We start from the raw sequence: 72,089 nt of genomic DNA on the forward strand, positions 1-72,089 counted from the left end.
TGAGGAGGATCATGTGAGGTGAGCTGTAGATACTCATTTATCGTTGCGTTTCAAGGATTATCACCATCACATGCATCAACATTGGTACTATGTGATGCAGGATCATGAGAAGAAGGCAGCACGACAGCAGTCCTATGATAACATCACTATAGATGATTGGACTGTCATATGCCGGCATTACGAGAATCCAGCATATCAAGTTACACATCCAAACTTTTTTTTTTAGAGTTTAATGACTAAATCATTTATTCTTAAATTAAATTTATTATCTACTAATTTGATTGGTAACTGCACAGAGAAGATGTGCCCAAAATACCATGAATCAAGCGAGACAGACTGTACTGCATTGTGAGGGTTCGAGGTCGTTCGCTCGTCACATGGAGCACATGATAGAAAATTTTTAATTTTTAATTAGCATATAATTTTTTAGTTATTTAAATTTTTTAATTAATTCTCAAATTACAGAGAGATGCTGAGAGTGACGAGCTTCCTAGTAGGATCGATATCTACCAGTGGACTTACCAGCGACGGTCAAGGGAGTGGACGACGGGGAGCAGGAGCTCTTTATAAATTTTTTTAATTATTTTTTTATTCACAGTCTGATTTTTATTATAAAATTAAAATAGCTATAACTTTAATTTTCAGAATCGTATGACAGATATGAGATCCTAGCCTACCTTTGAGGGCTCAACTGCACCCACAAATGATAAGATCTGTGATCGGATACTTGGTACAAGACCCTATGATGTTAGAGATCTAGAGTATGGAATCACTACTTCCTCATCCTCATGCTCATCTAGGGCTAACATCTATTTTGCATGCGAGGCTCGACTGACGGAGGTACAGAGGCAAGTTGTCGAGGATCGACAGCAGGTTATCGTGGATTGACAGCAGGCTAAGCAGCGATCTCAGGAGTTGGCTGCATGTGTCGATGAGTATCAACAGCTTCAGATTCAGATGATGGAGCGGATGACACAGATGGAGCAGACGATACAGCTGATGAGACAGCAGCAGGTCGGTCCGAGATCTTTCGAGTGCTCTCCTTCCCCAGCTTGTTCTTCAGATGCCGACACTTGACGACTTCTTCATATACTTTTTTTATTTTTATTTCAAACTTCTTATAATTTTAATTTAATATAATAAAATAATAAAATTTATTTATCGATTTATTATATAAATTTTTTATTTTTAATTTATAAAAAATATTATAGATATAAATTAAAAATATATATTCATAAATTATTTTTTAAAAAAAATATGTTTAAATTATTAATGATGAAATTATTTTTAATAAAATATTGATCATAAAAAATATTTTAGTATGATAATTTAATTTTTAAAAAAATATAAAATTATTAAAATTTTATGATGAAAATAATAGTGATAAAAAATTATTCATCATTAATAATTATTAGTGATAAAAATTTTTATCAAAAATTATCATATTTATGATGTAAATTTTTCATCACTAATATTATTTAAAATTAATTTTTAAAAAAATTATTATCAAATTAATAGTGATAAAAAAATTTATGGCAAAAAAAGTTATTTATGACTTAAATTTTTTATCGCTAAAAGTTTTTAAAATTTTATTTCAAAAAAAATTTAATTAAATTAATAGTGATGAAAAAATTTTTATCGTTATTAATTTTTTATTTATTAGTGATGTTATAATTCATCACAAATATTTTTTTTGTAATTAAAATTTTTTATCAAAAAAGTTTTAACGATAAAAATTATTCATCATAAATTTTTTTTATTAGTGATAAAATATTTTTTTTATCATAAAATATTATCAACGATGTGATTATTTGCAACTAAATATTAGTGATGAAAATTTTATTGCTAAATAACTATTAGCGATGAAAATAGATGATTAGCAATGAAAATTTTTCGTCGCTAATAACCTGTTTTGTTGTAGTAAAAATTGGCAATAAGGCAAGAGTTGTTATTATGATCATGGGTGTCTGTCCTTTGTGATTATCATTTGGATTTAGTTCTTAGAGGCAGTCCCTATCATTTGTATGGTGATGTATCTATTAACTTAATTGAGCAAGCAGTGAATGTCATTGGATCTGAGAGATCCAGAGTTAAGATAAACTTTAAGTATATATGGAGCCTTAGGCTAGGTCATACAGGAGAAGAAATGATTAATAAACTGGAGAAATATGGGCTTTTAGGCTCATTGACTTCTGAGTCATATCTAGTTTATGCATCATCTGAGTCATATCTAGTTTATGCATCATCTCTTTGAGAAAATATGACCAAGCTACTCTTGTAGAATAAGAGAAAAAGGATCACTAAGAAACTTATCCTTGTACATATTTGATATATGTAGCCCATATGATGTGCTAACAAAGAAAGTTGTCTCTACTTTGTTACTTTTATTGATGATTAGTCATGGTATAGATATGTATCTGAGATACAAATTTAAAATTTTGAAAAGTTCAAAGAATTCAGATGTAAAGTAGAGAAGTAAATCGAAAAATTTTTAAAGGTACTTCGATCAGATCGAGGATGCAATACCAATAAAAAAATTTTTTAGTTATCTCATAAAATGACATGTTTCATATTGGACCCTTTTTAGTATATCTCAGCTCTATGAAATAATTAAAAAGAGTTATAGAACTATATGAGATATGGTCCGATCCATAATGAACTTCACTGATTTATTTATGTTTCTTTAGGGACATGCTTTATTTCTATAAAATTGGATTCTCTCTAAATCTATTCCTACCATACCGTATGAGATATGGCATGATGAGAACTGAATCTTGATTATTTCAAGATCTAAGGATGTTCAGCCTGTGTCAAGGATAGCAGATGGATGTGTTAGAGGATAGATCTATAAAGCTCATCCTAACTATAAAGCTCATCCTAAAAGAGTTTGAGATACTACTTTTCTTTTGAAAGGATTGCAATGTGATTGTAACCCGACATGCTATCTTCTTGAAAAATTATTTAATCTAGATGAAATAGTGGGAGAAAAGTTTAGCTTGAAGAGAGTATCTCTGAAGAACAGCGAACTGTAGGACCTAAAGAACATATTCATGATGAGCCAGTATACATATATTCCTCCTCCACCTCATACATATGGTAGGATCTTCCATCCTCTCGAAAAATATTTGGGTATGCTTAATAGAGGATGTAGAGAAAATTATTTCTTATGAGAGATAGAAAATATAGAGATGATTCTAAAATCTATAACAAGGCGATGTCAGACATCGATTCCAAGAAAGAGATGTGAATTAGCTTTCCTGACTAGATATCTTTTGAAGATTTCTATATGGAGTAGCTTATGGATTTTACTTCTCGTGATACGAGATCACAAAGTCTGTAATAATCTTGAAGCTGGAACATTCATTTTCATGATATGATCAAATTGTTTGATCAAAAATGAAGAATTATATATTTTCAAAAGGATCAATGGGAGTGTCCAATACTGATATCGGTTAAAATATGGTTGTATATAGAATTCTTCATGAAAGACATAAAGCAAGCATCCTTAAGATCTATAGAGATAGATGCAATTGGATGCTTGTGTTTTCATAGATAAAATACAGAGACTAGATGCTGAAAGAGTTCAACATAAAAATCTTAGAGAGGAATCTGCTATCCTCTCGGGCATAGATATATGCTATATAATGTACTTGAATTGATATAGTTAATACTATGAATGTTACGAGTAGATATCAGTTGTATCTAGACTGAGAGTGTTGGATTGCTGTGAAAATATCCTTAAGGACTTGAGAAGAACTAAAGATTTGTTCTTAATTTGGAGAAGAATTAAAGCTAGAAGTGGAAGGATACACCAATTCAGATTTGATGTCGGATGTTGATGGTAGAATATCTACATCATGGAGTGTGTCCCTATGTCAATATCTTGAAAGAATTTCAAATAATCGATCGATGGAAGCTGAGTACACTGTAGATGTGTAGGTTACATTCTAGATCTAATGTTAGTTACAGAATTGGATGTCATGCCATCAGATGCCATGACACTATACTGCAAAGATAATGGCACCATAGCCCTTGCTAAGGAGCCTAGGTCTCACCTGATATCCAAGCACATAGAGCAGCAGAACATGCGGCTACCTCAAGTAGAAATATATTGAGGTGTAGAGAGAAAACTCTACATGAGATGTGGATAACCCACTGGTAAGTCACTTAGCTAGCCAGAGACTAAAGCCTGTCTTGAGAAGATAGGACTTGGTAGATGGCAGATTAGCTTTAGTGCAAGTGGAATATTGTTAGATGTATGTCCTAAAAGTCAATCTTGACTGATATATATTATATTTTTAGGATATATTTTTATACTTTATGGATATTTATATTATCATTCATATTTTATATATTCATGAATCATCCAAGAGATTAACAAGATGATGACACATATTCTCAAAGAGTTGAGAATTTGAGACATGTGTCATTAATAGTTCATTCTAAATTGCTCCTGATCATAGGATCATCATGGAGATATTGATTGATTCAGATAGATCAATGCACGGATCATTTTCTTCAGACAGATGAGTCTCGAGTCTACGGTGTAGTGATACTGGAGTGAAAGTGCAGGTGGTTGTTAGAGAACAACTAGCACTGAGCATGACCAACACGAGAAGTTACATTGATGTCTACTCACTCGTTAGTGATTTTCTAGATGCTGCAGTGGTATGATTAATCTTTTGATCTGAGATGGTACTAATACTTGCAATAAGATTGTTGGAGTTTAATTGACACATAAACATGGATCTCAATGAGTCTTTGTAGTGGATGTTGGCGACAGTTGATCCACTATAAGAATATGGTGACCATCAAGATAGAATCTATCGATCCTAGCAGAAGAAAGTAGTCCTATGGAATTTAAGAAGCTGAGTCTTTAAGTCTATGGCCATAGCAGAGTGATTAATGAAAAAAAATTTTCATGAGAATCACATATGGACTCGAGCTGATTGAATCTATCATATGACCAATGATGAGGTTTGACGATTCATCCATGATTTGCTATCTGGTCGAAACTCATGATAGAAAGACTGTATCATACATTAACTACATTTAGAGATTTCATCACCTTTTATCCTGCTAGATTATAACTACATACTACTAGGTGTCACTGATGGATTGTGAGACCCACGAGCATCATCTCGATGATCGATGATCCTTGATGGACAGAGTTAGAATGATTCTAACCCATTAAAAAGAGTTTCAATGATATTATGATAGGGATCACAATATATCTCACTATCAGACAGAATAAAATCTATGGAGTCACACATAAAGAGACTTTTGACTGATTAGATAGTTGAATTACGATTATGAATCATGATAGGATTTGATTATCAATTTGATTAATGATTAATCCAATACAAAAGTTACAATAAGTAACACGTTAAAGAGTTAGTGAGTTATAGAAAGATTAATTAGCAATTGGATTACTAATTAGCTCAATTTGATTGAGCAATGGGGCTTGCATTAAGTTTAATTCAATTAGATTAATTTGACTTAACATGGGTTTGATTTGATCAAGCCTAATTGGGTTATGAGATAACCAAATTGCATGAAAAAATAATTCTTTGTTGAATTAGGATTTAGGTTTGACTTAATTTCTAATTAAACTAGGATCTAACAAGAGTGTTTGAGTTTCTATTTGATCTAGGAATTTTTTTTTTCATGGGTGCACTAAATTCTAATTGGATTAGGATTAAATTGAGTTTGACTCAAGCACTAAGAAAGAGTCCAAAAGGACTAGGACTCATTCTCTAATTAGATGATATTTAATCTACATAGTTTGAGCTCCTAATCAGATTTGGATTTTAATATATTTGGATTAATCAATTTCTAATATGATTAGAATTGGTTAGAATTTTATTTGGTTTAAATTTGCCACCTAAATAGGAGTCCGAAGTGGATTGGACTTCACCCTTCCATGCGCCATAAAGGAAGCCCCATGCCCAACTAGTTTTGGATGTCAAAATAACTCACGCCCTCTCCCTTTCTTTTGCATGTAATAAGTTCTCTTAATCCCCTTTTTCGTGAGATAATATGGGGCGCAAAATCAGAATTATGGGCAGCATCAAATATTCAAGAGTCTAAGTAGAATTGGACTCTTATCTCCTACTCAAAATTAAACTCCCTTTTGCCTATTTAAACATGAGTCTTATGGGACGGTATGAGAGGCTGATAGAGATCAGGTTTGACACCAAAACCAAAGGAGAGATGTGCGTGAAAATTCAAAGGAGAGAGAGGGAAGGTGTGATGGTGCTTGGCGTGAGGTAAGTTGAAGTATATCTCTTCTTTCTTACCAACAATCAAAAGTTGGTTGTTAGGACGTCTTTTCTCCCATCTTTTGTCCATGTTTGGACATGAGTTTTTTCTCTCCTCTTTGTCCAAAAGTTGGACAAAAATTTTTACATCTCTTGTGTAGAGATTTGATGCATGGGTTTCAGAAAGAAAAGAGAAGAAAGGGTTCTTCTCATAATCTCTAGCATAGAGATCAATATCCTCCTATTTACTTCTTCTTCTCTAAAAGTGTCTTGAGAGAAAAGAAGATTATTCAACTATCAAGATGCGATCTCTACAAGGAAGCTAGCACTCCGATGAGATCAATAAACTTCTGATCAGATCAAAATCTCATGTGGATACTCATAGAGGTCGGATATTTATACGGCTTCAAAGAATCTTTGGAAGATATCCATGATCATCAGTTCGTGGTGAAGATTGACTCATACCAAGATAAGAAGATTTGATCTTCTCTATTTATTTTTTTCTATTTGATTTCTATATCTGAATCCTATCTCACATATGTCGATCCTGTTTATAGTTTTAAGATTTGATCTTATGCATGCTTAGATTAAATTAGATTTAATCTGAAATTTTAAATTCTACTACGTACTTGTTTGAAAAATTTTTGCATGTATGAAATCATGAAACTTCAACATTCTCATCAACCCTCTCAAACTCCACCTCCATCCTACTGCTCATGGTTGGCCAAACCACAATCACAACAAAGATAAACCAGTTTAGAGAGACTTTTACCTTCGAACCGGGTATGCAGATCTATTTTTCTTTGATGGATCTCTTTCTTCTTCCTCCCCAAACCTATAGGGCATTTCTTCTTTACTCCATCAGGTACTAGAACCTTGGACCCAGCAAGAAGAAAAGATCCTTGAAGAATCAACATGGAGTTCATCAACCTTGTGCTGAACCTTGCATTCCATCACCTCTTTCTTCTCATCCACGCCCAACCTAGAGCTCTGATACCAATTGTTGGGATCTAAATGCTGGCTTTGTTGGAGCACAATCCCGGCTCCTCCCATGGACCTTAGGTGCAGCGGAACCAGCAACAAATAGATCTGGAGACTTTTGGACATGATCAAAGGCTCTTCACGAAATCAGCCTGGTTGCTGTCTTCTTCGTCAGCCTTTCGTTCCAGATGAAGAATGCCTCTGAAAATACCTCTAAAAAATCCAAGATCTGGTATCCAACTAGATCAGACCTGGATCAAGGTCTTTCGATTTATAGATCTCAAATTGTGATATTCTAGATAGGGAAGAAGGTAGATGGAGACAGACCTCGCAGATCTGTCCTGCTGCAGCCTTTCCTGTAGATCTGTTGATGGAGATCTCACCCGTGCCTCAAACGACCTCAGATCAACTCCAGATCTGAGAGAAAATTGTATCAACCTCTTCTCAAGGGATTTCAAGTCTTGGACCTGATGTTTGGGTGGCTGCAAGAGAGGGAGAGAGGGATCTGGTTGGCGGCTGCAAGAGAGGAGGGGCTAGCGCCTCCTTTGCTTTTCTTTCCTTTTTGGGCCTGGCGGTAAGAAACCCTAGGGTTTCTTGCTCCTGGGGCATAGAGAAGAGCTGGAGAGAGAGGGAGAAGAGAGAGAGAGAGACTTGGGAGAAAGAGTTGTGTATTTTCTTAGCTTGATCAAACCTATACAAGTACATGTATATATAAACATAGGGTCAAGTGACCCAAACCCAAAACTCCCTTGACCAACTCTATGGGAGATTAGGTTAACCCAAACCCATGTACACCCATGACTCGACCTAATCTCATCTATCCTGGGCCCAGACCTGGCCCATAAAGAGTTGGTCCCTTGAGGCCTACATAACCTAGACCTCAAGAACCCGAAAGGCCCGTAGCCTTTCAACCTAGGGCCCAACTAGCCCTAGAGCCTCCATGAAGCCCTCATGAATGATGGACCTTGGCCTTAGCCTTGGTCCCCTGGGCCTTGGGCACACCATCTGGATCACAACAGGCTTGAGGATCCAGAGATCAGCCATGACCTCCTCATGGAAGAGACTTGATATGAAAAATTGATTTGGAAACACCTAACCCGATCATCCAACACCAAAAGACCTCCACACCTAACCCTAGGCATGGAGTAAGAGGGCAAACACCATCTTGGGCAATCTGAATGCCCACCTTAGATGGGGCACCTCCTTGAGGGAGGTACCCCCCTTCTCCTAGATTCTCCTAGAAGGAACGGCTACTCTAGAGAGAAGAGAGAAAGGTTATGGGAGAAAAGCCGTGTTGTATTCCTTGTTACATTAACTATTATAATAATGGATTTATATATCCTAGGATTTTTTAAATCTTAATAAACTCTGGCATGAAAACTCCCTAGCTAACCCACATGAAAGCACTCACTGAGCCCATATATACTCATGTCTCACATTCTCATTCCCTTGGACTAATCCCTAGCCCATACATAAATTAGCCACCCTTGGAATTTATAAATTTGAGCCTCAAGCCCCTAGGATCAAAGCTCAATCCTAGATCCAAATAAAAATCCCATGTAGTTCTATTCCCACAGTTCAAGTTGGCTCGGTCAGAGCTCGGGTCGACTCGACTGCACTTGAGCCAGCTTGACCAAATCTCGAGTTGGCTCGGATGTCATGCCACCAGTATGCTAGCTAAATGCTGCTCTCTATTTGGTATTCGAGCCAGCTCTCTCAGAGCTCGAGCCAGCTCGATCTGATCCAAGTCGACTCCTCCTAGAGCCGAGTCGACTCCTCTGCTGACAGAAGCTCTTCGTTTGGTTTCTTACTTTACCTTGTGTTTCAGGTATCCAGAATCCTAATCAAGCTCCTCGAAGTCCTCATTGCTAAACTTCGAGTCCGTGAAAACTATGCATCACCTCCATCCTAGGACCACTCCTGTCCTAGCCTATGACCGCATTCGTCATAGTGAACCTAGAGCCTATCGAACCGACTCTACTTGTGGTCACCTCCAAGGATATGGGGGCACCACAAAATTCCTACATTATATAGCGTACTTATCATATTCCCTTCTTTGTTAGCATAGTGTTTCATTAAAAAAAGGACAAAAATCTTTAATTTTTTGTATTATTCCATTTATTTGTTTTATTCATTTTTTTGTGACAAAAGCATGTTAAATCATGTAGATGTTTGATTATTCATATCATAGATGAAATATTCATTATGATTTTTAGTAAATTTTTCTATAATTTTATTTTGAATTCTTCTATTTATGGTGTATTTTTATTTTATTTGCTTTTTAATATAGTATTTTTTTATATTTAGTGAATAGAATGAATTCAAAAGATATATATAGACAAAATAGAATAAGAAGGATGAATATTATTAGGCAATAAAGAAGACAGTGATCATTCAGAATGAATGATGATTTGGACATCATTGGTCAAAGAAATAGATCAGTACACATACACTATCATTTAGTTGTAAATAGTGAACAAAACTTAGATGCATATGAAACTTTTGAAGATTCTAATCAAATAGAACTATATAATATTGAAAAGAGTATGTTAGTAGCACTAAATGAACATCGCATTTCTCAAAGTGCTATTAATGAAGATCAAACAATAAGGAGTAATGTGGATGATATTTCTCTTGAAGAAGATATTGCATCAGTGATGCAAGATATAATTTATTAATTTTGGAATGATAACATTTACAAATTCTATTCATGATATATATAAATTAAGATTTAAGTTTATTTTGGTTTAAGTGGGTGATCAATTAAATTATCAACAAAGTTCTAATAGTTTTTCTTCTACATGTCAAAGTTCTTTTAGTCATATATATTTTTTATTATATCCTTTAAATATAGGAGAAATGTTGAAAAAATATTTTTTTAATGATGTAGGAAAATTTATAGAACCTCTAGATCTTGGATTACTTAAACATCAATATGATTTTTGTGGAGCTATATTTTAGTATAAACAATGTACATATATGTAAATCATGTAATACATCAAGACCTGTATTTAGCTTATGTTGTTGTGAAAGAATAGTGGATTTATCACTATTAAGAGAAACTCTTGATTTTTTGAATGATTTGCTGATGAATGATGGAGGAAGAAGGGCTTCAAAATTTTGAAAAAATATTACGACATATAACTTGATATTCGTATTACATTAATAGGAGCTAAGATTGATAACAAAATTAATAATAAATCAGAACCATATATTTTTTGGGCAGTGGTCAAAATCATCATAGAATGGGTTCACTATTGTTGATTGATGGAGAGAGGCCTAAATTTGTATGTATGTATGTATGTATGTATATATGTATATGTGTGTGTGTGTGTGTGTGTGTGTGTGTGTGTGATACTGAGCATGAAGTAGTTAACAGAATCAGAGCATTCAATTTAAATGATGGTTGTTCAAAAATAGATCAAGAAATTGTAAAAGGCTTGATTAAGTTATTTGATACCAAAAATCAGATTGTTAAAGCTTTCAGAATGGTCAGAGATCATTTTAGAGAATTTAATTTTCTATCAGTGTGGTTGAGATTTTTGGAAAAACATCGAAAAGATTGCCTACAATATATTGCTCCTGTGGTTTTCAAAATAGCCAGAATAGTTGTTGGTGATTTTGGCCAAGTAGATCGTCTGCATGATATCATTATTGGATATAAAACAGAAGATTTAAAACACATCTGTAATTTGCATCCAAGTTTTATAGCTATACAGTATTCAATTTTATTTTTATATGATGAAGATAGTTTCAGAATTGATATCAAATATAAAAAATTTTTTCACAAACATTTTGTAATTAGACAATATATCACTATGAGAGAATTCCATGTTTATAGAATACATAAAGATCCAATGAAGGAAAAATATTAATCAGGGGTGGCAGATTATTCTAACAATATGTGGTTGATGCTTTTACATGTATTGAAGAAGAAAGATCGGATTACATTAAGAGAAATTAGAAGGATCTTCGATCAGAATTTTATTAGGATATCAAAGATGTAGTAGTGTGAGGTGATGTTGATAGTGATGCAATTGAAAAAAGAGTTGTTTACTATCAATTTTTACTGAAAGTCCAAGATATATGATACAGAACTATTGTAATGCTATCGCTATTCATAGATAGCATGGACATCTTGATTTATTCATTATATTTACTTGTAATGCACAATGATAAAAAATTAAAGTAGCTTTGAGTTTGATTTATGGTCAAAGAGCCGAGGATAGGCGTGATAATGTCAATAGAGTTTTTAAAATGAAACTTGAAGAATTAATGTTGGATATTACTAAAAAACACCATTTTGAAAAAATAGTTGGAAGTAAAATACTATTTCTTAATGATAAATGTAATATATAATTATTGATAAATTTCATATTATATTCTAATAGAGTTAATTTTTTGTATTATCTATAGCTTTATATACAATAGAATTTCAAGAATGTGGGTTGCCGCATGTATATATTTTGCTTTTGTTGGTTTCAAAATATAAGTATCCAATAGTGGAACTTATGTGGAGTTACCTGATAAAGAGATTGATCCAACAGGATTTGAAACCATTACAAAATTTATGATGCATGGTCTATGTGGATTTGATAATTCCAAATCACTATGTATGAAAAAAGGACATTGCTCAAAATATTTTTCAAAAAATTTTAGAAATAAATGTCGATTGATGAGAATGGATTTGCCATTTACAAGAGAAGAGATAATGGATGATATGGTATTAAAAATGGGATTATGCTTGATAATAGATTTATTGTTTCATATAATTTAGATTTGATTTTACGTTATCGAGCACATATAAATGTTGAATGGTATAATAAATAAAAAATAATTAAATATCCATTTAAATAAGTCAATAAAAGTATTGACAAAACAAAAGCTATTGTAACAGAAAATATATCGATTGATAATGACACCAGAGAGCATTGATATGAATAGGTTGATAAAATCAAAATGTAACATGATTGTCGATATCTATCTTTATATGAAGCTATTTGGTGCCTGTTGAATAATTGATTGTACATCTTCTATTTATGAATAGAATTACCTATCATGAAAATCAGAGTTTGTCATCTATTTTGGGAAGAAAAGATATAGAAAAACCATATTCAAAGAATGGATGTAGATTAATGAAATATTTGAGGATGCTCGATCGTGAATTTATACAGAATTTTTTATGGGTATAAAATTCTAGAGATAAAATTTACACCAGAAGAAAAAAGAACCAAATTGATAGAATTATTTATGTTCATCCCAATTCAGATGAACTATATTATTTAAGGATGCTTTTGAGTGTGGTGAAAAGGCCAAGAAATTATAATGAAATCAAGCATGTGAATGGTGTTTTGCATCCTATATTTCAATCTATGCATAATGCACTTAGTTTATTAGGTGATGATAAAGAATGGAATGAAGCATTAGAAGAAGCTTCTTACTAGGCAATAGCATCGAAATTAAGATAGCTTTTCTTTACGTTGATCATTTACTGTAAAGTAGCTGATCTAAATAAATTATTGTCAATATATTAAAAAAAATTGTAGATTGTATTATTTATAGGTTAAAGGATATATTGGAAATTTTCAATTTACCAATTCTAAAATCATAATTGAAGAATCATGTTTTTTTTTTGAATTAGAGAAATTATTCAATAAAAATGGATGTTTTCTTTCTGATTATAATCTTCTGATGCATAATAAAGTAATGGTAGAAGAACTAAACAATAGATTATTGAGAGAAGAGTTAGATTATGATGTACATGAACTAGAATAGGAGCATTTAAAGTTATTCAAAAATTTGAATAAAGAACAGAAAGTGATTTATGTTGTAGTATTGAATGTTGTTACTGAAAATAAAGATGAATTATTTTTTGTAGATAGTTATGGAGGCACAGATAAAACATATTTATGACAAACAATAATTTCAAAGGTATGATTCGAGGAAAAAGTTATTTTGACCGTTTCTTTTTCAAAAATAGCATCACTTTTGCTATCTAGTGGACAAACTATATATTCAAGATTTAAAATATCAATTCAAATAGATGATCGTTCAATATGCAAAATTAAAAAAGATACTTAACTTACAAAGTTAATCAAATCTATAAGTTTGATAGTCTGGGATGAAGCTCCTATGAATCATAGAAATTATTTTAAAGCACTCAACAAAATTTTAAAAGATATTTTGAAATAAAGATATTTAGATATAAAAAAAAATTGATGGAAAGACTACTCTTCTTGAAGAAAATTTCACGCAGATTCTTTTGTGGTTGTTGGAAGGGATAGAGCTGAAATAGTTGATGCATCAATAAATAGATCTTATTTATGGAATCATTGTAAAATCTTTCTTCTAAAAAGAAATATGTGGTTGTTAGATGACAATATGGATGATGAATCCAGTGCATCATTGGCCGAATTTAGTAAATAGATTTTGGATGTTGGAGATGAAAAAGTATTTACTATTAGGCTAAAAGAAAATGAAGAAGAAGCATGTTAGATAAAAATTTCTGATATATTGCTTACAAGAACTAAAGAAGATTATGTTCAGCACATTACTTTTGTTATTTATACAGATTTTGAAGAAAGATATAATGATTTTATATATTTAAAAGAGAGGGCTATAATTGCATCTATGAATAAAGCTATCGATGAAATAAATATGTATCTACTATCTCTACTAAATAATGAAGAAAAAATATATCTAAGTTCTAACATAGTATGTAGAATATCGACGGTGAAAATATTTTGTATCTTATTGAATTTTTAAATTTTTTAAAATTTAATGATATTCTCAATCATGACCTACTGTTGAAGAAAAGAGCCATGATAATGTTATTATGAAACATCAATCAAAGTGCAAGCCTTTGTAATGGCTCTAGACTAATTATAACTAATTTAACTATAAAGATAATAGAAGCAAAAATTATTATAGGCAGTCATATCGATACCAAAGTCCACATCCCTTGCATTGTTATGTAAGTTAATTGAAATAAAATGGCCATTTACTTTTAAGAGAAGATAATTTTCAGTAAGACTTTACTATGCTATCATAATCAACAAAAGTAAAAATTAAATATTAAATAAAGTTGGACTGTATTTGCCTACTCTGGTGTTCAGTCATTGCCAACTTTATGTTGCACTCTTACATGTTACATCATAAGATGGAATCAAAGTTTTGATAAGGAATGAATATTCAGAGTTAGAACATTAACAAAAAATATTATTTATCATGAAATATTTGTTAATTTATCTTCAGATATTCTTCTTTACTATAAACTAATGTATTATTGATTATTGAAAATGTATTATTCTATCTGATGTATACATTTTTAGGCATTTTATGTTGTCTATTTTTCTCAAACAAATTAGCCAAAGGATATGGGATACAATTTGCTATCACAATTATCATTGAACAAAGGATGTTAGAGAATCAAAGTCAGACTTATAAGACTTTAGGATTCAATAAATCCAAATGCCGATAACCAATTATTGAGCATTGATTGCATCTTCATTGATGAACAGGTTCTACTAATATTTTTATAATTTATTTTTATCATTATTTTTATATATACATCTTCTATATATTTATGCTTCTTGTAGATTTATACTATATAGGAATGTACTATTCAAGCACCAATTCATAGAGAAGATGCTGCACAATTCAAAAAAATTTCACCGAGGGGAATGTACATTTAGAGAAATTTAATGTTGCTTTTAATAAAAAAAGTTTAGAGCTACTATTCATCAATATATTAGTTACATCAATAGATGGATAATTGTTCAGTAAGCTAATGGTGACAATAGCTCTATATCCTTTCATAAATTTAATTTTATTAGTTTCGATGAACTGCCGAGTAGGAACTATAATGATCTTCATCTAATAGGTATGCATAAATTTTATCCACTAACTTTTGAAATTTAAATTACAAAAGTGATATATATATATATATTTGTCATAATAAACTATTTACTTTGCAGATACTGTTGATCATCTAGTAGCTTTTGGATCTCTTGCGCAAGCCTATGTGAGGCAAAAGCTAGTTTATAAAAGAACTCTAGAAATAGAAAATATAAAGTAATGTACATTAATTCGATTCTTTTTTTTGATTACCATATTTAAACATTGTTGCTAAATTTTTAGACTAACTTATTTTTAAACTTTATAATATCATTGCATATAAATAAATAAGTTGTATGTTTTGTAGTATGCAAAAGATATCCATTACCTTTTAGCTAAATTTGCTGGAGAAATTGATCAGGACATTATTCATGAAAAACAAAGGTAAGGGCTAGTTGTTATAATTTTGGCTGGTATGAGAACATACAAAGGTATTTTTTTTCTTAAAATACTTTATTATATAAAACCATTATCTTTTATCATCGAAGTAACCGATATGGTGTGTATGCATAGAAAAAATATGCTTATCGACGCGTTCAATTTCAATGGTTTACATGGACATGGTGATGCTAGAGATCAAGGAATACCGACAAAGATCAACATTTAGAAATCTATGATATCATATCTAACAAATGTTAGAATTTTTGTTTTATATATATATATATATGCATGTGCAGGATAGAGATATCAATTGTTTCGATTAAATTTATGGAATAGGATCAACAAATGATTGTTGATCTATGCAATGAAGTCACCAGTAATAAAAAAGTAATTGAGGTTGCATTTGGTGCATTGCCAGGCAATCTTGCAAGGTAATGTAGATTGCCTTCATGATAGATTGTCACTATTAAATTATCAGTAATGTTGATTGCTGTGTTTGGTACATATAGATAATGTTGTAGTAAAATTACTGAAAATCTTGATTGACATGACAATCAGATTATTGGTAATGTGAAATCAAATTTCAAAAATACTTTCATTAGTTTTTTTCTGGTGCTCTTCTTTTTTTTTTATGGTGAGAAGTAATAGGAGTGATGTGGGTGTGATGGTGGTGCGGAGATGGAGGAGCCACACCACAGACAAAAGGAGATGGAGGAGCCATGGGGCAGAGGTGCATACAGAAGGGGGTGGGGGAGAGAGGGGAGAGTTGGATAATAGATTTTGTGTGATTTTTTTGAGAGTTAATTTTGTCTAAAATTTTTATTACAATATTGTCAAAGAAGTGGTAATCTGGATAGCCACCCCTCCTTAAGGCAATCCAGATTATCTTCCATGAGATAATCTGGATTGTCAAAACAATCTAAATTACTAACCAAAAAGTATGCTAAATGCAGTAATCCAGATTACCACATTAAGTTGCCAGCAATCTGGATAGATTACTAGCTACCAAATGCAACATGAGAAATTACTGAAGTTAAATCCTCAAGAGCTCTAGATATAATCTAATATTTAATTATCAAATTATCGTATCCTTTGGCATGATAACTTATCTTTTCTTTTTTTTTTAGGGGATGAAATTCATATGTAAAGTTAGAAGAAATAGACACATCATATGATTGGTTGTACATGTTATGTTATAGTTGTAGAGTCGTAATAAAAAATTATGGTGATAATTTTTAGTGCAATCAATATAGCAAAATTGATCAACCTCTGGTACCATGGTATGATCATAGCATCTTCTTAAATTTTATAATAAATTTTTTATAGATCAAATAAATTTCTTAACAAAATAAAAGTAATCATGGTATATTTAATCTTATTAGGTATAAATTGAATACCATTATTGATGACAATATTTGTACAATAAATTTTATTATATTTGAAAAACTAGCGCAACAATTAATTAGTATTGGTGCTCAATCTTGCAACCGATGCATGACATGATAGATTCATTCTTTCATCTGTTATCAAAAAGATTTCCAGCAATATATATATATCTTTCAAATAACATTTGGTTTACAAAATTGTAGTGATAACAGCTTTAGCTTCAAAGTAACTAAAATTTTTAAAGAAGATTAATCTGAGCTACATAATTTATATGAAAGTTCTTCGTCTGGAGTCCTGTCTCAAACCCCAAAGGAATCTATTTTTACGAGTCCTGAAAAATGGACTCAACATGACCTCTTTCATTAGAGCAGTCCTTTGAACATATCACCTAGCACAGAATGGTAATGTATGCTTGCTATACATTTTATTTCGTATGTTTTTTAATTTTATTGAAAAATTAATTTTCTATTGATAATGCAAAAAATGGCCTGCAAAAAAAATTAAAATTGAGGTACCGTAACTTATTTAATTATTGACTCATCATTGCAATTACTTCTTTTTCTATTGTATCGAGCAATATGTTAGAAAGAATTAAAAACTAATAATTTTTTTTTCACTTTATTGCTCAATTCAAGTGAAGAACCCGCTGCTGATGACAAATAAAGATATATTCAAAAATTTCTTCTCCTATTGAGTTAAAATTCATTGCATAGCACGGGTTACATCCTAGTGATATCAATAAGCTACAAACAATATATACTAAGGACATAAACCATGGAGCGACTTCCTTGGAGAAAAGGGTGATCATATAAGGCAGTGTTTGGTGTTTCTTTCAAAATAACTTTACAAAATTAAAAATTATATATATATATATATATATATATATATATATATATATATATATTAGAAAGATTAATATTTGGTAACACTATCTGAAAATGCTATTTTAGAAAAAATAAAAAGTACTCGGAAGTATTACCAAAAACATAGTAAGTATTCAAGTGCTATGGGCTAGGGTGTCAAGCAGGAAGATGATTGATCTTAGGTTCCGCAAACACGTAGCATCAAGCATGTGTAAGTGCATATAAATAATTTAGTGAACGTATAGTTGAAAATTTCTTTTTATGTTGGAACGTAAAGATTCCTACTTTATTCAATAGGAAATAGATGTTTTAATGTTGGATTGTAGGGGAGACAAAAACAGAGGGAGTGCCCCCTTGGTGGCATAGCCATTTTTGTGGATTGGTAAGCAATTGAGATGATGCTTGTTGGGGGATACCGACCGACCGACCGACCGACTATCGGAGGGACCGACCTCGGGGCCCCGAACGACCGACCGACCGACTATCGGAGGGCCCGACCGTCTGGCGGCCCGACCGACTAACCGACGGCCCGACGAACGACTCCGACTGGCCGATCGTAAGTCGGGCGGCAGGCCAACGGACGCCATCAGCGGCTAACCACGGCCATCCCACGGTCTATTCCCGACCGACTGAACCCAGAGGTCCGGTCGCCGACCCACTTGAAGCTCGCCGACCGGCGGAGGAGCCCGACGCCACTCTGATGGCCACCGACCTTGGGTCGGCCGACTCCACCAACCGCCGTACGGCCGCCAGACGTTGTCAGCTCTGACACGGACACGCGGCACAGTTACCTAGGGGTATTGTCCCGCCGAGAGCCGGGTCAACCCTGGTGATTAGACGGCTACACGGCGACATGATGTTTTCACGGCGGCTCTGACAGCCTACAGTGAGTTGACAGTTCCTCACTTGTCCGCGCCATTAATGACGGCGCCATACCGCGCTCCACTATATATACCGGGGAAGGCAACAGTGCAAAAGGTCGATCCGCCCGTCTCTCCCACATACGCAGGCTCGCTCCTCTCTCTTTCTCCCTCTCAGAGCTCTCTGTCTGCATTTTACTGTTGCCCAGTCACCTCTCTGACTTGACCGTCGGAGGGTCCCCGCCGGAGCCGCCTCCGGTCAGTGCGGACTCCCTTTTGCAGGTGCACGCTTCCCGGCGATCGGGCGACGAGGCGATTGGCCGCAACAGATTGGCGCGCCAGGAAGGGGGCAGCATGACAAAGACAAGAGCTCAACGATCGAGAATCACTGGGTCGGCAAGGCGTTCTTCCCGCCGGGAAGAGGCCTCTCCACCATCACCGGCGGCGGAGCCTAGTTCTCCGCGCCCTGCAGTGACTACGGAGGCGCAGATTGCGGCCATTGTACGGCAGATGACCGTACTGACCGACGCAGTCAAAAGCCTCCAGCAACAACCGGCGGCCCGACCTATGCCTTCCAGGAGCAGCCGCCGACGGTCGCGCCGACCCCTGCCGCCTCCAGGCGAGCACTCCCAACAGCGCTCCCACGGGGAGGAGGAGGGTCGACCTCGGCGCGACGATCGACGGTCCCAGCGGCCCTCTCCTTCCCCGTTGGAACGGGCGAGGAAGGAAAAGCGGCCGCGCACACCGTCGGCCTCGCCTTCAGAGTCTTCCGGAGGCTCCACTCCTGGGGTCTCCCAGCATCGACGAGCGGACGACTACGAGCGACGGTTCGAGGAGATCGACCGCCGGCTCGCCCAACTGCAAATGGACGGCCAGAAGTCTTCGAACGACGTCGACTTCCAGACCGCCCAGCCTCTCTCTCGACTGGTCCTCGATGAGCCGATTCCCAGTCGGTTCAAAATGCCGAACATGGAGCCATACGACGGCTCCGCCGACCCGGTCGACCACCTCGAGAGCTACAAAGCTCTCATGACGATTCAAGGGGCAACCGACGCTCTGTTTTGCATCGGCTTCCCCGCCACACTTCGCAAGGCTGCCAGGACTTGGTACTCCGGTCTTCGATCGGGCAGTATCCACTCCTTCGCGCAGCTCGAGCACTCGTTCGTGGCCCATTTCAGCACTAGCCGAAAGCCGCCGCGAACGTCGGATAGCCTTTTCTCCCTCAAGCAGGGGGAAAACGAGGCGCTCCGGCACTTCGTGGCGCGATTCAATGCGGCCACGCTCGAGGTCCGGGACCTCAACGAAGACATGGCAGTTTCAGCCATGAAGCGGGGTCTGAGGTCGTCCCGATTTACTTATTCTCTGGACAAGACCCTCCCCCGAACATACGCCGAGCTACTGGAGCGTGCATACAAATATATGCGCGCGGACGAAGGAGCGTCCGACCGACGCTTGGTCGAGCCCAAAGGTCCGAAGGAGAAGCGAAGAAAGGGTCGGGAACCTGCCGAACCAGGCAGGACCCCGGCCAGCAGTCGGCTTTCTCCACCCCGACAGATCCAAAAGTCACCTGGCCGACAGACTCCGAGGTCGGTGCGTCCCAGGTATGACTCCTACACTCCTCTCTCCGCTCCCCGTGCGCAGATTTTGATGGAGATCGAAGGGAAAGAATACCTGCGACGGCCTCCGCCTTTGAAGGCAAAGGGCCTCGACCATCGGAAGTACTGTCGGTTCCATCGGAGCCACGGCCACGACACCGAGCGATGCATCCAGTTGAAGGATGAGATCGAAAATCTCATCCGCCGAGGGTATCTCGGCAAGTTCCGAAAGGGTCCGCCGACCCGACCGATTGCCGATCGATGCCCCCAGCTGACTGAAGAGGCGCCGACTAATCAGCCGACGGCTGGAGTCATCAATATGATCTCCAAGCGGCTGGGATCGAGGACGTCTACAGGGGGGAAGCCGACGAAAAAGCCGCGCCCGGACGACGTGATTACCTTCTCGGAAGACGACGTTCGGGGCATCCAGACTCCCCACGACGACGCTGTTGTTGTGTCGGCGACAATAGCCAATTATGATGTAAAACGAATTTTTGTTGATAATGGAAGTTCGACAAATGTTTTGTTTTACTCGACCTTCTCCCGAATGCGACTACCGACTGATCGACTCAGTAGGGTTTCCACGCCCTTGATCGGCTTTGCCGGAGACACCGTCACGACGGAAGGTGAAATCACCCTGCCCGTGACGGTCGGTACCGAACCACGGCAAAGAACGGCCTCCCTCATTTTCGCGTTCGTCCAAGTTCCTTCGGCCTACAACGCCATACTCGGGCGACCCGGACTGAACGCCTTCGGGGCGATCGTCTCGACGTACCATCTCCTTGTTCGATTCCCGACTAAAAACGGAGTCGGGGAGATGCGCGGAGATCAACGGCTCGCCCGACGATGCTTTCAAATCTCCGCCCAAAGCGACGAGACAAAGGGTCCCCTGACAATCGACAAACTGGATCAACGGGAGGAGGAAGAGCGGGGTTCGCCGGTCGAGCGGCTCGAGGCGATCCCGGTGGGAGAAAATCCCGACAGAAAAGTTTGGATCGGGTCTCAATTGCCCGACGCCGAACGCTACCGACTGGCGGAGCTGCTGACGGCCAACGCCGACGTATTCGCATGGTCGGCAGCAGATATGTCGGGCATCCCTCCGGAAACAATGACTCACCGACTCAACATCGACCCAACAATGAAGCCGGTGAGGCAGAAGAAAAGGTCCTTCGCCCCAGAGAGGCAGAAGGCCATTGACGAAGAAGTGGACAAACTGCTCGAGGCGGGCTTCATTCGGGAATCCACGTATCCCGATTGGCTCGCCAATGTCGTCATGGTCAAGAAAGCCAACGGGAAATGGAGGATCTGCATCGATTATACCGACCTCAACCGAGCATGCCCGAAGGATAGCTTTCCACTCCCGAAGATCGACCAGCTGGTGGATGCGACGTCCGGATTTCGACTGCTCAGCTTCATGGACGCCTTCGCCGGGTACAATCAGATCCGGATGGTGCCTGAAGACGAGGAGCACACCGCGTTCGTGACCCCCAAGGGCCTCTACTGCTATCGGGTGATGCCCTTTGGATTGAAGAACGCCGGCGCCACCTACCAGCGACTTGTCAACAAGGTCTTCAAAGACCAGATCGGGCGTAACATGGAGGTATACGTGGACGACATGCTGGTAAAGAGCACGCAGATCCCGGACCATGTTCAGGATCTCGAGGAGACCTTCCACACCCTTCGACGACACCGAATGAAGCTCAACCCGACCAAATGCGCCTTCGGGGTGACCTCGGGGAAGTTCCTCGGATTCCTCGTTTCTCAGAGGGGGATCGAGGCCAACCCTGAGAAAATAAAGGCGATCCTCGACATGCATCATCCGAACACCAAGAAGGAGGTCCAACAACTGAACGGAAGAATCGTCGCTCTTAGCCGATTCATTTCCCGGTCAGCTGAAAGGTGCCTCCCGTTCTTCAAAACCCTGCGCCAGGCGAACGGTTTCTCTTGGTCGGATGAATGCGAACAGGCCTTTGAAGACCTGAAGAGGTACTTGGCTTCCCCGCCGCTGCTCGTAAAGCCGCAGATCGGGGAGACCTTGTATCTCTACTTGGCCACATCTTCTGAGGCGATCAGTTCGGTGCTCGTTCGGGAAAACGAGTGCCGAACCCATCAGCCCATCTACTACATCAGCAAAGTGCTCCACGGCGCCGAAGCCAGATACTCGGAGACGGAAAAGATGGTCTTCGCCCTGACTGTCTCTGCGCAACGGCTCCGACCATACTTCCAGGCCCACGCCATCGTGGTACTCACCAACCAGCCCATGAGGGCCGTACTGCGCCGACCCGACACATCCGGACGGCTCGCTAAGTGGGCAATGAAGCTTAGCGAGTTCGACATTCAGTACCGACCAAGGCCTGCCTTGAAGGCTCAGGTCTTGGCCGACTTCATCGCCGAATGCCCGACGACCGACCAGAGGTCGGGAGCTGAAGGCCCGGGACGAGATTCGGTCTCTGAGCCGGACCCGATCTCCACCTGGGTACTTCACATCGACGGAGCCTCCAACGCTCAGGGAAGCGGGGCCGGGCTCCTGCTCACGAATTCGGATGAGGTAGTCACCGAATACGCCCTCCGGTTCGACTTCAAGGCCTCCAACAATCAAGCCGAATACGAGGCACTCCTCGCGGGCTTGAGGATGGCGAAGGAATTGGGCGTCGACAGCCTTCGGGCATTCTCCGACTCTCAGCTGATCGTGGGGCAGGTCAAGGGCGACTTCGAGGCGCGAGATCCGACCATGATCAAGTATCTTCAGAAGGTAAAGGATCTCGTGGCCCGCTTCGTGCATTTCGAGATCTCCCACGTCCCCAGGACGGAGAACGCCCGTGCCGACGCTCTCTCCAGGTTGGCAACGTCGGCCTATGATTCTTTGGGTCGGACGTTTGTCGAAAACCTCCAACAACCGAGCATCGATCGGGTCGAAGAAGTGCAGCAGCTAACGTCTGAACCAAGTTGGATGGACCCGATCGTCCGGTACCTGTCCGACGGGACCAGTCCCGAAGATCCCGCGGAGGCCAAGCGACTTCGATGGTCGGCGTCACAATATGTGATCATGGACGGCCGACTCTACAAGAGGTCGTTCTCCCTCCCTCTGCTCAGGTGCTTGGGACCGACCGACGCTGACTACGCTCTCCGAGAGGTTCACGAAGGAATTTGTGGGAATCACTTGGGGGGCAAGTCCTTAGCCTTTAAGGTCTTGCGACAGGGCTACTACTGGCCGACCATGAGGAAGGATGCGGCGGAGTTGGTCCGAAGGTGCGAGCCATGCCAGAAGTATGCCAATATTCAGCACCAACCGGCCAGCCAAATCGCTCCCATTATCGCTCCATGGCCCTTCGCTCAGTGGGGAGTCGACATTCTCAGCCCTTTCCCACCGGCGTCGGGCCAAAGGAAGTTCATCGTTGTCGCCATCGACTACTTCACGAAGTGGGTCGAGGCCGAGCCCTTGGCGCAGATCACCGAGCGGAAGATGGAGGACTTCGTCCAAAAGTCCATCATCTTCAGGTTCGGATTGCCGCACACCATCATCACCGACAACGGACGGCAATTCGACAACCAAGACTTCAAGGACTTCTGCGCCAGGTTCCACATCCGTCATCGACTAACTTCAGTCGGGCACCCACAGTCCAATGGTGAGGTTGAGGTGACGAACCGAACCTTGCTCCATGGACTCAAGACCCGACTGAACGAAGCCAAGGGCCTCTGGGTCGACGAGCTGGGCTCCGTCCTGTGGGCTTACCGAACGACCCCCCGCGTCCCAACCGGAGAGTCGCCGTTCAGTTTGGCCTACGGGACAGAAGCCGTGATCCCGCTCGAGATCGGCCTGCCATCTTCAAGGGTCGAGCAGTACCGCGAGCCGGACAACTCCGAAAGCCGGAGAGCCGACCTAGATCTTCTCCCCGAACTGCGAGATGAGGCTCAAATTCGAATGGCCTCCTACCGACAGAGGGTTGCCCGGTACTACAATGCCAAGGTCAGACTAAAGCTCTTTAAACCTGGCGACCTAGTCTTGAGGAAGGCGGAGGTGTCGAAGCCCTTGGGCCAAGGGAAGTTGGCTCCCAACTGGGAAGGACCCTACAAAGTTACTGACACCTTCGGGCCGAGGGCTTACCGGCTGGAGACCCTTGAGGGGAAGCCCATTCCCCGGACTTGGAACGCCGACAACTTGAAGCTGTATTACCAGTGAATTCTGTAATTCAATCGTTGGAATACAAGTTCGGTTTGAAAAATCGGAGTTCTAACCTTTCGACTACTAATCGGCGCTCAGCCCCGACGCATCGACGCGGACCTGGCACCGACGACACTTCGGCCCCTTGCACGGACCAACGCATCTACGATGACGGGAGTTTATACTCCTTCTACGGTCGAATTTTCGGGCACATCCATCGGCCGACTGATCGATCGGGCCCCGACCGAAGAAAGGCTAAAAGCCCACGCGGCTGTTGCCGCGACGTTTCGATCAGGCTACGGCCGGTCGAGGGATATTCGGCTTACCACCGTCTATCACATGACGCGACCTTAGTCGCACCCACTACTCGCCGACCGACCTACGGTCGGCTGAACGACACTCGGCTTGCCACCGTCTGTCAAAAGACGCAAAACCCGACTTACTATCGTGCCCCCGACACTGCGCCGGATGATGACCGGCTAAGTGCATCTACGGAGGTCCGGCCGCCGAACCTTCACTAGGTTCGGTCGGCTCCCTACTTGACAGATGCGCCCGAACGGCGACTACAATTTTCGGAAACCGACCTAAAGTCGGGACACAAGCTACTTCAGAGCTATGCAAGCCGGTTAAGTCCTACCAACTTACCCGAGTTGGCGACTTCTCTAAGTTGGCGACTAGGGTTCGACATTACAGCGATAAGAAACATTGCAAACAAGAAGCAAAAGAGAAGACAATTTTACTCATTGATCAAAAAACATTACAAAGTCGGGCCGAAGCCCGATTACATGTATTTTCAAAAAAGACAAAATAAAGAGGGTCGGCGGCGCCGATCACCCGTCCTGATCGATCTCTTCGACCGACGGAGGATCAGGGATGATCGGCGTCTCGGCCATAAGCAACGATTGATCGGCTGCCGAGAGATGAGCTTCGGTCGATAAAGGAACTTCCGCCGGCACCTGCTCCGGGATGGCTTCCTCCACCACGACGGCGCCTCCCGACGGATGGTCGGCCATTTCTTCCGTTCCTTCTTCTTCGGCTTCTTCCTCGGCGAACAGCGGGACGACTCGGCTGACGTCCACCTCCGGGTACAAGGCATGGACGGCATCCCGACCATCCTCGAACCCGACCCGGTAGGAGGCGAAGCCCGATTCGAGCATCTCCTCCTTGTACCGGTCGGAGGCCCGGAAGTCCTCAACCGCACGATCGGCCGACTCCCTCGCCGACCGTGCCTCGTCCTCAGTGTGGGCCAGCTCCTCCTTCGCCAATTCCGCCTCGGCCCTGGCAATTTCGGCGTCGATTTGGGCGATGGACAAGTCCTCTTCGGTTTCCGCGAGCTTCCCCAGGCTGACCCGAAGTTGCTCGCGTTCCCCTTGGAGTTCGGAGGTGGCACTGTCCCGTTCGCGTCGAAGACGACGCACTACCCGACCTTTGTGCTTGGCCTCCTTCTTGGCCGACTTTAGTTCGGCCATGAGCCGGGAGACCTCGTCCGTCAACTTGGCCTTCCGATCGACCGACTCCTGCAGTTGGTCGACCAGTCTCCCTCTCTCGGCCTCGGCCGCTGCCGACCTTTCCTTGAAGGCTGCCCGAACGTCGCCGAACCTTCGGTATCCGGCCTCCAACTCGGACATGGTGAAGATCAACTGCCGACGGAAAGAAGCCTTGTCAGAATTATGTGGCAAACGTAAATTCTTCTAAAGTAAAAGGTGACGCGAAGCTTACCTCCACCATCGACGGGTAGAACCGCGACAACATTTCGGTCACTTGCCGAGACCGCAACGACTGAACGTCGGTGGGAAGGAGGATCCCCTGGCACAACCTCCTCGCAAGGTTATGGTCGGCCAAGGCCGATGCACCCTCAGGATAGTATGCGCTGGGGGGCATTGACCTCTCCTCCTCCGAGGGCTCCATCGGGGCTTTCCCCCGATCAGCTGCCCCGACCGACGGGGCTGGCAGCGATGGGACGCTGGAGTTCGACCCGGCGCCCCCCGTCGCGCCAGCAGACGCCTCCGGACGATGTTCGGCTTCACGAACGTCATCCGGCTCCACCCGCGGCGGCGAAACCGCCGACACCCCTTCGGCCACTTCCTCGGTCGGCCTCTCCTCGACTCGGACGGTCGGAGCCGCAAGGGCTATGATTGGCTCCGACCCCTCGGTCGCCGACGCTTCCACGGTCGGCTGAACTGGAGCTGGTCTCTTGGAAGGGCGTGAAGGGCCAGCCCCCGACGCTGCCCTCTTCCTCGCGGCGGCAAAATGACGAATTTCGGCGTCGGTTGGCCTCATCCTCGACGGTGTCCCTGCAAAACCTACCAATGTCAGAGGCCGGACCAGAACTACCCTAAAGCCGAATAAAAAGAAAAAACTGGGGAATCGGACTGGGGAATCGGACGATACCTATTCGGGGGACCAGACTCAGGCCAGCATCATAGAGAGCTTGCTCGGTAACAAGCTCCCTCTGCTTCGGGACCGACATATCTTTGAGTCGGTGGAAGTCCTCCCGGTCGTCCACGTCGACCCGACTGTTGTCGTTGGCCTCAGTTCGGGGTACACCCCAGCGAGAAGGAAAGCCCCAAGAGGAGGAAGAGGAAACAAAGAAAAACTGGTTCTTCCATCCATGAATGGACGATGGAAGACCGGTTATGAAAGCAAGACCCTTCCGGGGATTGAAGAGCCACCACCCTCGGGCTTTAGGGTGGGGTCGGAGCACAAAGAAGGACCGGAAGAGGAAAACGCGAGGGTTGGTCGGCAAGAGCTGACACAACAGCGCAAAAGAAATGATTAGCCGGATAGAGTTCGGCGCCAGTTGCGCCGGACAGAGTCCGTAGTAATCAAGTAGATTCCGGACGAACTCCGGAATCGGAAGTCGAAGACCCGCACGAAGGTCCTCAACATACAGCGCCAGGTCGCCGGGCGGAGGGTGGTTGACCCGACCGCCGGCCCCTGGAGCATAGAGCCGAAACTGCTCCGGGATACGATAATGCTCCCGAAGCTGATCGACGTTCGGCCCCGAAAGCGAGGAGGCCTCATCTTCCGGAGCCGATCGGGTGTCGTCGGTCGGGTTCCCCGACCGAGCTCCCTGAGTCGGTTTCCTGGTCATTATGCAGGAACCGAAAGAAGAGAAAGAAGAGAAGAAAGCAAGAAGGGGAAGGAGGGCCACGAACCCGATGGACCCTCCGGAGGTAGAGAAAAGCTCTGCCCGCGACGACCGAGAAATCGCCCGGACAGAGTTTCCCCAGCAAATGGCAAATGTGGGTCAGGGTCCGGGAGGTCCTATATATATAGGGCCGACCGACGGCTGAGATGCTCCCGCGCCGACCAAAGTCCTCCAGATGCGCGATGCGTGGCGCCCGCCGATTGGCTAAAGATTCGGCGCGCATCGCCCCGGGACGCCCGCACCGCCCACATTAAATGCCGGAGCGGGCGCCGGCCAACCACCTTGACACGCGGCGCGCGGGGGTTGGCTCCGCAGTCGGCCGCCCGCGCCGGTCCGCGTTCCCGATGGGACGCCTCACCCACGATCGGCGCCGAATAATCCGATCGACTGACGCCGTATCGTCCGGCACCCGATCTTCTGACACCGACGTGACGGCTGGCGACGACAAGACGCGGCGTCCGGCACCGGACGCCGGCGCGACTTCTGGCATCGACTAGACGTTCGGATCTCTCGGGGTTCGTGAGGTGTCAGACAACGGATCAGCCGGCGGTACGGTCGGATCTGCACATGCGACAAATCCACTCCCAGTCGTCCGGTCCTGCTACCCGAATGTAGGCACCGGCCAGCTCTCCACCCGACTTAGGAGTGGAGGGGGGCAACTGTTGGGGGATACCGACCGACCGACCGACCGACTATCGGAGGGACCGACCTCGGGGCCCCGAACGACCGACCGACCGACTATCGGAGGGCCCGACCGTCTGGCGGCCCGACCGACTAACCGACGGCCCGACGAACGACTCCGACTGGCCGATCGTAAGTCGGGCGGCAGGCCAACGGACGCCATCAGCGGCTAACCACGGCCATCCCACGGTCTATTCCCGACCGACTGAACCCAGAGGTCCGGTCGCCGACCCACTTGAAGCTCGCCGACCGGCGGAGGAGCCCGACGCCACTCTGATGGCCACCGACCTTGGGTCGGCCGACTCCACCAACCACCGTACGGCCGCCAGACGTTGTCAGCTCTGACACGGACACGCGGCACAGTTACCTAAGGGTATTGTCCCGCCGAGAGCCGGGTCAACCCTGGTGATTAGATGGCTACACGGCGACATGATGTTTTCACGGCGGCTCTGACAGCCTACAGTGAGTTGACAGTTCCTCACTTGTCCGCGCCATTAATGACGGCGCCATACCGCGCTCCGCTATATATACCGGAGAAGGCAACAGTGCAAAAGGTCGATCCGCCCGTCTCTCCCACATACGCAGGCTCGCTCCTCTCTCTTTCTCCCTCTCAGAGCTCTCTGTCTGCATTTTACTGTTGCCCAGTCACCTCTCTGACTTGACCGTCGGAGGGTCCCCGCCGGAGCCGCCTCCGGTCAGTGCGGACTCCCTTTTGCAGGTGCACGCTTCCCGGCGATCGGGCGACGAGGCGATTGGCCGCAACAATGCTCAACTAATGCTTCTGTTTAATCCCACCATCAAAAATGTGCCATCTCCCAAAAGCTAAAGAGGACAGCCTAAGGAAGTGAGTTGGCTCTAACACAGAGAGAAAAGAGAGAGGAGGGGAAAGAGCACATTTTGGGGTTCTGGTTAAGAAAAACCAGCACACCGGCTAAATTCCAGCTGCTCAACATATAATAACAATATCACTTTCCAATAATATCGCTTGTAGTACAGGGAAGGATAAGGGAACCATCTCCCCTAATATGATAAGCACATATTATCTGATATAAATAATCCTGCAATGGAGGTTCCAGTATAGTGGTGAGTATTCCCAACCGCCGTGCGGGCACGATCTCGGATGGCCAGAGGGTGTAAAAAAATAGCCAAACCCAACCTGAATCGGTCTTTTTGGTTTAATTTATTTTTTTAAAATGTAACTTAGTATTAATTTAAGAAAGGTTTGAATCAAAATTTTAGTTTGAATTTTTGAAAAATCAATTTAAATCGATCTGACCCAAATCGGATTAGATACTAGATTCACAACTATATTTGTTGTGTTTGACGAATACAAATATTAGTCAGTTATAAAAATTTATATCCATATTTATTTTAAACAGGTGCAGATATAAATTGAATACTGAAAATATGCATATTTATATGGATATAAGTTGGATAACTAAACTATATGGCCATAAAATTAAAAATATCACTAAACAGATAGTAAATCAATTTAATAGTATATTAATATGATTATATTTTTTTTTAAAATTTAATAAGTACTATATAAAGTTAAATAAGATTAAAAATAGAATCGAATATTCAAATACGGACCAGATAGTTCTCTATCTATATCCATATTCTTTTTTTTTTTTTTTATACATATGGATACAGGTACATATATAGATTTGTATATTAGTTAGATGCTTAAATTTCTATACATATTCAAATAGATTTCCATATAGAAACAGATACAAATGAATATTATTTAGTCCACTTTCATCCTTGCACTCAATCCATATACATACACACATACACACTCCACTTTTTAAATTTTTTCCTATAATTTTTATTGTATATAAATTAGAACTTTATGTTTAGAGTTAACCGTGTTCATTTAGTTCAATCCATAGAATGTAAGCCCTATAAATCGAATTTCTTGGATTGGTTTTAAGCGAACTTTATTGTTAATTGGTTCCATTTCAATTTTAGAAAGCTGATTTAAATATATTCAGTTTCAGGTTTATCTCCAAATTAAGCAGACTTTGCCCACATTACTATTGGCAATGAAGAAATTTTGGATTCAAGGTGGACAAATGATCTTCCTTCAGATGCTTATCTATTTATACCCACAATGGCTTCACATGTTTTTTGAGCAATGGTTCTACATTTATTTCTGTTGGGCTTCTGGGTGTATGGATACGCATTGCTTTATAGGGAAATTCTTTGTGCATCACGTGCGATGCAGAAAATCATATACTATGCGTGGTGATTAGATCACGCAAGGGGTCAAAGAAAAAAAAAATTTATCATATCGCTCTCCGATCTTGCATGTGATTTAACCATCACGTGCGGTGCATAAAAAATTTTTCTTGTTTTGTAATAGTTCACTTTCGTTTCTTCAAATTTTCTGTGCTATAAGTTTATTTCTTTTTTGTTGTAATTATTTTTTGTGGATCCATTTTTGGTTTACTTTACATAAGACATACTTCTTTTCTCCTGTATAGACCTCATTCTTGGTAACACGCACTTCTACCCAAACAGTTGTGACGGGGTGGTTTTCGCCTATCCAAAAAGAAGTATATTCATGATGTGGCATGTCAGTCGTTGTAGTATAGTGGTGAGTATTCCCGCCTGTCACGCGGGTGACCCGGGTTCGATCCCCGGCAACGGCGTTTTTGTCACCCGCGTTCGATCCCCGGCAATGGCCTTTTTCCACGAAAAGGGGAACCTGATATGTTTTTTTGGCGTTTTCGTCACCTGCGTTCGATCCCCGGCAACGGCCTTTTTCCACAAAAAGGGGAACCTGATATGTTTTTTTTTTTAAAAAAAAAAAGGGAAAGATGGGTCCCTAATATCTTTTTTTTTTAATAAAAAAAGGGGACCCTAATATGATTTTTTTTTTTTTTTTAATGAGAGGTGTCCTCTCTCTCTCTCACACACTTTTTTTTTTAGTTAAAAAGGGGACCCTAATATGATCTTTTTTTTTAATGAAAGATGTCCTCTCTCTCTCTGTCTCTCTGGGGTGCAATGGTAGTATATTTGCAAAGAAAGGCATGGATGCCTTATTATGTTAAATAAGTCAGGAGGATGGCCTGGAGAAATTGAAGACCATTTGATAATGATACCTAGGTTGCTGTAATTATGATCTCAGATAATGCACAATATCTGCAAATATGATCTTACACAACTGTTTCCACTGAAGTCTATGGCATGCTGACATATTTTAATTGATTGTAATAATAGAGCATACTCTTTATGCATGATTTGTCCTCTTAACTATCACATTAAGACAAAGAACATTGCCGCATTTGATTAATTATGAACTCTTGCAGGAGATGGAAATTTCTAAGGAATGGAAGGCGGACGGTACTGTTAAATTGGAGATAGCAATCATGCCCATTTGATGGCAACAATGAAATACCTTTGGGCGGTTCACATCCTTGTCTAACCACAAGATCATTTACATTGGCACAAAATTATCAAGTATGATTGAATCATTGTTTCTATTGGTGGCGAAGTGCCACTACATAGTGGGTGTAAAATTTGCCATTGCATTCAAAAATGGCGTAGCAAAGTGATCAAGGAGGATTCTCTCAAGAAAAAGTGAGAAAGAAGGGCAAGACATGACAACTAATACTGATGATGATATATTGGTTTCTTGTGGTTTTGTACTGTAGAAATAAGAACTGGAGGGATCCGAATCTTATGTAACATCAAATGAAGATTTGAGTGTTGATTTACTTGTCTGAACTGAGGGAAATATGCATTTAATCATGGCATAATCTTTATTGCCCGATGGACCTAGAAATATTTGTCTAAGTGACATGGTTTTAGTAAGTGGGGGACTTGCGATTCTGGGGATCAATGGGACTGTGTTTGTTCTACTGCATTATTGTCCCGAAAGTGCTGCTGTTTTTGGACTGTAGACGTATAATTGTAGGATTTTTTTGGATAAGCCCCAAAGGATCTCATGATGTTAAAGACAAGGCAATAATTGGTGCAGTGGAAGAGACAGGACGGTAAATTTTGCCAATGCTTAATGGGGCTCCCATCGAGTCGAGCTTATCCATGTTCTAGGAAGAATGATACCATCTACAGTGAAGTAAATAATAAATGATTTTTTTGCAAAAATGGCAAAAATCAGCAGAATACCTTTTTTTTAAGGTAATTGAAAGAAGAATAGGTCCATTCTGAGCCGGTGAATGCAAGAGAAAAGTTGGAATGGAATAATGGAGATGAGATCCTAGAGACTTTGCGCTGGTTTTCAACATTGTTGTTGGAACAGAAATTTCCCTAGATATCAAAGACGTGATGGTTCTTCTTGAGGACCATGCTGATCGATGATTTTTTTTTAAATCTTTTTCTTTTTTCTCTAGGCAGTCCATATTTCCTATATATAGATTTGAAGACCCGCCTTTGGAGTTCAGATGAAGCTTCAAAGCGAACCAAATACTTCTAGCAAAAGGACAGTTGATGAACAAGCACGAGCCGGTCCCAAAGGTTGCATTACACAAGAGGAAAAAACAGACGAAATCCTCTATCCCTTCTTCACCTATGTGCAGCCTATTTTTAATAGCAAGTTGAGTGAATGTCATTGATTTCGCAAGGACCTCCACCTTCCAAATTGCTTTGTGATATCGAAGAGCAGGCAAGTGATGGCTAATAATCGAGCACCGCACATTCTGCCTGCTATATATATCCAGTAGATAATCTTCTTGTATGGGCAACTAAGTGCAATATACATGACTGATTGAAGCTAGTTCTTATATTTGTTTTGTTGCAATCAGTTGAAACACCGATTGAACTGTGCATGCTGGACTACTACTAACTAGCCTGGAGTTAAATTTGTTGTTTAAGAATCATGAATATATCACTAGTTTATAGGCGTAGAATATTGAAACTTGAAAGCTTTAACAGCTGAAAGATTATATTATCATCACAACTGGATCCAATAAAACAACTTTCTAAATTTTCTTTTTTTTTGAAAACCCTATTTCATTGTTCTCCTTGCATCCCGACAATGGTGAATGCAGTAACCTGTAGAGAATTTGCCGGCTGCATATTGTTTCTTGTCTAAGAATTTAATAAGATATCCAATATAGACATATCGGTATTTTGGTCGCTAAGTTCTAACATGGATTATTCTGAAAGAGGACCTGTTCCAACGTTGGTATCATGGGATCATCGAGGATTGCTTAACTAGATGCATTTTTCTTCCTCCATTCCTCTTAATTCGTGACAATTGTTCACATAGAAGGCTTCCCACAAGTTGTTTTACTAGGAGAATTCTTTATCAGTAACCTCAATTCTGTGTCCGACTGGAGTAGTAAGTAACACAAACGCGCTAGAATATCCAGTATCAGACATCCAGTTGCACACTCCAGTGTTGGCTTTATCTATTTTTAGTCCAAAGAACTCACTAGTTAGTTAGATGAAAGCCAATAGATTAAAAAGGAGATCTATTTCTATATATATATATATATATATGAAATTGGAAGGAAAATCCTTCACATAAATATCCCTTGCCCATTCCCTTCCCTCCACCACGCAGTCAATGAATACACGAGACATTAAGCGGTCACTGTTGTCTCAATCGCAACCTTTCCTGAGTAAATGACATCTCCTGACCTCTCACCCTCCTCCCAGAGCTCTGGCAGTGCCTCCCTAATGTTGTGGATGCTCTCCAATGCATGGTCGGCACCTTTAACTTTATGAGAAGTCCCCACCTGGATTCACAATTTTAGTGAAAATGATCAGAAATAGCTATGAAGACTCAGCAATGTGACCTAATTGTGCTTTGTAATTAGAAGATCTTCAGTCCTCACCAGGCACTGGCCACTACTTGGAGGCAAGGAAACCACAGAAATAAGGCCTCCAGATAAAATTTACGTTGGAAATTTGGAATTTGGTTCAGCCAATTATAAAATGGATTAATAATTACATGGGAGGTGAATGATGGTAGAGGTTTGAAAAATAAGTAGTCTGAATTAGATCCTCGGCGATTGTGAACTTAACCCCAGAAATTTACTATTGAGGCTGAATAAGCGGAACTTACAAGCACTGTGTGGAGACCAATGCGTTTGCCTGCCTGGATGTTGCGAGCACTATCATCAAAGAAAATCTGAAGACCAATTTGCACCATCAAACAGAATTAGTATAATTTACCAAAAAAAAAAGAAAAAGAATGTTTCGGGTATACTTGTACAAGCATATATTTCTTAGATTGTAGAGAGGGGATCTAATTAATTTTTCTTGTAAATTTAAAGTTATTGCTCGTAAGAATGATGCAGACTTTTCAGTATTGCAGAGGTATGAGGGTAACAACTATCTTACTGTCTTCTGAGGGTCGATGCCGGCGATGTCGAAAGCCTGCTTTATAGCATATTCAGATGGCTTGCAGAGAACTGGAGTCTCAGGCAGCTCCATACCAGCAACAGGTCGAAGTGAGTACTCAATGATGTCAAATATATTGGTTCTAGTGGCCTCCATGGGTGGATTCAGAGTCTCGAAACATATGATCCCTTCAAAACAGTCTTCCAATCCAAGCCTATTCAGCACTTTAGCAGTATGGGTCCTGTCGGCATTTGTGAATATCTGTTTCAAGTAGCAGAATCAAATGAAACAACAATCTTTTGAGAAATCATACAATGAAGAAACAGTGACTGTTTACCACTTCAAAAGTTTAAGAACTTACGATTTTGCGAATTGGCAGGCTCAGTAACAGATGCCTAAGAACTGGATCTGGCTTTATCTTTTCATAAGGTAGCCTTCCATGAACAAAACTGTAGACGCCAACACAACAGGTTATCAACTAATAGATTTGTGCACTTATTCATGACTTATAAAAAGAGGAAAATCAGAACCTGTGATACTCCTCATAATCAAATGTGTAGCCAATGGCCTGTGCGATTAGCACCATAAAGCAGCATTAGTAGAGGAGGCTGGAATAGCGCTTTTTTTTTTCTTTTTTTTTTTTTTTTTTGTGGTAACAGGCTGGAATAGCTCTTTGCAGAAATCAAATAGTATTCAACTGAAAATATTAACAGAGCTGAAGCGGCTAACCATACCCTTAGTCCAGCCATTGTTGTCCCATAGTTCTTGTAGAGAAGATTACACATATCAGGGATTTTGCTTTCCTCAATCCCAAGCTTTTGGACCAAATAATCTGAAGAGAAAAACAATAAGAATGGTATATTACTGTGCCTCTATTTAAGCAGAGGAATCTACCATCTTCGACAATTTATGAGGATCTGCAACAATTATTACCTCCAATGTTCTTGAGAATCTCAGTTGAAAGGCCAGAACTCAGAGGATATAGAGTATCATCAAGATCTACATATTAAAAGACAGAAGGAAAGAACCCTGTTTCACTCTTCAGATCCTTTAGTCCGAAAATTGCAGAGCTAAAGACATACCAAAGAGAAGGCAATCGATCTTGGGCCTCTGGTCATTTAGAAATCGGTCCTCGCATGCCATTTTGATCCACTAAACCTTAAAAACTCAAAGATAAACACTTTTAGAAGGACGGAAGCTTTTGCAGTTGGAGCAAGAGTGTTAAAATAAACTGCAATTTGACTCGACAACTTATAACCAAGAAAGTATTAACTTGTAATGTAAGCTGATCATCAAAACCAAAAATGGCCATGATGAATCCATAGTTATTGATTTATAAAATCATCGATGCCAGAAAAATTAAAAGTTGATTGTAAGGAGCTCAAAGAGCCTCCAAATCCTCTCATATGTTGAAGAAGATCATATACTTGAGAGAGGTCAGTGCAGTCGTGCAATTTGAAGCCATCTTGTCTATAAACATTAAGAAGGGTTCGACTTAGAAACATGATGGCGTCGAAAGAAAGATACCGGATTCTGATGACCGAGATGTTAGAGGCTCAATGCCGAGACCTCGAGAGACCAAGCAGAGAAAGATAGGAAGCAAAGGAGGAGAGAGAGAGAGAGAGAGAGGGGGAGGAGGAAAGAGGGGAGTGGGGGGTTTAAATAGGCAGCAAGCCGTAGGCAGTAGCAGCCAATCAGGACCGGGAGCCAGGAGATCTCGTTTGGGGCACGTGCAACGCAAGGGTGAGGAGATCATCTACCTTGTTTGTTGTCAAAGGAGGGTTCCCAAGGGCAACAATATCAAAATCGAATCCAACCGCAAATTCGTGATATCGTTTAGGAATCCAATAGATTTTCTTCACACCTGATGGCTTCGGTCACAAACTGGACCAATTCTTCCACCTGAAGGGGGGTTAGTCCGAACTCTAAAAGACTTATTTGACTCGTGGGAAGAAAATAATTTTTTGAAAAATTAAAATTTTGATACATTTAATTAATTATAAAAAAATAATTTATTATAGAATAATTTATATTTGATTGAGCAATCATTTTTTAAACTATATGAAATATCTATTATACCTCTGATAGATATAATACCACATTTTTTTGCTTCTAAATTTTATATAAATATTAATATTTTATTTATATTAATATAAATATAATATTAATATATTATAATATAACATTAGATCATAATAATTTATTGTATTAATATAATACTAATATATATTAATATAATATTAAAATTTTAATATAATAAATTTATTTATATATAAATATTATATTAAATATTATATTATATTAATATAAATATTATATTAATATTAATAAAAATATTAAAATAATATTAAAAAATAATAAATATTATAATAAATATAAATATTATATTATATTTATATAAATATTAAGATAATATTAATATAATATTATATCACTATTCAAAATTTCATCCGAACCATCCATTGATATTTTGCAAAATTTTAGTCATGGATCTTAAAAATATATTTTTTTAAAAAAATCTCATCAATTTCTTTTCATGGAAAGTGCTAAAACCTATCTTCCTCGTAAGTTTTCATTTCTCATGAAATATGAGAAGTGCCTTCCTATATGAAGAGATTTTTAGTTCTCTCTCCTTCTAAAACTCTAACCAAATAAGAAATCCCCTCTCCACTTCTCAAAAACTACCTCTTCTTCTCTCTACTTCTCGTGAACCAAATGAGTCTGAAGGGTAAATTGATCATTTTTGCAAAATATTTATATACAAATCTCCTAGTTAGGGTGGTATTTGCAACTAAAGTTTCAAGTATTTTTTTTTAATTCCTTTAAAAGGATTCAGGGGTGTGTGTGTGTGTGTATATATATATATATATATATAACTTTGCAAAATGCTAGGGCCAAGGTGACGTCCCTAGATCTCACTTCTCAGCTTGAAAATTAACTTCCAGTCCCTGCTGAGAAAATTATTTATGACCCCTTGCTCTAATCATAATTTAGTTTTTCATGCTTTAGTCCCTAGCCTGAAATCTTAATCTCCTAAAACCCAAGTGACTTTATCAATAAGCCAACGGCAATTTGGCACTTCCCACCATACATGTATAATCTGTCTCTCCCTCTCTTTCACACACACAAGGATACATGGGTAGTTTTCTTTGATTTCTGCTCAAATCAACTAAACTAAGCCTCTTTTTCGGCCATAGAAATTCAATTTTGAGTTGAAATTGACATGGGACATAAGTGTCTGGTGCAGCCTAAAAAACATTACTTGAGCATGAAGGATTTGATCATCATGAGTCAACAACTGTCATCAACAGATTCTATAACTAGCTGATAAGCTGTTCACTTGTTAGAAATGGTAAGGAGGCTAGATTGATTGATAAATTTAGAATAATGGTGTGTTTGTTTGGGGAAATAAAGATATGGAATGAAAATCAGAATGGATGACTCTTATTCTAGCCGTTTGATTGAGAGGTGTCTTATTTCGTTTCCAATTCTGAAGTGGAATGGGAATGGCCTAATTTTTCTCCAATCTAATTCGGACTCTCTCTGTTGGATTGAGATGTCATTCCGATGCTTCATCGCGCCATCAACCTTGGGGGAGGCGTACTCATGGGTGCCGACGAAGAAGCAAGGCCGGCAACGACCAACTCGATGATGGACCACAGTGGGCATGCATCCAGCCAAGCCACCACCTCTTCCATTGATACGGATCTTCGACAACTCCCCTGCTCCCACCTCCACCACTCCGACTGCATAGTCCTTTGGCTCTCCCTCAACTCTTGCCCTGTTTTCCATTTTTGCCTCCCCTCCGTCGACTCCGTCGCCGCTGCTGCCGCAGCGGACCACACCGACCTCGCATGTCTGTTAGGTTCAAGAGCTTCTTTGATGATGACAATGTGGATGATGGTGGAGGGGTTTTGGCTATCCAAACTGCGCTCCACCACATCAAGAGGAGGCACCACCAGCTGGTGCCAGCACCATCAGCTGGTGCCAGCACCATCGTCGGTGTCCACAGTGGTGGAGGCGTCCCCCACTGAGATGGCACAGGCTGAGATGGGGTCATCTGGGCCTGCCACCAGCGGAGAGACGATGACATTGGAGTGGCCGATGGAAGGGGGAGGAGCACCGGTGGGTGGAAGAGTGGATGATGCCGATGGCTGTCATTTACTGGATTAGGGGCACACAAGCTGTTTGACAATATGCTTTTTAAGGGTTGCTCTCTTAAAAAGCATATTGTAATATAGTTGCATTGCTCCAGACATGGTTTTTTTTATGCAGGTTATAAGGGCATTTCTTCTTTATATAAGTGCTCAGCTTGGTTTGTTGATACTGAAGGCAATATATCTAATTAATGGTTAAGATATCATAGTTGACGGCTTATCCATTTCTCTTGTTGAAATTTTTGGTTAACTTTATGGTATAGTTGGTTATGGTGATGTCAGATGAACCTATGTAGCATTACTCCCAAATGATTGTGTTAACTTTTCTATTGATGGTTTGATTTTTTTGTCTTTACTTTGCACAGTCCAATGCTTTTTCATTGAGCCTCTTTCAATCAGTCATGTTTAAGTGATCATTTTGTTTTTTTGATATGTACATCATGTATCTAGATGCCGTGTTAAGTTCTATTTTCTTTATTTCTATGAACAGGTTTTGTTAATGAGGGCTGTTGCTTATGTCTCATTATGGTGTAATCAGCTAATTATAGATTGTTCCCATGATTCTGTATTTACTTTCTTGTGAGATTTCTCTTAGGAAGTTATCAAGTTTCCTACTTATGATTTCGATTTCTATCTTCAAATGAACCAAGCAACAATAATGGAAATCATCTATTCCAATTCTGATTTCAACCACGAACCAAACGCTTTGGAGGATTAGGCTATTCCGATTCTGATTTCCATCTATTCCGATTTTCATTCCGATTTTGATTTCAATCACGAACTAAATACCCTCTAAGACTAGATGAGGAGTTATGAGATTGAATCCATCTAGAAAACATAACATCTCTGACACTTTTACTTCGGTTAGTCTCAAACAATGTTTCCAGAATCGAATCGGACATCGGACCGAAATAAAAAAAAGGTCAGGAGTCAACTGGTTGGCCCGATCAATTGACTCATGACATCAGCATGATGTAGTAAATATATTTTATTTTTTAAAAATAAAAAAATATTAAATATTTGATACTCTAAGGGATATTTGGTTGGGAGAAATAGAGGTCTGAAATCAAAATCGGAATGGGTGACTCTTATTCTAATCATTTGATTGGAAGAAGTCTCATTTCGATTTTGATTTTAGGATAGAATGGGAATTGCTCAATCTATTTAGAACTCAATTCTTACTCTCCTCTATGAATTCAAATTTTCATTCCAATTTCGATTCTGATTTCGATTTCGATTCCGATTACGAACCAAATGTTTCAAAGGATTTGGCCATTCCGATTTCGATTCCAAGCCATTTCGATTTCGGTTACGAACCAAACACCCCCAGATGTTTTCAAGTTCATACTATCCCTGGCTCTCCCCAAGGTCCTCAGCAGTCTCCTCTTCTACTCTCGATCCGTAATCTTGATGCTGTGCTTAGGCCATCTCGATTGGCTCCCTCTCGCCAGTGGCACCCTCGTCATTAGCTTTGCCAATTTCACCAGGTACTCTATCCTCTTTGGCCTCGCCACCGGCATGGAGCCCACCGGTAGTCAGGCCTTTGGCACCGACAAGCACTCCCCCCTCCTCCGCTGCATCATCTCCTCCTTCTATGCGGCCAAGACCCCGATATTGCTGTCGCCGCCCGCTTTTACATTCTCTCCTCCCTCCCCGACATCGCCCCTCCCCCTCCCTCTCCTCCCTCATCATCCACCGCTTCCGTCTGCCCCCCTCCGTTAAGACCTTCAGTCTCTTCGACATGGGCTGGAGTACTGACACCATATCTATTGACCTCGCCGTCAGAATTAAGTATAGATGGAATACCCTTATCCTAGCGGCCATGCTATCCGACCCGAGATCCAGTTGGTTCATCATGGGTTGATCGATTCACCGGGTCTTCATGATTTTTTACAAGCTAACAATAATAAGCTCCAGATCAAAATTGAAAATGATCCCTGATCTGACCGATCAATCCATTCTAATTCTGAAAACATTGGTCTAAAATACAAACCCTCCCATCAACGATGAATTCATCCAGAAAACATAGCATCTCCTTTTTTGGCAGAGGAAAACATAGCACCTTTGACACTTTCACTTCAGTTTGGCTCCAACGCAAACCCTCCCATCGACGATCTCCCTGATCTCACATTACGTCATGTAGGAAAATGACAAAAACACTCGTCAAGAAGGGAAAAGGATCAAGTCTATTGGTCATACAGCTGTGATGGTACTTGCAAGGTACGCCGAGAAAGATGACTAAATGACTAGCAATGATTGAAGCATACGCTTTGAAAAAAAATAGTATTGTTAGTTTTGAGAATGAGAATGTGGATGGATTCTCCGAGCAAACTTCACGATTTGATTGAAATGTACATGTGCATGCAGAGACCCTGGATCCTGCGGATTGCACCATTGAATGCTTTATCATATCCAATCAAAAGATGGATGGACTACCAATAGCGACATGCTGTATACTGCTCGGTGCATCATAAAATATTGCGGTTAAATCATTGCGCTTTGGAAATAGATCCAAGTGGACCGTGGATGCACTTTACAATGGGCTAACGCACTCTGTGATTTGTCTGTTGGACAAAGCAAGCTTAAGCATTACTTTAAAGACTTGTGAGGATGGAAGGCAAAGGTAATGAGGCCATCATCCCTGGGGAGTTGAGATTGTGATATGGATAAAGAGCGAGAACAGAAGATCTTTCATTTATCATTAATGTGTAATAGTTCTCTTCATTGTTTTCAGAAGATACTTCATTTTGATCTAGATTATCAGAACCACTCAGAAATGTATTAAACTTGATTCCTTTAACCCAGCAAAGGCAATCCAAACGCTTGTAAACGCAAGGGAACCCGAGCTTCATGGTTTGTATTGATATCTACCACGCGAGACAAAAATTTTACGCATTTCTTTCATGGAGGCATCCATCCAGACCAGTTGCTTGACCCACATGCAGTGATGAATTGGGCCTTCAATGGAATGTCCTTTCTTACTTTATTCGCTAATGCAAAACGACGAAATAAATCATTTCAATGCACTATGTATCAGTGGACAGCTAGATACCACCACGCTTAATTTCATAAAGTGGTACCAAGGTTCCAAAAAATCTATCCCTCTTGGCCAAAAACAAGACAGCATTTCATCGATTTGATAAAGTTGTGAGTTGCATACAAGATGGATTCTTTTTTTTGAGTGCAATACTGCACTTACGAGGTGCAACATCCGTCCACCCTTTTGGGGTAGGGTCGTAGTCAGGTCACCAGTAGCAACGATCGCGCTTCAAATTGCATGAAGCTTATCACATCAGATTGCCAAAGTGATGGACACTTTATACGGAAAAGATGGCGAGCAAGTGGATGCAACAGATGCTGAACATCAGTCTTGTCTGCTAGCGATTGCCGCTGCGGAAGATCCAAATCCTCACTCCTTGAAACAGTGGATTATAACTTCCATTGGCGCCTCTAGCATTCACAGTTTGATGCATCAATTTTAGTCTGTCATTTTCCAAAAGAGTTAACCCTAGAAGTGTAATATAAAATTGGCGAAATGCAATTTTCTTTTAACCAATAATTTTGAAAATGACTCGTATTCAAATGAAAATATGATCCTTCTTAAACACCATGACTTATATGAAGGACCCAAGCTGCTATGTGGGTATGTATTTAATCCCAAATCGTCCATGAAATATATATATATTTATATAAGATTAAAGAATCCAAGATAACATTTTCTAGCAAGGAAAGATTCTGGATTGTTCCAACTTAGCTCGCAAGGATCTGGAGCAGTCATTCGGGTGGCAGGTAAGAAATCAAAAGATAATATATGATGTAATGGAGCAGAAGACAAATAAAATAAGATCGACAAAGAAGAAAAATGCTCGTAAGATAGCTCCAGCCATAGACACTTAGCGTTACTGAAGCCCCATCACTTTGACCTTTTAAATTTTTCCAAATATCAATAGCAAGGCCATGATTGTGACACAACCGGATATGCTGTTTGGCCATATTTCATTTCCTTCTAGATTCTAGTACGTTTGACACATCAAGCTAATTCACATGGGGCACAAGCAACAGGCAAATGCTTCTCACATTCTCGCCACCTTTTACCAGGGAACAGTATATATGTGAGTACAGGATGCTGAACAATTTTTCACTCATTGCTCCACAGAGTAGAGCTCAAGTCGGCCATCTAACGTTTGGAGTTTTATGCCAGAACAAGAACTGCCAACAATAATACACTGCACAGCTGTAGCTCTTACTATTTGACAACGGCAACCTCAGCTCAAGACTCGTCAGTTGTGAGGTATAAAAAATGTCTATGTAGAAAGACAAAATTACATTGCACCAACCAATAGTTGTTTAAATTTCAATATTTATTTGTACAATTAGTCAACCTGGAAGGGCAAACAAGAGAAAATTTAACTACACAGCACAAAACTAACCCACCTAGGTGGGGACAACCTCCCCATCAAGGGATGACGGTCCATCATCTGCCATAGTGGCAGCTTCCGATGTTTGCTGACTCTTCTGCTCCTCTTGCTCTTGGAACCCTTGCTTGAACCTATCGTAATTTGTTGGCTCACTCGATTTGAATGGTCGCTCACCCAGGACCCGGACCAAGTCATCTTGGTGCAGAACTTCCTTCTCAAGCAGCAGCTCTGCAATCTGCATAACATGATCCTTGTGCTCCTTTATCAGTTCTACCGTTCTCTGATAGGCCTTGGCAACCCATTCCCTCACCTCAGTATCGATGATGGCTCCAGTCTTGCTGCTGTAAGGCTTGGTCATCTCGAAACCATCATCCCTCTGGGGAAAAGATAGGAGACCGACCTTCTCGCTAAAACCATAGACAGCAACCTGAGCATAGGTCATCTTTGTCACCTTCTCCAAGTCATTCTGAGCACCAGTGGAGATCTTCCCAAGCAAAACCTGAAAGCCAATGCAATGAGGTCACTGTCTGATGTTTTACATATAACATCAGGATTATCATGACGAACAAGGATAATTTACAGCCTCCGAAATCTCATATTACATATATTATGTAGAGTTCTGCTGAAAAATGCAACTCAAATTCCACCAAGTCTCAAGGCAGACAACATGAATGTAGAAATTTCAATAATTCTCACATCACGAATAATCAAGCAGCAGATAATGAGATGCACCACCCCTTCTACAGCTGCCATGACCTAGTCATACTCAATGTCTTTTTTCCTCTACATTTTTTGGGAGGAGGGGATGGGCGAAACCCCACCATAATCACACTAAACATCGCCTTCAACTAGGAAACAACAAAGGCTTCAAATCATAGCTTGATATGTTCACCAGCTAATGCTTGGAGACTCTAAAATCAAAATTAAAAAGAAGGAAAAAAGAACTTCATAACTAGTGGTTGAAAAGCAGATGCACCAGACAAAAGGTAACAGGAAGTAGCAAAAACCCAATGATATCACATTTAAGGTTTAGATATACGGATTTACTATTCCCAAGTAAACAGAACATATTCTGTCCCATCCATGAACGCATGATTGGCCATCCATTCCAATGGTCTAAATTGTTGATTGCATTCCACATTTTTTTATAAGCACAAGTAGAATGAAATTCAAACATTTTAATAGTCCCAAAACCATAAATAAATTTAGATCATTATTCTGTCCTCAAACAAATAATCATTAGTGGTTGCATGATGCACACTCCAAAGTGTTTGAAAAACATTTTTGTTAAGGAATTTAACACTTTATAGATCATTAACACTGCATCAGCATGTATGAAAATAAGCTGCTATTCAAATGGGAAGAAAAAATTTGCAAACACCATGCAAATAACCTCAAGGCCCTTCCCTCTGGTCCTAAAGACTTCAACGAGACAATGGTATGTTATTGATTTAATAAAAGCATCAAACATAGTCACAAATTCGGCATTCAAGAAGAATTTGGCTGGATTTAATGATTCAGAATTCTGGAAAAATTCAGAAAATTCGTCCAAAGTTTAGAAAGAGTTCAGATGACAACGAATTAGTAAAAAAAATAATAAACATAAAATATGGCTTTCTAAAAAAATTGTAAGTTAATTTACTTACAAATAAGAATAGGAGAGGCAAAATAAACCAATAGTAGCAGAAAAACATCATGAATAGCAAGTATGTGCAGTATTATTAATTTGTAACACATAAGGATATATAGTATCATTAATTTGTAGCCCAAAATTTCTTAAATTGATCATGAATAAATCATAAAAGCCATTTATATTTCATTGATTCGTTTTCAGAGAATTATTCAGAGAATCGTCTGAGTCAAGAGAAAAGTCAAGAGAACTTTTCAATAATTTGGAGAATTTTGCAACTATGGAATCAAATGTGTTATTATACCTTGTGGCTGCCTTAATATTTTAGATGGTCCATGATGATTAGCAGGGAATTTTTTGAAGGAATAATCTCAATCTCAAATAATGTGAGTGCGAACAAATACCAAGAAATCATTTTGATTACTAGTTATTTGAAAATAAATTGATCCCATTTACCATCAATCATTTAATAAACATAAAACTTTAGAAAGTAAATGAATGTTTAACACTGAGATTAATCAGAATAGAAAAACAAATAAGCATCTCCAGATATTTCCTGATCCCACCGAATTGCAATATAAAAAGAGAACTATAGTTTTGTACCAACAAAAAAAAAAAGAGGAGAGAGAGAGAGAGAGAGAGAGAGAGAGAGTTACGGCATACAGCATCAAATTAGTCTATGGTCTCCATTTTCAACCCTAGGTCCCTTCCTAAAGAGCTTTGATAGGATATTGAAAACGAGGCACCGAAAAGTTAGGTGTGAAAAGGGGCATTGGTATACCTCTTCAGATGCACGACCACCAAGTGTCATACACGTCATGTCAAAGAGCTGCTCTTTGGTCATTAGGAGGTTTTCATTGGGCACATACTGTGCGAAGCCAAGAGCTGCAGTTCCACGAGGAACAATGGTAACTTTGAGCAGGGGCTCGGCATGCTCTAAAAACCATCCAACAACAGCATGACCCGATTCATGATAAGCAACAGTTCTACGTTCAAGCTTGCTAATTACCTGAAATCAAACATCAATGTGATTAGCTAGTCAGTGACCAAACTGAATATTATCTTCATATGATCTGCCATGGGAACATTCAACATTCTTATGATAAACTAAATGACTGCTGAACATTAAAAATGGAAATAAAATCAGTTCATTTTTGTTGCCTATGCAGGGAATAGAAATTGGAAGCCAAATATGTATTTACTTCTTTGGGTATCCAAGTGATCAATGAAATGAATTGCAAAAATCTAAACTTGTCTCAAATGTTCCACCTAAAGTTCATCCATTCTTGGCCAAGATTACCACCATGAATCTACAAATGATTTGACACAACCACATGAAGAAAATCAAGAAAAGCTTTCACTTGGTTACATACATGAAATTCTAATAATAAGAAAGTTGAATGCTTGCTGGTAATGGGCACCAAAGGTATCCAATATCAGTCTGTTAGGGAACAGGTCCTTTCAGCAAAATTCTCCAACTCAGAAAATCCCAATCTACATCGAATACTTAACCAACGAGTACATAACATATGAACTAAAGCATTTTTCTAGTCTGAAGTGCGGTTGTAGAAAATTAAACAGAAAAAAGATGTGTTCCCAATTTGCAGAATCAAAAAAATATAATTGGCATAAGCTGTATTATTCTGCACGTTGATGAAGGAACATAAGCCAACTAAGCACATGAATGAATTGAACCCCCATCTAACAAAGATGAAATTCCTGCAAGGTGGGTAGAATTTTTGGCATCTTTTAAAAGCCAATAAGATGAAAAAGGATTTTTGCCTTGCATTACAGCTCTAATTGTCTTCCTGACCATCATTTCTGAACACTTCCTTACAACCCTTCTTAATCTTGCCATGCCTGTCTATTAGGTGACCAATGACATCTAGTAAAAATTGACAGAGGTAAGTAAAAATACACCTGAAAATGTTCCTCTGAACAACCCTGTCAAGAAACTTCAACACTGAATGATTTTAAAAAAAAATCTTTTTTCTTTTAATTAGAAGTTCTTATGTGATTGTTCTAACTTGCCAGTTTGAAGCAAAGCTCACATATATCTCCAAGGGACAAGATGCTTAGCATTTGCACTGATGCTAACAAACACGAATTCTGCACATGCAAAACATTTGATTTGATACAAGAATCTCAAGTTCTCATATACATGTTACTATGTCCTAAAGCAAGGAGCCCTAAAAGATGGCTATATGAATAAAGTTTTGAAACCCTCGAACCAGATTTAAGCCCCACATCATAGTCCAGGATGCATTATATCCTTAGGGCTATAATGAAAATTGACTAAAATTCTATATAAATAAGACTTGCATAATTTGATTGTTTACTTGATTCTGTGATTCTAGTACCTATATATCACCAGTTTCAAAGAGACTAGAATGTTTAATAAGTTGCTCAAAAATGAAATTAGGCTCCAAGGAAATATTTACTTATGATAGATTCCGATTCTTAATAACAATAACTTCTTGGATAACTAGAGGACCTATTATGCTTTATCACATAAAGTTCCAAGAGTGTTGTGTCGTCATATGATGATTAAGAGCCTTTTCATTAGTAAAGATCACTTTAGGCATGTCATGGTGTCTTTATAAATATTGCATAATGTATACTGATAATTTTGTATCTTCTTCCTCTTTTTTTTCCCTTTCTTCTTTCTCTCTCTCCTTTCTCTTACCATCTCTGATTACCTAGTGACAAAACTAACAGCACACAAACCTTATGCACCACACAATCTAATGATTGGCATCATCATTTGTACCAGTTATTTACCATGATATGCTAATTTACAGGATCTTCTCCCTTCACTACCTCAATCTCAAGTCTAGCTCCATCTCTGATTTGGAAACAATCAGATGCTCTAAAGTGCACAACAAACATTTATCTTCATGCATGTGTCTTTCCTATGGAGAGGTGAAAAGTTTGGATTACCCATTACACCATGCGCATAAGCAACTAATGGATCAACAATGATAAAAAAGCTAAATAAAGCTCTACAACAATGTATAGAAAGAAAAATATGGCACATCTCATTCAAGCATGGATGGACAAGGATAGCAGAGCTAATATATATATAGAGGTCACACATTCTACACACACAAAAAAAGAAACGGAGTTGTGAGAAGCCTAGCTCAAGTCCCTTTGATTATCAACAATCACCCCCCACAAAACTCACCCGAAAAGAAAAAAAAAGGGGAAAAAAAATGCTTCCATGTCTAGTTTCTCACCAACAACACTCACTGGATTCCCTCTTTTTGTGGGGAAAAAAAATATGATTAAGTGCAAGACATGGACTGAGCAAGTAAGGTATCTTTTACAGGAATTACCGCTAACCAAAAAGACAAATGTGATATATAATAATAAATTTAACCATTTTACATAGAGTGGAGATAATATTGTCCATGATAATTTGCACACAGTACTTTGATGAACTTGTCTAATGATAATCATTTTTCTCCTAGCTTAGATATTGGCTCATTTTTCACATTTTCAATAGCAGCAAATTGTTAAATAGAATGTTCATGATGGATCATATAGTTGTTTATAACTGATGAAAAGATAATAAAGAATTCAAATAAAAAGCCCATAGATGATAAACAATATATGGGTATTTTCATTCTGTGGAAAAGAAGAGAATGGAGTTGAGCAATTAAATAACCTTATTTTTCTTCTCCAAGCCACCAATGATCCTGTCAACAGCAGCCTCAAAATGCTGCATTGTGACCTGTGTTTCCTCACTTCTTGCAGCAATTAAAGCAGCCTCATTGCAAACATTCGCAATGTCAGCTCCAGCAAAGCCAGGAGTGAGAGCAGCTAATCTTTGAGAGTAAAATGATGGATCATTATCTAGTTTAATCTTTTTAAGATAAATACGGAATATCTGTTCACGACCTTTGATGTCAGGCTTATCAATTGTTATTTGACGATCAAATCGACCAGGTCTTAATAAGGCCTTATCCAAGATATCAGGTCGATTCGTACCAGCAAGTACAACCACCCCAGAGGTTGTTCCAAATCCATCCATCTCTACAAGCAACTGATTTAGAGTACTTTCACGTTCATCATTTGCACCCGAGAAGCCTCCACGTCCTCTTGCTCGACCAATTGCATCAATCTCATCGATAAATATTATACTAGGTGCGCACTGCCTAGCTTCTTGGAACAAGTTCCTCACCCTGGATGGTCCAACACCAACAAACATTTCCATAAAATCCGAACCAGAAATAGACAAAAAAGGCACATCAGATTCACCCGCAGTTGCTTTTGCAAGAAGCGTTTTTCCTGTGCCAGGAGGGCCTACAAGAAGAGCACCTTTGGGAATTTTGGCTCCCAACTCCTCGTACTTCTTGGGATTTTTGAGGAAATGCACAAACTCCATAATTTCTTGTTTGGCTTCATCACAGCCAGCAACATCCTTGAAATATACCTGGCTCACATAAATAAAATCATCAAGCAAGGAGCTAATACACATAAATTGATCATCAACCAACTATTCACTACATAAAACAACAAATATCACTTCATATCTGACATGGAAAAGTGGAAGCAAGAACTAGAGGTAATACAACCAAAAGGAAAAACTGCAGACTGAGGGACTAACCTTATTTTTTGAATTCTTGTCCATCTTGGTTACATGAGCTTTTCCGATGTTAAATATCCCACGATTCCCCCTTCCTGGACCACTACCTATGCTAAATCCACCCTGTATTCTCCTTCCCATCAAGTAGATAAGCCCCACAAGGAAGGCTGTTGGGGCAAATTTCAGCAGTTCCTGGTACCAAACTACTTCGGAGACATAAGTTACAGGGACATAATCATGCGGATCTATTCCCAATGCTTCCTGAGCTTCCTCCAACTTTTCTTCGAATGATTCCACACTTCCAATATTGAAATAGTATTTATATCGGCTAGGCGTATGTTTAGCAGGAGTATCTGTCGTCGAACCATGGATTTCAATGTCCTGGGTTTGATTGTTTGTCTGTGATGAGCTCCTGACATAAACTTTTGCAACCGATTTGTTGGATACAACAATGTGATCGACTAAACCAGGTTCCAATAGCTTGTTTCTGAACTCTTGAAAACTAATCTGTAAAAGAGAAAAAAGTTCCAAATCATATGGTATCAGAATAAGTATAAAAATGTTCTCCAGTTATCTAAAAGGAAAATTGCAACCACAATATGGAAAAATTGGATGAACATGTACATTTTAATTGTTACCAACTTTTCAGAAGTTTAAGTCACCATATGTAATACGTGATTCTAGAAGCAAATAATGCATTTCTCAAATAACTAACCATTTTAAGCAAGATACTTGACTGTACAATGGTGGAAACTAGATATATCTAATGACTGATATATTGATCATTAAATTGTTAAATTTTCCAGCCTGCAGAGCAAGCAAATGAGAAGCAACTACAGGGATTGTAAACATCAGTTGCTATTAATAAAAAAAGTGAGATTCCAATGTAATGGATCTGAGAAAATGATGCAAAGATCAGAAGCTATAGCAAGTGGTGGTACAATGTCAGACACTGAATAAAGTAGTGAATTGGTGTCAATTTAGTGTGGCCAGCACAAGCCTCATCTACTCTATCAAAAATAGAGTGTCTTTTTGAACCACAAACTGTTAACATCTAGCACCAGACATTCCAGATTATGGTTGATCCTACCATGCATGAACCATGAATTACGTTAACCCACCTTCCAATTCCTAGCTTTCATGAGCTACCTAAGCAATAACACCTCAGCTTTTGTGATTTTGGTTATTCATGTTCAGTTTAGCAAGATCAAAAAAAAAAAAAAGAAATGAAAATATCTATTCTCTTATTATCAGCATTTGTATACTCTGTAGAAAGGACTGCCAAATAAATCAAGGTCCTTTCTTAGGCAGAAGGATTTAAAGTGTGACATCAAGAAATATGCCAAAGTCCTTAGAGTGGCTTGGATACATATTCATTTAGCAATTTTTAGTGAAAATAAAAAAAGGGTGGAATGGTACCAAATATTCTAATGGGGACTCATAAAACATACATTCACCATAAGAGGGAAGCTAGACCTACATAACTGTGTAGGTCTCTTACCTATGTAGGTCTCTTCCACCTATACACCATGTAGGCCCTACAAGTAGCACCTAATCTCAGAAAGCATCCCACCAGGTCATCACTAACCAACAGGGACAGTGAACCCACTGTTACTCTCCCTCATCATTTTTCCTTTGCTTATTGTGATGACTTTCATGTAGTTGTCATTACTGGGAATTTGAACATGACTAGAGCTTTATTTCCCGTTTCCAATCAAAGAACATGGGAGGGGACAAGAGAGAAGAGGTGAGGGAAGGCATTGCCATGGAGACAGCCACTGCCACCCTCCAATACAACCTGTGGCTGCTCACTGCCGCAAAGCATTGGCTACAAGCCTCCCAACACCTGTCTTTAATTTCTTCTACAGCACAAGCAACAAATCTCACACCCAAAATAATATTAAGAACCATCCTTTCATGTGCATCCTTCCCAATCCCAAGAAAGCAAGAAGATGACCACCAAACCTGTCCCCCAAGAAGGCCCTCAGGGAAACTTGAAGCTCAGGCATGGCTTATCAACAAAGAATTCACCTAAAAAATTCTCAAAATCAGAAAGTAGTTTCCTTTTAGTTAATGATCCCCATCATCTTCTACCCATTCTAGATAACCCAAACCCAAAGAGACGGCATTGTTGCTGCAACTGCCTGTGTTGGAGCATCCTCACCACCATCTTTATCATCCTTATTGTTGTACCCTTGGCATCTTTATCACTACTCAATCCCTCAGCATACTTCATTGGTTTTCTCCATATCGTATTTCAAAATCATCATCACATTGCCAAAAACCTCAACAATATCAATATATGCCATGATGGTAGGTCCTACAAATGGTGCTGAACTTGGAGTCATAGCATCCATCATTGATGGAGATGAAGTTCGGATTACTTGCACTGGGCCTCTCCAGTACTGGAGAGAATTCAAACTTGGAATGAGCAGAGGAAGTGCAATGGGTGGAAAAGAGAAGCAGATGGGCACAGCAGGGAGTTTACTGTCCCAATTAGTCACTAATGACAGTTGGTTTCTTTCTCAAGTCCGATGCCACATTTATCGTCTACAGGACATGTAGATGGGGGAAGCCTACACACGCACGTAGGTCTAGCATGCACCCTCACCATAACTTAGACATATTTGGTAAAAACAGTGGAACAACATTGAAGAACTGTATTGTCAGCAAAATAATTGAATAGAAAGGTCAAAAGACTGTAATATGCTTTATGTTTCCGCTACCCTTAACTAGCCTAGTTAAGACTGAAGAAACTCATGTAAAGTCCTTTGCTACCACTGAACCGAAGATTATGGATTATTTAACCACAAGAGTTGATGATTTAAAAAAATACGGGCACACATAAATAATTTAAAAAACCAAAGTTGATGAATAGCCTTCACTTGCCAAAAATATTCCACTACGTGGCCTTTCCTTAGCAGTTTCACAATGAATCATGCACACTGTTGTGAGGTTATGCGCCTCTGGAAAAGGAATATTTACAATTGATAAAAAGCTTTGCAGTTGTTGGGTAGGTGTGGTGGTTAGTTTTTCTGTTTTCAACAAAGACCAAAATCTCCACTAAGCATCCACTTAAATACAATAAAACTAAAAATGATATAGTAAGTTCACAATAAAATGTAGCAAGCTATGACTTAGTGTGAGTGTGAACACTGTCACAGTTTTTGACACCATCATCTGACATGTATCCCCATCATATGGTTGCACTAGGGCAATTACTTGATTCTATATAGAGTTAACTCTATATATGTGTAATTCAATGCATGCGCATATATACCGTCCATGTTTTATCTAAATTTTTGATATCTATTATGTCAAACACCACTATTCATCTTACCATGTGATACTCATGACCATGTCACCCATATCATAGGCAGAAAATCTATGCTACTTTGTGGTTGAATCCCCGGTCTTATAGCACAGCTCCTGAGAAACTCATATTAACATTGGACTTGAAGTTAAATGCCTGGTAATGGCTTAGGTCAACAGCTAAATTAAGAAACAGGGAGGTAGAGAACCAGCCCACTTTTTGATCATATACCGAATTTAATAGAGGAACTTTGGAAGAGAGATGCGATGGCTGTGTAGTTTAGAATTATAAAGCAAGAAATTCCTCCTTTTAGTTATGCACTGATGATGAAACCACTACATAGAAGCCAACAGATGGAAACTCCAGGAGTTTCAAATAAGAAGAAGAAGAAGAGAATTTCTGAAATCCACAAGTTCCTATCAAACTTTCCATAAAAGTTTGCACAACATTATCTATTTACTTGATATAATTAACTGGATGGAGTCAAATTAAACCATCATGCAGATAGCTATTAAAGAAAAGCTGACCTCTTTCTGATCAAAAGAACCAGTAGAAAAAGATGAAAGCAACAAGCCAATAAATATAAGAGGAGCTAGGAAACTCTGCAACTGCTTCATGAAATTCTCCTGGAAATTTCCATGGTCATCTGCATTTGAGTTCTCTAAAGATAAGCAAAACAATAATTAGGCTCAAGTGCACAACAATTTATCAAGCTAATTTCTTGGGAGAAATATAACTTTCATTCAGAGCTTGAGCTAAGAACATATCACACAAATGCTGGATGAAGACTCAAAAAATACGTGACCTATTAGTGAAAAGGATCTGTATTTTGAATCACTTAAGTACCATCATGGGACTTGACATGTGTATGAACCATACAATAAGACATGCTCCTGCTATCTTAGAAGAGTTGTCAAATTGATTTGTGTATGCAATGACAAAATATGTGATGTTAGCATTAACTCTCCTAAAAGTAAAAAAAGGAAAAGGCAATGCACATGGCATGAATTACATACCCGCTGCTTAAATAGAAAGTTTTGTACTAGCTTGGAGTTTTGTTGCTGCAGTAAGGTTTGGCTTTGCCAACACCATACTTCTAATGAGGCAGATGTGTCTAAAATATGACAAAGATACACTTTAGCCTTCAAAGCAAATTTGAAGCATGGACTTGGGATAGGGCTGAAATCGGATTGGATATGGATAGGATACTAATATTATCCATATCCATATTTGTTTTTTCTGACGAATATAAATAAGGATACGAAAATTAGTTGAATGCAAAAATTCAAATCTATATTTGTTTTAAACGAATACAGATATAAAGAGGATAATAGAAGTATGGATATAAATACGGATATAAGTTGGATAATTAAATTTTATAGCTACAGAACTAAAAATATTACTAAATGAATGAAAAATCGAGTTAACAATATGTTAATATGGTTGTATATTTTCTTTAAAAGTTAATGAGTGCTGCACAAAATTACATATGATTACAGATAGAATTGGATATTCAGATACGGAACGGATTCTATCCATATTCATATCCTTTTTTTTTTTTTGATTGATATGCATACAGATATGGATATTTGTCGGTTGCTTAAATTTCTGTCTATATTCGAATAAATTCAGATGTGAAAATAGATCCGAATGGATATTATCCATACCACTTTCACCCCTAACTTGGGATCAAATTAGGGGCCATTGCTTGATGCAATTGTAGAGGCTTGGGCTGATAAGCACAGTGGCACAAGTTAAAGTCCTGGGGCAGCCACTTTATGCAACAAAATACCAACAGTGAAGGCTATCTCTAGTTCGCCCCTTCCAAGATCCCGAATTGCCAAGACCATAATTGGGTAATGGACTTGAGAACAAACTTAGCCGTCTTTAGGGGTTGTTTTTTTGATGCATAAGCATAAATTGTCAAGCAAAAGATTAAACAAGTTGAGTTCCTATCTCTTGCTTAGAGAGTAAGTCTTAGTGCTATGGAATTCCGTAACAGACCAAACTGCTTGATACATCTTGTACAGTACCATACTGATAGCATACTATAAATGCCATGTACCAATATAAGCGTACCGTATTGTACCACATACCAATACTAAGTGGGATTTCATCGATATAGGGTCCGGTACCGAGACGGCAAACCTTACTTGATGCAATGGTAAAGTTCCTTCATTACAACCTCAGTATCATGGATTTGAAACACAAAAATACCTTCTCTATATGTGGGGATAAGGCTATGTACATATGACCCCATAACTTGCAATGGTGATAGCCTCATGCTCTAGGACACCTTTTTTTTACTTCTTGCTTTGTGCTTGTCTAGATTCCATGACAACCCACTCAACCAAAGTCATGTATAAAAGATATGATATTAAGCAACTACAAGCTGATGTACATCAGTTGTATAAAAGGTTTCTACATTCGCTAACTCATTCTTTGACTTTGATCCACAGCCACATACTGATGAGATAGGACTCATAGGTTGAAGTGAAGATCAATGATGCACATAAGTAAGTTCTCCCAATCTTTTAAAATAAAGAATTAAAAAAAAAAAAAAAGTATACTGCAGATTCGAGTACTTAAGTTTCATATGTCAAAATACACAAGGAAGAACTTCTCATTTAAGTAAACAAAACAACTATCATTTTAATAAGTTTTCACGCCTTCAAGGATAAGGCAACTTGAATCACTAGTACCTGTGGTGAATTATCAAGATGCTATTTATCATTCATAGAATTTCAAGGTTGAACGGTTCTAAATTCCACCTTTTACTTCCAGAGATATAATAATAATTATAAGGGCTACAATCTTGGAAAAAAAAACTTAATTTCAGTGCATGTGCACATACAATTAGCATTCAAGAAGACAGATTGACGTCGCCTACCTTTTGAATCTGATTTGTTATTCCCATCCCCTTTTGGATTTTCCTTCTTATTCTTCGGGTAGTAGTTCTCATAATCTACAAATTGAAAAGATAAAATTATTTTACAAACAACAATTATATGAGCAGAACGGAGCCGCCAACATGCAACATTCGATCAAAAGATTGAAACTGCCATAATGCCGCCTCTTACTCTTCTTCCTGGGGGATTCACTGGAAAAGAACCGCTTAAAACTAGGGTTTGCAAGCAGAAACCTCCAATCGTAGAGGCGATTCCCCGCACCAACGGCCTTACTTGCTCCGATGGACGTCAGATAACCCCTCAGAAACTCTAATCCGCCATTATCGCCTCGAAAGCAAGGCGATTGCAGGAGCGTTTCGTTCAGAACCCTAGACCTCGCGCCAAAACCACCCAGAAGAGCGACCTGGATGATGGAAATCGGTGTCCAGAACATGAAACGCGGATCAGAGAACGATCGAACGACGAAAATATCAAGAAAATTGGGAGAGGGCTTACTCTTTGGGATCTGGAGCGTGCGGATCGAACGAGAGAGCGCCCGAGACTTGAAAAATTCATCCTTTGGTGCAATCGCACGTGGATTGGGAAACCCTAAAAAGCGATAGATCGGAAATGGACGGGAGTTTTATAGGCGATGAGCCGGGGGGAAGGGGAGGGGGAGGGGGGTTGGTGAAGGAGACGAATCGCGTGCTCCGCTCGAGGGATGGACGAAGTGGGTGGTAGCATACCCCTGGTTTCAGACATGGACGGGGTGGGTAGCACGCCGCTACCTACAGTCCCTCGTTTTGCCGCAGGGTGTCAGGGGTGACAGCGTATCGTTGGTCGAATATTAGTGTACCATTATTTATATTTATTTTATTTGATAAATTAGATATAGGCATAGATGTTGATTAGATACAAAATTGATGTTCGTATTTATTTTCAACAGATATGAATATAAAAATATAGATATAAATATAAATAATAATTAAATAATTAAATTTTATGATCATAAAATTAATAAATAAATAATAAATTAAATTAATAATATATTAATATAATTATATATTTTTAAAAAAATTATAAATATTATATAAAAATAAATAAAATTATAAATAAAATTAAATATTCAGATATAAAATATTTATCTATCCATATTTATATCAATATTTTTTTTTTGATAGATATGGATATGAATATAGATATTTATTAAATATTTAAATTTTTATATTTAAAAAAAATTAGATATAAAAATAAATTTGGATGGATATTATCCGACTCATTTCCACTTCTAGTATCATTCCAATATGATTACATGTATAAAAAAAATTCTCAACAATACGTAAGATTAAGTTCTTTAATTTTTACACTTTTTTATAATTCTTATACCATATAAATTTCTCATGAAATCATTTATAATAGCGATATGTTGACATGATGAGTAATGGCTAATGCTACAATACTTGTATTTTGTTGATCTAAAACAATAGATATATATTGTTACAAATTAAGTTGATCAATTTTTTGAAGCGAAAGCAGTGGCCTATTTGCCTATTTAATTATTTTTACTATTAAATTTTAATAGGTGATTGATATATCATACATAATCTAATATATATATATAAAAAAAAATAAAAAAAAAATTATAAATAGTTGAGATTATCAACATAAGCAATCATTTCTTATTTATAAATGTTGGTGCAAAAATCTGCTTGCGCCGGAGAAGCTGGAGTCGGAGAAGCCGCGGTCGCCGTCGGGACCTGCAAGGGAAGTCTAAACCGGAGGTGGGGTTGCTCCGACAAGACCCTCCGACGCTCAAGTCAGTTCTCTGCCTCAACAAGAATGGAGTGCTCGAACGGAGAATTTAGCAGAGTTTTGAGATAAGGAAAAATGAGCTTAAAGAATAACGTATCTGGGTCCCCCTTTTATAGGCGGAGGAGGCAACGGATTGATGGCGACGTTTGTAACCGTCTGGTAGTGGGCCACCCATGGTCAGAGAAATTGATTGCGAAAGATAATGGAGCAGACACGTGGCCATCACCTCGGCCCGCCACGTGGAATCTGTTATGAGGGGTGGAGCAGCGTCCGTTGTCAGCGGATAGGAGAATCGCATGGTATCCGTCGCAGGAGGTGGAGCAGGTTCGTGGTCGTTACTGTGGCCTGCCAGGGGATAGTGGAGCTGTGCGGAGTCCGCCACAGGAAGTGGAGCAGGGTGGCTATGGTTACTGCGGCCTGTCAGGGAATGATGGTACTGCGCGGAGTCCGCCACAGGAAGTGGAGCAGGGTCGTGGCCGTTTTGAGGGCCTGTCAGGGAGCGTGGATCTGTCGATTGAAGCTCGGCAACGGTCGGAGCCCGATTTCTATTGAGGTCCGGGAGAGGTCCTCTTGGCGGTAGGGGTCGTGAGCGGAGCCCGACTCCCGGGGGAGTCCGGGCGGAACCCTCTCGGAGCCGAAGTTGCGGGTGGAGTCCGGATCTCGTAGGAGTCCGGGCGGAGTCTGCTTGCGACTGTAGTCGTTGGCGTCAGAGATGAGGCTCGACTCCCTTAAGAGCACGGGTGAAGTCCTCCAGCAGTTGGTACCGAGAGCGGAGCCCGACTCCCGTAGGAGTCCGGGCTGAGCTGTTCTGATGTTGGCGATGGAGCCCGGCTCCCGTAGGAGTCCGGGCGGAGCTGCACTTGCTGTCGTCGGTGGAGCCCGGCTCCCGTAGGAGTCCGGGCGGAGCTGCACTTGTTGTTGGCGGTGGAGCCCGGCTCCCGTAGGAGTCCGGGCAGAGCTGCGCTGCAATCAAAGTTAAGGGTGAAGTCCGGCTCTGGTAGGAGTCCGGATGGAGCTTACCAGCAGTTGATACTGAGAGCGGAGCCCGGCTCCCGTAGGAGTCCGGACGGAGCTGTTCTGATGTTGGCGGTGGAGCCCGGCTCCCGTAGGAGTCCGGGCGGAGCTGCACTTGCTGTCGTCGGTGGAGCCCGGCTCCCGTAGGAGTCCGGGCGGAGCTGCACTTATTGTTGGCGGTGGAGCCCGGCTCCCGTGGGAGTCCGGGCAGAGCTGCGCTGCAATCAAAGTTAAGGGTGAAGTCCGACTCTGGTAGGAGTCCGGATAGAGTTTACCAGTAGTTGATACTGAGAGTGGAGCCCGGCTCCCGTAGGAGTCCGGGCGGAGCTGTTCTGATGTTGGCGATGGAGCCCGGCTCTCGTAGGAGTCCGGGCGGAGCTGCACTTGCTGTCGTCGGTGGAGCCCGGCTCCCGTAGGAGTCCGGGCGGAGCTGCACTCGTTGTTGGCGGTGGAGCCCGGCTCCCGTAGGAGTCCGGGCAGAGCTGCGCTGCAATCAAAGTTAAGGGTGAAGTCCGGCTCTGGTAGGAGTCCGGATGGAGCTTACCAGCAGTTGATACTGAGAGCGAAGCCCGGCTCCTGTAGGAGTCCGGGCGGAGCTGTTCTGATGTTGGCGGTGGAGCCCGGCTCCCGTAGGAGTTCGGGCGGAGCTGCACTTGCTGTCGTCGGTGGAGCCCGGCTCCCGTAGGAGTCTGGGCGAAACTGCACTTGTTGTCGTCGGTGGAGCCCGGCTCCCGTAGGAGTCCGGGCGAAGCTGCACTTGTTGTTGGCGGTGGAGCCCGGCTCCCGTAGGAGTCCGGGCAGAGCTGCTCTGATGTTGGCGGTGGAGCCCGGCTCCCGTAGGAGTTCGGGCGGAGCTGCACTTGCTGTCGTCGGTGGAGCCCGACTCCCGTAGGAGTCCGGGCGAAGCTGCACTTGTTGTCGTCGGTGGAGCCCGGCTCCCGTAGGAGTCCGGGCGAAGCTGCACTTGTTGTTGGCGGTGGAGCCCGGCTCCCGTAGGAGTCCGGGCAGAGCTGCTCTGATGTTGGCGGTGGAGCCCGGCTCCCGTAGGAGTCCGGGCGGAGCTGCACTTGCTGTTGGCGGTGGAGCCCGGCTCCCGTAGGAGTCCGCGTAGAGCTGCGCTGATGTCGATTCCGTTGAGGGTTTCGGCTGTGGGTATTTTATACCCAACAATAAATATCATCCGAAAAAAATTAATATTTCATAGGTCATGTATCAAAATTTTTCTTCCAAATAATTTTTAATTTTTAATAAAAAATATTAAATTTAAATATTATATTATTAAATAATTATATTAAATATTATTTATATAAATTATGTAGAATATGAATCAACATTAATATTTTGGATTGATGATTTTTTTTAATAAATAATTTTTTGATAAAAAAATTAATTTTGAAATTCAAATGGGTTTAAAACTAATTATATATAAAAATATTTAAATTTTCATATAAATATAGACTTGCATCAATCATTACGTATGTCTGAGATTATTTAGGATAAAGAAGTTTGAAACGATTTGACCTCTACCGCTCAACGACCAGCGTTGTATTTTATCGATCCTTAAACATTGCTGAGTTCTGATGTCAAAGATATGCTGTCACTTTACACGTTCACACAAGCAGGCAAGAAATGAACATGCGTGTGGTCGGTTGCTAAAAGATGGTACGGGTGCATGTGAAAAACCGGTGGTGGAATATAGCATAAAAATTACTATATTACTAATTTATATATTATTTTATTTTATTTTGATACAAGGATACTCACACTGATCTAGGGTGAGATCTGAGAGCAGTAACATGCAATCATTAGCAAACTTCCCTCAAAGTTCAATTTTGGCTTAATGGGATGGGATTTCTATTTAAGCAAAAAGATTTGCTTTTCACAAATCCAATATGGCACTAAAAAAAAAAAAAAAGAGAGAAGTTATAAAATTTTTAAAATAACTAACAATTGGATGATGGCATTGATTTTTAATTTTTAAAATTTATATCTTTTCAAATTAAAACTCCAACAAGAACTACTTAGCAACTAAGAATAACTAGGTTATCTGAGTGGAATATGCAAGCAGAGTTGATTCATCCACTATTATCTATTGCTTTTGCTTTCAAAAGGAGATATATGTCAAGGGAAAAGGAGGGCCTTTATATTGCAAACTTATCTCTTACGCTCTAGAAAAGAACTTGATGCTAAGATATTTAAATCACACGAGTGTGAGTTGTTAGAAACATGTTACTTTCATGGCAAATAAAATTCATGCTTCGTCACATTATGTTATGTGTAAAATAGTTGTTATGGATGGTAAGTTAACTATCAACATGAAGTAGAGATCAGTTCTGGATACATATGACAATGTTATAGCATGAGATAAAGCATGTGCATGGTATGCTGTTGCTAGTTTTGGATGCTCGACAGAGATTTTATGGCATGTTATGCAAATAGGTCCATCAACAGGATGGATTGTTAATCCTAGATCCACTTTCATCCTAGCAAGAAACTTAAAGCTCCCTACCCCCATGACTGGATCCACCAAACGGTTTTTTCTTTTCTTAGTCCAGGCCTCGATCCAATCCTATGCATTTTTCATTAAGAACTATGGCCCATTTAGTGATGTAGCTCCACAATTGAGCCTTCTACACTTTGGCCCTAGATGGGCTACTTAAACCGAAATTTTGATTACGGCGAGTTTAACGAAGCATCTCTTCATGCTGCCTGGTGGACATCCTGATTTTGTACTTTTTAGGCATTTCTCAAAAAAAAAAAAAAATTATAGATTAGCCCCTAAAGCTTTCTATATTTGCATCTTAATCATTTTTTTTGTATTTATATTTTAACCCCTAAAATCTTGTAACTTATCTCTTATATATCCTGAAGTTAATCCAACTAGAAAATAATGAAATGTTTTACTTATATTCTTCTAATGATGTTAATTAAATATCCCTCGTAGCCCTCAAATATAATTAACCTCTTAATCCATGCCTCCCCACTATTGATCCGCTAGTGGTCAAGTCTAGAATGAGTATCACGTCCTAAATCCAACATTTGGATTGGATATGTGATGGCCGCACACTCTTAAGATAAAGTCCTAAAGAATATGCTAGACTTATAAGATCACTTTGTTGCTTGAACTCCAGGTCAAACCCATCCAAAACTATGTGTCCTGTCACTCTGAAAAGAAAAGAAAGAAGGGTTGTGAGCTTTACAACCCAATAAGAATCTCCCACACTCACATCAGCATGGATATGAAATATCTTTTAATAAATATACATAATTGATAAAAAAATAATAAGATTCATATATCATTAGTTGATAGTTGAATGATATCATTACATACAATTCTATTAAACACATTACATATCATAGTTCAACAATTATATTCAAAAGTAATTCAATAAGATTACTTATCATTTACTGATTAACATAATTTTGATCTAAATAATATTATTATTTTAGCACTGGACTAGACCCGCTCACGCTTCAACCTAAGGTAGGCCAAGTATACACCATGTTTCCATCTGTGGCCAGCAATTACATCTCAACCTGTGACTGATATCATAAATATCATGTTTTACATGTACTGGCTAGTCCAGATACCTTTCAATGAGACACGATTCATCATCTTAATCTGATTTTGATATTAAACTAGTCATAACCATACTCTAGCCTGTGGTAAGCCAAAACATCTTAGTCCATGACTGATATGCCAATATTTCACATATAGCCAACTAATCCACATGCTCCTCTTTCTCACGCTTTATGTCTATCTTTCCGGTATTGGACTAATTACAACTATACTCCAATTCGTGGTTGGCCAAACATAATGCTATACTCTAGCTCGAAGCTAACCTAGCATGCACACCATATTTTTGCATGGCCAAACAATCCAAACACCACCCATACTCCATCCATATTATTAAAGTCATAATCTAATTTTTAGCATTAGATTAGTCATAGCCATACTCTACCCCATGGCAAGCCAAAAATAATGCCGCACCACAGTCTAAGACCGATCCAATGTATAGACCATATTTTTTGCATGACCAGCTAATTTAGATGCCGCCCATCCTATCAATTATATTCAATCATGTATTCTTTACTCAATAATCATTAAGCACAAATTAATCATAATTCAGATAATATCAATTCAACAACATATAAGGTACATACCGATAGATATAAAATATACATCAATCATATGTATTTAATTTTCATAAAATATAGATGATCATGTTGAAGAATCCTTACCTTTATTGGTGATTGACTCGATCACAAAAATCGATGAATTTTTCGATCTACAAACTCGAGCAAAGTATTTGACTTTACATCATCTTGTCCTAGTAATTACTTACCTATAGAGCCAATTCTCACCATCAAATTGATTATAATGTCAAAGATCACTAATGAAAAATTATAGAAAAAATCAGGATAGATAGTTGTAAGATGCTAGTCCGGACTTTGAATCTCAGAACTCAGTCAAGACACCTCCTAGCATCGACTCAACCTATCATGTACCTAGACCCTCCACTGGTCTATGAAATCTTTAGAGAGAGAAATTCATGAAGAGAGAGAAAATAGGAAGGTGAGAGGAAGAGGGAAAAGAGAATATCCCTCTCTTTTTTTTTACAAATTCATCAACCAAGCTAGAGAGAAAAAAAATAAAAAAAAAAGAGGAGAGAGAGAGAGAAGAGAGGCAGCCCTCTCGCTCTCTTCTTCTTCTCCTTCTTTAAAATAGGGCACTCGAACACCCTCTTATTTTTCCTGTTCATCCAACCATGGCCGTGGGATCTAGGACGACGACCAATGGCAGCACCTGTTGTCGACTGAGATGCGACCTCGATGGTGACCACTGCTGCCAATGGTCGACAAAATAGAAGAAGAATCAGAGAACAAGGAAAACACTATTCACCATAGATCCAGTAACTTGTTGGACCAAATCTGATGGCAATAAGGCTAGAAACAGAAGGAGGAGAAGGGAGAAAGCATTATCTTGGTTCGACGATGCCCATAATGAGAGATCCGGTGATTTCTCCAGCAAAATCTCAAGAAGAAACTAGACAGAAAAAATATCAAATCCGAGACAATTTTTTGAGCAATTTGTGGTGGGAAACAAGGAGGAAGAGGGGGTCACTATTTATAGGCTAAATCCCACGTAATTTCGGCCATGCTCAATCCCTTTCTCCAATGAAGTTATGAGAAAAGGAAGACTCCGATGGAGTCTTCTATTCTCCCCTCATGTGCACCACACGCATCAGGATTTTTCATTTTTTTTCTTTATGCTTTGAGATTTGTGCTAGAGGATTAAAAATTCTAGATCCTCACAATGAGAAAATGGCGAAGTGAACAAGAAGAGGTGGAGTTTCGAGCTTTATTCATCATTAAGTTGAGGATATTTTTTATCTTTTTGCAACCTCGTTAAACTTAATCGGTACAGTTGCCTAAGACTAATGGAAGGATAAATTTGTAGAATTAGAGAACAATACAAGAATTATGAAAAGATGGATTAATATGCATACATGAAAGATTTTCATAGATTTATGAGTAAAAATATACAAAAATAAGCCCCATTCTCTTTCACATAAAAGATACAGCCCACACCCTCTTTGGAGATGGTTATTGTCACCTACATTGAAAGATCTAGAACAATGCTTATCAAAAAAAAGATCTAGAACAAATAAATAATTTGTTTTATGTAGTCTGCAGAAGGCTGACATCTACGTACATTTTCTTTTCTTTTGATGTATCTTCACTGCATATATTTAGGTGCTTAGAAGTTCAAACATTTGCTTAGGCTGCTAAATCCATTTTCTTTTAGTTGTAGCGAGAGTTTTTTTTCTTAGTACAAATGGGCCATTATATCATTTTAGTATGAGTGCAGTTCTGAAAATTAGAGTACAAAATATATCGCAGGATCCAAGGGCAATCATCACTTTCACGCTAGGTCTAGTCTCTAGTGTGCTCAGTAACAAAAGAAGTAGTGCAATCCATGATACTGTTCACCTTCCAAAATAGGTGTTGGACAGATCATGTAGTAGTATGACAAAGGGATATCTAAATATCGTGGAGCAATGGATGGAGCTCTAGATGCTTCGGCACATTCCGAATCCAACCGATGACTGTAACCAAGTCATCCTCAACTAAGATCCTCTTAGCTCGCAACTTATGTCTTATGCAGATGATACTCGCCCAAGCGGTGTGGAGCACTACCCTAGGATTAGATGGGTTGAAGAGAGAGATCCCCCAGTAGCCAACAACCAGACATCTAGGCTCCAGATGACATAGCCCGCACCACCCCTATCATCCCTAACACTCCATCAAAGTCGATCTTGACAAATCCTGAGGGTAGGGGCTCCTAGGAAGTGAAAAGAACCCTCCGAGCCACTGTAGGCACAGCAAGGTAGTTCCAACAACTCGTTGCATCAAGGGATATGGCAACAGTATCAAAGCAACAGTACTACTCAGTTAAGCAATGAGCTTTCTCCACCACCCACTGCACGGGTATAATCTCGGCTTCAAAAATTAGACTATTCCTGAACAATCAGTTTTGATAGGCATTGTAAGCCATCCTAGTACCACAAGACAACTACTCGATCATACTCTGGTGGACCGCACCTAGGAAGGACAAAAGTCAAGGGCCACTATCAGCACCTTAGGTCTGGCCACCCGCCATCTCCAAAAACAAACATGCCCTTGGACAATGGAGCAAGGCATGCTCTATGGACTCATCCTCCAATTCATACATCAGGCAGGTGGCTGGAAGCTCCATACCTCTATCTCTGAGAAGTGTCTGAGTAGGTAGTCAATCCCAAGCAACCTTCTAAAGAAAGAGTCTTACTCTGGGGTAAATGGCCACATGCTAGATCCAAGCAACCTTGATCCTCCTCTCCGATATTGGCCCGCTCATCATAGCAAGGTCCCTAGTAGAAACCTTAGGATAGCAAGACCGGCTTCACACTCTCAAGTCATAGCTTCGATAGACAGGAATTGAAATGGCAAGAATCCTATATGCAAGCAAGCCCCCAAAAATATGGATGTCATCTTGAGTCCTCTAACCTCTACTATTGGCTATAATCAAGTCACAGACCTACATGTAGTCATCCACCTCCATGCTGACATAGGTCAGCCAGCATGAGAGGGGGAGGCTAGAAAGCCACACATCTCGGCTCACATTGATTGAAGTTCTATCACCAATCTGCCATCTGATCTCGGCCATCACCTCAGGAGCATGGATACAAATCTCTCTCTAGATAAAGGAGCAACCATAACCAATCCAAATCTCAGACCCCTGGCTCCAAGCCCCATACCATTCCCTCATCGCTGTACTTCATAAGCAATCAGGCTAGATAAGAAATTTTGTAGCATATCTGATAATCATAGTCTCCCTCCTAACCAACAAGGGTTGGATCTCCAGACCCCCATCATGCACAGACTAGTAGACCACCTACCAGTAGAGTAGGTGAAGCCCTTGACTGCCTTGCCTTGAACCCCATAAAAACTTTCAGAACTACTGCTTTAGGCCTCTAAGACAAGCATACAACACAATAGTGTTTGTCAGAAAATAAATCAGGATGGAGCTCAAGACTGGTCTCATAAGGATAGTCCTCTTCATCATGGAGAGGGTGTTGGCTTGCTAGCCCTCAAGTCGATCATGGATCTGCTACTCCATAGGCTTACAATCAACTCTCTGAACTCTCTGTCCCATGATAGGAACTCCTAGATAGGTCAGGATCCTAGTCTACTCAAGAATTTTTAGCTTATCCCTGATCGCCTACTTCATCTGGACCTTCATCTTGGGGCTAAAAGTAACAATAGACTTCTACAAATTCATTAGCTAACCAAAAATCCTGCAGTAGGTCTCCACAATAGTCGCAAAGCATCTAGCATTCTGAATGGAAGCTCGATAATGAGCAGACAGTCATCTACGAAGAAAAAATATGAGATCGACTGAATCCCAGGGGCAGACCAGTAGGGTTCCAACTTTGCCCTCTGAACCACCGCCTGAAAAGCACAAGATAAAGCATCAGCATATAAAATAAATAAGTAGGGGGAGAGAGAGCACTCTTAGCGAAGATAGCTCACCGAATGGAAGAAGTCCATCGGACACCATTGATCAAGATGGCAAAGCTCGGGATCTCCACATAGTCCATGACCCAATCCATCCATCTATCCAAGAAGCCAAACTCATAGAGCATTTGACGTAGAAATCGCCAACTCACATGGTCATAGGCCTGCTCCATGTCCAACTAGATCGCCATTAGGCTCTGGTGTGTGGGAGCACGTCGTAGATCATGTATAAAGTCCTAGATGAGTAGAATGTTGTCGGTGATGCAGCAACCATTGACAAAGGAACCCTGCTCTGGTCTAATCAAGAGAGAAATAATTGGCTTTAGTTATCCAACTAGGACTCTCACATACACTTTATAGAGAGTGGTACAAAGGTTGATTGATCTGAAGTGTCCCGAAACTGATGCATCAACTCTCTTCATGATGAGGGTGATCAGTGTCTTTTTCCACTCCTAAGAATGCCTTTAGAATCAAAAACCAACTGCATCGCCTCAACCATCTCTCCACCAATGATAGTCCAATAATGAAGAAAAAAGAGAGGGACAAAAACATCACCATTTGGCCTCGGGGCTTTATCTTCCCCAAGAGACTAGAGGGCCCCCAGCACCTCCTCAGCAGACATAGAATGAGTCAAGGCTACAATCTTCGCATCAAAAATGCTGCACACAGGCTGGGACCCCTGAAGGGGGCATCCTCATTTAAGAGAGCGATCCAGCGTGATATAAAGAACTAAAAAATCTGATCCCTGATCTCATCCCTATCCTCCACCACACTACCATCGTTCTTCTTTGTGTGATTGGTAGACTTTTGGATCATCGTCGACTGATGGAAGAATCTGATATTTCGGTCACCCTCCTTGATCTACTGCATTTTAGACTTTTGCCTCTATAGCATCTCCTACTATCTTAGCAAAGAGTGGTGCACGAAGGGCTTATGATAAAACTCCCCCAGCTCAGACTCTTAGAGACCCCCCTCCTAATCCTCTTTCCTCTGAAGCTCCACAATATCTGCCTCCACCCCTTCGATCCACCTGAAGATATCACCAACTTCAAGGTGGTTCCACCGTATGAGCCTGTACCTAGCCAACTCAAGCCTCCTAGTCACCTGGCATCTCGCATCGTCATAAACCGACATCCTCCAAACCTCTTTAATTATGTCCCATGACCTCGGATAAAAAGTCCAGAACTTCTTAAACCTGAATGGAGCCCTAGCAAGCATGGGCCATAGGTAGTGATTGTTGGGGAATATGTCCTAAAGTCAATTGTGTGACGATTGTGCTAATTATAAATATATATGAATTGATAAATAATAAAAATTATTTGATATTCTTCATCATAAGGTTGCATCTTCTAATGAACTCCTATATTGTGATGAAGTCCATAGGACTACTTTGATCGATAAAGAAAGATTTATCGCATAGTCCTTAAATTGGTTCGCAACCAAACGGTATGCTATTACTAGGACAATAATAATATCAAGTATAGGTCGTTGTGTGCCATATATATTGGTTGTCCTCATAATCAAATGGTATGGAGATACTGGTATAGCATGCAGATGAGATATAGGAGTACATCATCATTAAAGTGATCAATTGTAGAGCACTCTACTGTCAAGGATAGCTCGCGAAGGGTATGGGTATAAGTGTCTCTCTGATCTGAGATTACTAAGATGATTTGCAAGTAACTCACTGTACTTTAGTGCTAGACTAACTGAGTTTCTAATTCAGTGATGAAAAATTTTTGGATGCAGTCAAGTACTTATCAAGTCGGTGTGTGAGTCAAGATGAGATTGATCCCTCCGAATTAGTAGAAGATATGCCTTAGTGTATTTCAATTTAGCAAAATCTGAATCCAGATAATCCATATGATGGATTTGAAAAAGATTAAAATACAATGTGGATGACTTATCTAAGATTGACAGTTAAATTCTTGATCATCTTTGAGTATTAGGATCAAAGAGATGAATTATACAGTAACCATACGCCAATAGGTTCTTGAATGTTGCTTTACTTTTATTCAATCTATCCAGACGTCAGATCATCATTACTAGATGGTTACATCGATTGATTCAGAAAAATATTTTTTTGCTACCGACTTAGGTTCGAACCTATGGGGTCATACTCAAAAAAAATTTCTGACTGATCATGTGGCTGATTAATGATTGAGAATCATTTAAGGGCTTAATCATCAATTCGATTGATGGTTAACCTTATGCAAAAGTTATAATAAATTAATTTATCAAATGTTAGTAAATTAATGAAAGATTAATTAGTAATTAAATTATTGATTAGCTCAATTTGATTGAGCAAAGAAGATTAAATAAAATCTAATTGAATTAGATTCAATTAGATTTGATCCGATTAGATTATGAGATGACCTAATCGCTAAGGAAGAATTATCTTTGATTTGATCAGAATTTTAATTCAGTCAATTTTTAATTTAATTAGAATTTGATTAAAAATTTATGAACCTAATTAGATTAGATTTTATATATTTTATTTGGGCTAAACCAGATATGATTTGATTTGGATTCAAATAAGAAAATTAAGAGTCCTTATTAGAATAGGACTCTTCTCTCTGTGCCAACCTAGATTGCACACCATATATCTCTACACATAAAAATATTTTGTATGAAATTTTTTTACACCAAAGAGTCCTTTCCCTTATCTATCTTACATCCAAATTTAATTTAGTTTTGATAAAAGAAAGGTTCTAAAATTAGATTTCAAAATATTTCTTATCGGGAGAATCTGTTCTCATCTAGATCAATCTCTCCACGCTAATAAATTTTTTTCTCCTTATATGTGTGATATTTTAAGAAGATTTTTTATGAAAGATCAGTTATTGATTTATTATAAAAAAATATGAAAAGAGGTATCCCATATTTTTTTGATATATTTTGGGATATAAAATTGTGAAGAGAGATGGAATCCTGTAAGAGTCTAGAATCATTAGGACTCTTCACCCCACCTCCTTACATGCCGATAAAAGGGGCTTTTATGGTTTCTTTTATGTGTGTAAGATACCAGAAGAGAGCTATTCATGTGGTAAAAGTTTGGACATAGTTCATGATGTAAAAAATAGAGAGGAGGGTCCTCTCTCTTGGGGTATGCGCAAAAATCTAAATTTCAGGTTTTTGGTTCTAAAGATTTGGGAGGAAGAAATAAATTAAAGAAAAATTATTTTTTTCTTCATCTTTCTTTCACCTCTTCATCTCCTCCAGAAGTCTATCTTTAATCTCTGAAAAGATTTTAAAAATTTAAAAAAAGATCCAGATCAATCAAAAAGAAGGTCTTCGCACAAGCTAGCACTCCCGAGAAGATCGATCAGATCAGAACTTCGAGTGGATGTTTCGTAGTGGTTGGACACATGTGCGGCTGCGAGAAACCATCAAAGATCCTCTCTCCATATCTTTCAACAATGGAGATCGTCGATCCATGATCAGATATGGAGTTCTGAACTTAGATTAGAAGTAGATGTGATCTACTGCTCACATGCATTCATACTGATTTTATCTTCAGATTATTTTAGATTTTATATGCAACATAGCATGCCATAGATCCTAGAGTAGATTAATTTGATGATTAGATTATATGCATGTTAGATTAATTTAATTAATCTAATTATCTTTCGCTGTAATTTTTTTAAAAAAATTTTGAAAGACATGCATAAAATCGCCTACGCATCCCAATAGTGGTATCAGAGCCTAGGTTCGTTATGATATAATTTATGTATATATTAAATCTTAATTTTATTTTTAGGTGATATCAATCATTAGAAGAACGACGGAAAGGAGAACTTGACCAACCTATTTACTAAAGTCTCGATATCTAAGAGTTCTGAGATGATAAATTAAAGATGGGTATATGATACTATACTGATTGACTTTAGTCCAAGTGAGAGTTATTGAAAAATATATCCTAAAGTCAATCGTGTGATGATTGTGCTAATTATAAATATATATGAATTGATAAATAATAAAAGTTATTTGATAATTTTTATCACAAGATTATATCTTCTAACGAACTCCTATGTTGTGATGAAGTCCTTAAGATTACTTTGATCGATAAAGAAGGATTTATCGCGTAGTTCTTAAACTGGTTCATAACCAAATGGTATGCTATTACTAGGATGATAGCGATATTAAGTGTAGGTCATTGTATACCATATGCATTGGTTGTCCTCATTACCAAATGATATGAAGTTATTGGTATGACATGCAGGTGAGATGTAGGAGTACATCGTCACTAAATATGACCAATTACGGAGTGCTCTGCTCTCAAGGGTAGCTTGCGAAGGGCATGGGTATAAGTGCCCCTCTGACCTGAGATCAGCATGGTGATTTACAAGCAACTCACTGTACTTTGATATCGAATTAACGAGTTTCTAATTTAGTGATGAAAAATTTTTGAGTGTAGTCAAGTACTTGTCAAGTCGGTGTGTGAGTCAAGATGAGATTGACCCTTCCGAATTAGTAGGAGATATGCCTCAGTGTATTTCAATTTAGCAAAACTTGGGTCTGGATAATCCATGTAATGGATTTGAAAATGATTGAAATACAATATGGATGACTTATCTAGGATTGACAGTTAAATTTTTGATCATCCTCAAGTATTAGGGTCAAAGGGATGAATTATACGGTAATCATACGCCAATAGATTCTTGAATATTGCTTCGCCTTCATTCGATCTATCCGAACGTCAGATCACCATTGCTAGATGGTTACATTGATTGATTCGAAAAGGTATTTTTATGCTACCAAGTTAGATTCAAACTTATGGGGTCACACTCAAAAGAAGCTTTTGACTGATCATGTGGTTGATCAACGATTGAGAATCGTTTAAGGATTTAATCGTCAATTCAATTGATGGTTAACCTTATACAAAAATTATAATAAATTAATTTATCATATGTTAGTAAATTAATAAAAGATTAATTAGTAATTAAATTATTGATTAACTCAATTTGATTAAAAAAAGATTAAATAAAATTTAATTAAATTAGATTCAATTAGGTTTGATCCGATTAGATTATGAGATGACCTAATCACTAAAAGAAAATTATCCCTGATTTGATCGGAACTTTGGTTCAGTCAATTCTTAATTTGATTAAAATTTAACTAAAAATTTATGAAACTAATTAGATGGGGTTTCATGTATTTTATTTGGACTAAACCAGATGTGATTTGATTTGGATTCAAATAAGAAAATTAAGAGTCCTTATTGGAATAGGACTCTTCTCCCTGAACCAACCCAGATTGCACACCATATATCTCCACACACAAAATTATTTTATATGAGATTTTTTCATACCAAAGAGTTATTTTCCTTATCTATCTCATATATAAATCTAATTTAATTTTGATAAAAGAAAGATTCTAAAATTAAATTTTAAAATATTCCTTATCAAGAGAATCTATTCTCATCTAGATCAATCTCTCCACTTTAATAAATTTTTTTCTCCTTATATGTGTGATATTTTGAGGAGATTTTTTGTAGAAGATTAGTTGGAGAACTTATTTACCATAAAAAAATATGAAAAAAGATGTTCCATATTTTTTTGATATATTTTGGGATATAAAATTATGAAGAGAGGCAGAATCCTGTAAGAGTCCAGGATCACTAGGACTCTTCACCCCACCTCCTTACCCACCTATAAAAGGGGCTTTTGTAGTTTCTTTT

General features: G+C 39.6%; 2 protein-coding genes and 1 non-coding gene across 4 annotated transcripts; 1 reads left to right on the forward strand and 2 right to left on the reverse strand.

Annotated features, from left to right (window-relative positions):
• The first annotated feature begins 30,798 nt into the window (after positions 1 to 30,798).
• On the forward strand, positions 30,799 to 30,870 carry TRNAD-GUC (transfer RNA aspartic acid (anticodon GUC)). Its single transcript has one exon. It is a non-coding gene; the product is annotated as a tRNA-Asp (tRNA).
• Positions 30,871 to 33,679: 2,809 nt separating this feature from the next.
• On the reverse strand, positions 33,680 to 36,177 carry LOC105052204 (uncharacterized protein C24B11.05). Its single transcript, XM_010932940.2, has 9 exons — positions 36,059 to 36,177; positions 35,614 to 35,689; positions 35,465 to 35,530; positions 35,266 to 35,363; positions 35,062 to 35,099; positions 34,893 to 34,980; positions 34,532 to 34,792; positions 34,254 to 34,319; positions 33,680 to 33,924 (listed from the first exon to the last, which is right to left on the reverse strand). Exons 2-9 carry the CDS (start codon positions 35,672 to 35,674, stop codon positions 33,769 to 33,771), a joined length of 834 nt encoding a protein of 277 aa, XP_010931242.1. The 5' UTR covers positions 35,675 to 35,689; positions 36,059 to 36,177; the 3' UTR covers positions 33,680 to 33,768.
• Positions 36,178 to 42,972: 6,795 nt separating this feature from the next.
• On the reverse strand, positions 42,973 to 56,236 carry LOC105052205 (ATP-dependent zinc metalloprotease FTSH 8, mitochondrial). Of its 2 annotated transcripts, none has more exons than XM_010932942.4 (8): positions 56,042 to 56,236; positions 55,718 to 55,949; positions 55,528 to 55,602; positions 53,165 to 53,283; positions 49,346 to 49,831; positions 48,404 to 49,171; positions 45,518 to 45,745; positions 42,973 to 43,605 (listed from the first exon to the last, which is right to left on the reverse strand). In XM_010932942.4, exons 1-8 carry the CDS (start codon positions 56,099 to 56,101, stop codon positions 43,123 to 43,125), a joined length of 2,451 nt encoding a protein of 816 aa, XP_010931244.1. In that variant the 5' UTR covers positions 56,102 to 56,236; the 3' UTR covers positions 42,973 to 43,122. The 2 variants fall into 2 exon arrangements, with proteins under 2 accessions (XP_010931244.1, XP_010931243.1); XM_010932941.4 differs by having other exon boundaries at positions 53,165 to 53,298.
• Positions 56,237 to 72,089: the final 15,853 nt, after the last annotated feature.

Source organism: Elaeis guineensis, chromosome 10 (assembly GCF_000442705.2).
Source record: "Elaeis guineensis isolate ETL-2024a chromosome 10, EG11, whole genome shotgun sequence".
NCBI classification, from domain to species: Eukaryota; Viridiplantae; Streptophyta; class Magnoliopsida; order Arecales; family Arecaceae; genus Elaeis; species Elaeis guineensis.

What these genes read in the sequence shown, in the direction of transcription:
- LOC105052204 (XM_010932940.2), bottom strand. Translation starts at nt 35,674, where the DNA reads ATGGCATGCGAGGACCGATTTCTAAATGACCAGAGGCCCAAGATCGAT. An exon ending in GCATCGACCCTCAGAAGACA is followed by an intron (nt 34,320 to 34,531) that starts GTAAGATAGTTG and finishes ATTGGTCTTCAG; the next exon opens with ATTTTCTTTGATGATAGTGC. An exon ending in TTGGTCTCCACACAGTGCTT is followed by an intron (nt 33,925 to 34,253) that starts GTAAGTTCCGCT and finishes TTGTGAATCCAG; the next exon opens with GTGGGGACTTCTCATAAAGT.
- LOC105052205 (XM_010932941.4), bottom strand. Translation starts at nt 56,101, where the DNA reads ATGAATTTTTCAAGTCTCGGGCGCTCTCTCGTTCGATCCGCACGCTCC. An exon ending in TAACAAATCAGATTCAAAAG is followed by an intron (nt 53,299 to 55,527) that starts GTAGGCGACGTC and finishes GCTTATCTTTAG; the next exon opens with AGAACTCAAATGCAGATGAC. An exon ending in ACAAGAATTCAAAAAATAAG is followed by an intron (nt 49,172 to 49,345) that starts GTTAGTCCCTCA and finishes TATGTGAGCCAG; the next exon opens with GTATATTTCAAGGATGTTGC.